The sequence below is a fragment of the Castanea sativa genome, chromosome 2 (genome assembly GCF_040712315.1).
Source record: "Castanea sativa cultivar Marrone di Chiusa Pesio chromosome 2, ASM4071231v1".
Classification (NCBI taxonomy): Eukaryota; Viridiplantae; Streptophyta; class Magnoliopsida; order Fagales; family Fagaceae; genus Castanea; species Castanea sativa.
Window position 1 is genome coordinate 37,450,952 of NC_134014.1, and position 71,786 is coordinate 37,522,737.

General features: G+C 36.2%; 5 protein-coding genes across 7 annotated transcripts; 2 read left to right on the top strand and 3 right to left on the bottom strand.

The window, feature by feature from the left end:
• The first annotated feature begins 19,117 nt into the window (after nt 1–19,117).
• Nucleotides 19,118–26,247, top strand: LOC142625977 (metal transporter Nramp7.2-like). The gene is made up of 12 exons (XM_075799735.1): nt 19,118–19,255; nt 19,732–19,772; nt 19,872–19,950; nt 20,257–20,361; nt 21,778–21,887; nt 21,988–22,169; nt 24,275–24,344; nt 24,429–24,602; nt 24,986–25,090; nt 25,179–25,310; nt 25,409–25,504; nt 25,825–26,247. The coding sequence occupies exons 1-12, from the start codon at nt 19,153–19,155 to the stop codon at nt 26,071–26,073; spliced, it is 1,446 nt and encodes a 481-aa protein (XP_075655850.1). The 5' UTR covers nt 19,118–19,152; the 3' UTR covers nt 26,074–26,247.
• An 888-nt stretch (nt 26,248–27,135) lies between these two features.
• LOC142626402 (putative glycosyltransferase At5g03795) lies at nt 27,136–33,157 on the bottom strand. Its single transcript, XM_075800224.1, has 5 exons — nt 32,510–33,157; nt 31,256–31,542; nt 29,644–29,876; nt 27,920–28,077; nt 27,136–27,644 (listed from the first exon to the last, which is right to left on the bottom strand). Exons 1-5 carry the CDS (start codon nt 33,041–33,043, stop codon nt 27,543–27,545), a joined length of 1,314 nt encoding a protein of 437 aa, XP_075656339.1. The 5' UTR covers nt 33,044–33,157; the 3' UTR covers nt 27,136–27,542.
• Nucleotides 33,158–36,357: 3,200 nt separating this feature from the next.
• Nucleotides 36,358–39,837, bottom strand: LOC142624190 (uncharacterized). The gene is made up of 4 exons (XM_075797724.1): nt 39,272–39,837; nt 38,225–38,522; nt 37,512–37,562; nt 36,358–36,963 (listed from the first exon to the last, which is right to left on the bottom strand). The coding sequence occupies exons 1-4, from the start codon at nt 39,547–39,549 to the stop codon at nt 36,562–36,564; spliced, it is 1,029 nt and encodes a 342-aa protein (XP_075653839.1). The 5' UTR covers nt 39,550–39,837; the 3' UTR covers nt 36,358–36,561.
• A 696-nt stretch (nt 39,838–40,533) lies between these two features.
• LOC142624188 (methylmalonate-semialdehyde dehydrogenase [acylating], mitochondrial-like) lies at nt 40,534–59,491 on the bottom strand. 3 transcript variants are annotated; one of them, XM_075797722.1, is made up of 20 exons: nt 59,326–59,491; nt 55,865–56,427; nt 54,357–54,451; nt 54,137–54,211; nt 53,878–54,039; nt 53,714–53,792; nt 53,449–53,603; nt 53,074–53,137; nt 47,783–47,862; nt 47,149–47,214; nt 45,824–45,874; nt 45,555–45,706; nt 45,248–45,338; nt 44,913–44,993; nt 43,783–43,860; nt 43,610–43,645; nt 43,106–43,149; nt 42,630–42,708; nt 42,156–42,246; nt 40,534–41,832 (listed from the first exon to the last, which is right to left on the bottom strand). In XM_075797722.1, exons 2-20 carry the CDS (start codon nt 56,397–56,399, stop codon nt 40,649–40,651), a joined length of 3,198 nt encoding a protein of 1,065 aa, XP_075653837.1. In that variant the 5' UTR covers nt 56,400–56,427; nt 59,326–59,491; the 3' UTR covers nt 40,534–40,648. The 3 variants fall into 3 exon arrangements, with proteins under 3 accessions (XP_075653837.1, XP_075653836.1, XP_075653838.1); XM_075797721.1 differs by having other exon boundaries at nt 54,345–54,451; XM_075797723.1 differs by having other exon boundaries at nt 41,627–41,832; nt 42,118–42,246; nt 54,345–54,451.
• A 7,356-nt stretch (nt 59,492–66,847) lies between these two features.
• Nucleotides 66,848–67,730, top strand: LOC142623549 (olee1-like protein). The gene is made up of 2 exons (XM_075796985.1): nt 66,848–67,001; nt 67,299–67,730. Exons 1-2 carry the CDS (start codon nt 66,848–66,850, stop codon nt 67,643–67,645), a joined length of 501 nt encoding a protein of 166 aa, XP_075653100.1. The 3' UTR covers nt 67,646–67,730.
• Nucleotides 67,731–71,786: the final 4,056 nt, after the last annotated feature.

Sequence of the window (71,786 nt, forward strand, 5' to 3'; positions counted from 1 at the left end):
TAGAACAGAGGAAGAAATTATCATCCCCATTATCGCATTCCTAGAGGGTGGGATGACCCTTCCCATGAAAATCGTGACCAACGAGTACCTATGTGACCATAGGTTATGCCCAGATCAATGCACACGAAATGTGTTTAGAATCTTAGGTTGTGTCGACGCTCTAAATGAACAAATGGGTCTGAACCTCACATGGCACGACGTTGTTTACATGTACGAGTGCCATAAACTTAAAGATGTAGGGTATTACCTTAAATCCAGATCTAGCATTGTTAGGCTCATATCCTGCCTTCCCAAATCCAACAAAGGCATGAAAGGTGACTATATTATCACTTTAGGAAACTGGTCTGACGGTCCTTATTACATAGTCAAATGGGGAGACCCAGGTGTGACTCTATAGGAGTTAGATTCCCTAAGCTGTGACTTAGTCCTATTAACTTCACCATTTTTGGTTATCTTGTTTGTTATTCCCTTTTTACCTGATATTTGCTGCTGACCTAACTACATTTGTCTCTTCGGATGTTTTTCAAACAAACAACACGTACGACCTCGTCTGAGCCTCTGTAGCGTCGCGGACCTCAATCGCACTTTTCGATCCGAAGTGTTTGTAAGCGAAGACCTGCAAGTGAGGGCAGCCCACCTGATATTAGGATACGATCCTTTATTAGATGACTTCTAAGAGATTGGCACCATGGGTGACCAAAGACGCAAAATGATAGATATTTCAAGACAAAGCTTCCTTTCCGTCCATGAACTCCCAGACGACCCCTCCATCATCTTGTACTCTCACCCCATCGCAGTAGTTCCTCTCTTGGCACATTCCTAGACGACAGCCATCTGAGAAGAACCAACATCCTCACAACACTCACTTGACGAGGAAATTGATCAGTTTCACCTTGAAGAAGCTGAGAGACCTCAAGAAGATCACCTCGTCATTCTCTCGGACGAAGAACATGCGCCTGCAGAAAGTTCTGGCATAAAGGGTTTGGTAATAGCACAGCTCGACTCTAGCTCTAAGGAAGATGACATGTCTACCCTTAGAAAGTTGATGATGAGGAGAGGCACACAGGCTCTCAAAAAGGCGCGGTTGGGTCGCAACCTCCTCCCATTCTGCCACCACCCCCTCCTCCTACTGATCCTAAGATTCACGCCCCGGAACCTAAAAAGAAGAGGAAGAATGAAGCCGAGAAGGGAGAGATGGTGAAGCAGAAGAAGCTTAAGCAACAACAACAATAGAAAGTAAGCAAAGGTAAGACGCGCGCTTCTTCAGTGGAGAGCGGGGAAAGCCATGACCTGGCCAAGGTACGCAGCGCACAGGCCAATTGGTCTCCTGAGCTAAAACTAGATGGGGCCCCCATTTCTTGCCAGTCCAGCATCAGGGCGTTCCATCAAGGGCATGCTCACCACCTGGCTGACGTACTGGAGCAACCTCTTCTCCTACTGAAGGACATGAAGGCTCTAAATAAGATGACTCAGCCACATCTCTTTCTCTCCCTAAAAAGGAATTTGGCTTTGGTAGGTGTCCTTCAATTACCTCCATCTTACTGCTTTCATTACCTTTTAGCGTACGATCATTCATATGCACTTTGAATTTGCTTCAGCAATAATGCATTTGTTTAATATTTCAATGCAGGCCGTTCAGGAAGTCTTTGCTGCAGAAAGATGGGTGGAAGACTCTCGGAAAAAGGCTACAGCCGAACTCCAGATCAGAGTTGAGACCGAGAAGGCCTTAGGCTGAGCCCTAGCGGAGAACGAGGATCTGACCAAGAAGTTGGTAGATGAAAAGAGGGAGAGAAACGGTGCCGAAGCTAGCCTTAAAACGACTAGAACTCAAGTGGAAGGGCAACGCAAACTCCTGCACCAAAAGGATGAGGACTTGTCCAAAGCTTGGCAGGAAAACTCTAATTAAACAAGGAGCTTGCTCAAGCGAAGGAAGAGACTTGTGCCCTTAAGGAAACCATGGAGGCTGCTAAGAAGGCTGCTTTCAATGCAGGGGTCGAGACAACAGAAGACTGACTGATAAAGGAGTTGGCAGAGCTATGTAAGGCGTATTGCCAATAAGTGTGGGCAGAAGCCCTGAATGTGGCTGGAATTCCCTTTACTTCGGAATTGAGGAAACTCGAGAACATTTAGATTCCTCGGGACATCCAAGTGTTTAAGGAACTTCCTCCGGATGCACCTACCCTCGAGACTATGCCTTCCACACAGCCATCCATCATCCAAGAGCCCATTCCAACTCCTAAAGAATCTGCTAGTTCCGACAAAGAGAAGGAGCAGGGCGGCGAAGCCGAGAAGTGTTTGAGTAGGGATGCCGAGCCAAACGTTCCTCCAACATTGAAAAAGGACAAAGGGAAACAAGTCCAGACTTCATTTGAAGCGGAGCTTAAACAGGCAGAGGAGGTGAACAAGACCAAAGAAGCTGCCAGCAAGTCCAAGCAGGGCCCCCCCACCAAGACTTAAAGCATAGGCCAGTTAGGACCCCCTTTCCCTCATGTAACAAATTTTTGTATTAAGGCTTTTACTTTAACTTTTTTATTTCAAAATTATATTTCCAATGTATCCCTTGACAGAATTAATAAGAGACCTAAAAAGGTTGTTCTTTAACTGATTTCCAATCTCCAATAGTAACACACTAATTCGTTTTACCTTAATGTAAATTACATGTATGGAATAACTAACTCAATATCCTAATGCACAGTGAAGCCTTTTCAATATTTCAATCATCAATAACTCCAAATAAAAGTACACACACTTTATCAATTTTAATCATCAGCAAATAAATTATGCCTCCAAACCGTAATATATGTAATACAACAACACACAGTCTAAGACTTAACTTAGTATTTAGTTTGGGGCATAAAGTAATCCATCGAACTTACCATGGTTTATCAATACATCAATATTCATGAGGCATGGCTTCTGTTAATTTTCCCAAAGTAGAAGGTCCGAGGACTCGACATAACTAAGGTTCTGTTTAACAACCAATAAGACATCAATTTCCACGAGGTACGTGGTCCAAGGACCATACATAACCAAGTTTCTGTTTGATATTCATAATAAGTAACTCGAAGTGTTAACTTCCCCAAAGTAGAAGGTCCGAGGACCCGACGTAACTAAGGTTCTGTTTAACAACTAATAAGATATCAATTTCCACGAGGTACGTGGTCTGAGGACCATACATGACCAAGTTTCTGTTTGATATTTATAATAAGTAACTCGAAGTGTTAATTTCCCCAAAGTAGAAGGTCCAAGGACCCGACGTAACTAAGGTTCTGTTTAACAACTAATAAGATATCAATTTCCACGATGTACGTGGTCCGAGGACCATACATGACCAAGTTTCTGTTTGATATTTATAATAAGTAACTCGAAGTGTCAATTTCCCCAAAGTAGAAGGTCCGAGGACCTAACGTAACTAAGGTTCTGTTTAACAACTAATAAGATATCAATTTCCACGAGGTACGTGGTCTGAGGACCATACATGACCAAGTTTTTGTTTGATATTTATAATAAGTAACTCGAAGTGTTAATTTTCCCAAAGTAGAAGGTCCGAGGACCCAATGTAACTACGGTTCTATTTAACAACCAATAAGATATCAATTTCCACGAGGTACGTGGTCCGAGGACCATACATAACCAAGTTTCTGTTTGATATTTATAATAAGTAACTCGAAGTGTTAATTTTCTCGAAGTGTTAATTTTCCCAAAGTAGAAGGTTTGAGGACCCGACGTAACTAAGGTTCTGTTTAACAACCAATAAGATATCAATTTCCACGAGGCACATGGTTCGAGGACCATATATGACCAAGTTTCTGTTTGATATTTATAATAAGTAACTCGAAGTGTTAATTTCCCCAAAGTAGAAGGTCCAAGGACCCGACGTAACTAAGGTTCTGTTTAACAACCAATAAGATATCAATTTCCACGATGTACGTGGTCCGAGGACCATACATGACCAAGTTTCTGTTTGATATTTATAATAAGTAACTCGAAAGGTTAATTTCTCCAAAGTAGAAGGTCCGAGGACTTGACATAACTAAGGTTCTATTTAACAACCAATAAGATATCAATTTCCACGAGGTACGTGGTCCGAGGACCATACATGACCAAGTTTCTGTTTGATATTCAGGATAACAAATCAAAGTATCACATAATGATAATTAAACAGTCATGAAAAAAGTAACTTTCATTAATAGTAATACCTTCGCAGGTTATTTACATTCCAAGGGCGTTGTACAATTTTTTCATCTAGATCAGCTAAGCGATAAGACCCTATACCCGCTACAGAAGTGATTCGGTATGATCCTTCCCAAGTAGGTGCTAACTTTCCCCACGCTGGATTTTTTGAAGTACCCAGGACTTTCCTCAAGACCAAATCTCCAGGCGCAAGTGGCCTTAGTTTCACATGAGCATCATATCCTCGTTTGAGCTTCTGCTGATAATAAGCCAGTTGAACCAAGGCGGCCTCTTGTCGTTCCTCAACGTCGGAAACCCAGATTCCAAAGGTATCACTGCCTCCACCCCGTAAGTCATGAAGAAGGGTGTTTCTCTTGTGGATCTTCGCGGTGTAGTCCGATATGTCCACAAAAAGTATGGTAACTCTTCTACCCATCTACCCTTTTGCGTCATCCAGCCTCTTCTTGAGTCCACTAACTATAACCTTGTTAACGGCCTCGGCCTGCCCATTTTCCTAAAGATAAGCTAGAGTGGAGTATCTGTTTGTGATGCCCAAGTCGCTACAATACTTCCTGAAAGCTTTACTATCAAATTGCACGCCATTATCTGAAATAAGTGTATGAGGTACCCCAAATCTAGTGATAATGTTCTTCCAGATAAATTTCTTGGTGTCTACATCCCTAATATTTGATAAAGGCTTAGCTTCAACCCACTTGGTGAAGTAATCAGTTCTCACGAGTAACCATCTTTTATTTCCCACAGCCCTTGGGAAGGGCCCAACTATATCCAGCCCCCATTGAGCGAATGGCCAAGGACTAGACAAAGGGCTAAGGACACCTCCAGGCTGATGGATGCTGGGAGCAAATCTCTGGCACTGGTCACATTTTCTTGCGTAGTCTTGAGCCTCTCTCTGCATATTGGGCCACCAATATCCCTGAGTCAGAGCTCTATGGGCTAGAGATCTCCCTCCAGTATGACTTCCACAAATCCTCTCGTGCAATTCTTCCAAAAGTGCCTTTGTCGCTTCTGGGTGTATACACAACAGGTATGGTCCGGAAAAAGAACGTTTATACAGCTTCTGATCCTCGGACAACCAGAATCGAGGTGCCTTTTGACAAATTTTATCCGCTTCAGACTTCTCCTTGGGCAAAACAACGATTTTCAGAAAAGAAACTACGGGGTCCATCTAGCTAGGTCCGAGCCTTATCAGATGGATACGGATGGAACTTACGGTTGTTAAAGCCAGTTTCAGCAAATCTTCGATGAGGATAATCCTAGGTAAACCCTGAGCCGAGGACGTTGCCAAAGTGGCCAATGAGTCTGCATGTGTGTTTCCACTTTGAGAGACATGCGTCAGGATAAAAGAGTCAAACTTGGATTGTAAACACTTGACCTTAGCCAGGTATTCTTGCATTCTCAGATCCTTAGCCTCTATAGTCCTCATTACCTGGCCCACGACTAACTGAGAATCCAAGTACATATGAACTGACTTCCCCCCCATTTTCTGGACCATATCCATACCAACTAAGACAGCTTCGTACTTAGCCTCGTTATTAGTGGCCAAAAATGCTAATCTCAACGATTTTTCAAAGGTGATTCCTTCAGGGGATACCAAAACAAGTCCGATGCCTGACTCTCTCTGGTTAGCCGCACCGTCATCATATGCTTTCCAGACCAGAAGCCCTTTGCCTGTGATAATACCAACCGATTTTTCATCCATGTGCAATCTTGTGTAGTTTCTTCTACTGAGGGTTCGGTGAACTCTGCCACCAAATCGGCAAGGATTTGACCTTCACGGAGGTACGAGGCATATATTTGATATCGAAGGCTCCTAGAATAGTTCCCCACTTGGCCACCCTCCCTAAGTAGTCAGCACTTCACAATACCGACTTGAGAGGAAGTTGTGTCAAAACCACAACGGTGTGGGATTGGAAGTAATGAAGAAGCTTCCGTGTAGCATGAACTACGGCCAGAATCGCCTTTTCCAAAGATAGATATCGCACCTCGGCTTCATTCAAAGATTTGCTAACATAGTAAACCGGTCTCTATACTCCACTATCGTCCCGTATTAAAACTAAACTGACTACATGGATAGCTATAGCTATGTATGCAAATAGGACTTCATCAACCTCCAACCGAGACATGATGGGTGGCCGGGAAAGATATTCTTTAAGTTGTTGAAAAGCCAAAGAACACTCCTCAGACCATTGGAATCCCTTCCACTTATTCTACAACTGGAAAAAAGGTCTGCACCTATCAGCAGACCGAGAAATGAACCTACTGAGAGCAACAGTAATCCCCGTCAATCTTTAAACTTCCTTCGGATTCCGAGTTGGTTACAAGCCATGGATGGCCCTAACCTGTGCTGGATTTACTTCTATTCCCCTATGAGTCACCATATAGCCTAGGAATTTACTAGAGCCCACCCCAAAAGAGCACTTGGAGGCATTAAGGCGCAACTTGTACTTCCTAAACATTTGAAAGGTGTCATCTAGGTCTTTCACATGCATACGTACCGTCTTGCTCTTCACCACCATATCATCCACATATACCTCAATAGTCTTTCCAAGCTGGGACTCGAACATCCTGGTCATCATCCTTTGGTAAGTTGCCCCTGCATTTTTCAAACCGAATGGCATCACTTTATAGTGATAATTTCCTGTAGGAGTAATGAAGGCGGTTTTCTCCTGGTCATCCAATGCCAAAGGTATCTGGTGATAGCCTTGGAAGGCATCCAAAAAACTCATCCGAGGATGCCCAACCGTAGCGTCCACCAGCTGATCGATACGAGGCATTGGGAATGAGTCCTTGGGACAGGCTTTGTTCAAGTCTGTGAAGTCCACACATACTCTCCACTTCCCGATCTTCTTTTTTACTACAACAGTATGCGCTAACCATTCCGGGTAGAAAACTTCTTTAATGGCCCCAGTCATTTTGAGCCTGAGCACTTTCTCCTTGACGGCCTCAGCATGTTCTTTGGAAGAAAACTGAGATGGTTGTCTCCTGGGAATAACGGCAGGATTGACGTTCAAATGATGGCAAATGAAGCTTGGGTCAACCCCCGGAGCCTCATAGGGATCCCATGCGAACACGTCAATATTATCTTTTAAAAACTTAACTAACTTTATTTTCTCTTGATGCGGTAGCCGACCACCAACCTGGAAGAATCTTTCAGGGTCATCATCAATAAGAAATCTTTCTAACTCTTCGCACGCTGTCTCCTCTACTGTCACCGCACCAGGCGCATCTAGAGTTGTTAATTGCAATAAGTCTTTCACAGCCGAGGCCGAGGATTCTGATTCGGCTTGATGCAGCACTGCAGCCGATATGTATTGCCTTACCACTGATTGGCTCCCAAGAATTTCTTCAATTAACCCACCCGAAGGGAACTTCACCTTAACATGTAAAGTCGAGCAGACAAGGCCTTGCGACGATGGTCATGTATGGAGAATATGCATCAACCATAATGAAATCTGCATCAACTGTTTCCGGACCCGACTGTACGGGCAAACGAATTTGTCCCTTCAGTATGACAGTTTTCCCTTCAAAGCTTATCAACGGCGAATCATAGGGAGTGAGATCCTCCAGCTTTAACTTAAGCCCCTTGAATAAGTCAGGGTACATAATATCTACACCACTACCCTGATTAACCATCACTCTCCTCACGTCATAATTTCTTATCCTCAATGTAACCACCAGGGCATCATCATGTGGTTGAATGGTCCCAACCTTATCCTCATCCGGGAATCCCAAAATAGGTGTACTCCCTTTGATCCTTTTTGGCCTCGAGCCAGACTCCTCGGCCGGAGTATGTGACACCGTCATCACCCTTGTAGGATAGGAATCAGTCCTACCAGGTGCAGCGAAGATGACATTAATCATTCCCAAGGGTGGCCGAGATGAGTTGTTCTTCTGATTATTTGGACTCGAATGGTTTCCTTGTCCGTTGGGTTGATACAAATGTTGCTTTAACTTTCCTTCACTGACCAGTTGTTCCAAATGATTTCAAAGTGTCCGGCAGTTCTCAATAGTATGGCCTACATCCTGATGGTATTGGCAAAAAAGGTTCTGATTCCGCTTTGTAGGGTCTCCAGCCATCTTACTAGGCCACTTGAAGTAGGGCTCCTTGCGGACTTTCTCCAACAATTGATGCACTGGTTCTCGGAATACGGTGTTAACTACTTGAGGAGTGGTTGAGCCAGATTGTCTGGAGAAATCTCTCCTCGGCCTGTTGTTATTGTACCTATCCGACCTGAAATCCCTCCTCTCTTGAGGGATAACCTTCGCCTTACCTTTACCTTGTTGTTGGTCTTCCTCAACCCTCTTATACTCATCAATGCGATCCATAAGTCGACATACACTCCTCATGGGCTTCTTGGTTAGAGATTTCCTTAAATCGTGATCAGTTGGGAGGCCCACCTTGAAGGTGTTAATCACCACTTCGTCAAAATCGTCGTCAATTTCATTAAACATCTCCCAATATCTATCAGAATACGTTTTCAAGGTTTCTCCCTCCCTCATGGCCATGGACAACAATGAGTCCAAAGGCCGAGGAACTCTGCTGCATGTAATGAATCGAGACGCGAATGTCCTAGTAAGTTCCATGAAAGAATCAACAGAACCCGCCTTCAGCCCGTTAAACCACCTCATAGTAACAGGTCCCAGGCTAGAGGGAAAAACTTTGCACATCAAGGTTTCATTCTGAGAGTGTATAGCCATCCTCTGATTAAAATGACTCACATGCTCAACTGGGTCCGTCCTGCCATTATAGATGGTGAAAGTGGGCTGGGTGAACCGTCGTGGAAGCTTTCCCTTCTCGATCCTACGTGAGAAAGGGGACTTGAGAGCTGATGCAACGCCCTGCTCATAGTGTCATTTCCCAAGCCCCTAGGGGAAAACTTTTTATGCCTATGACTCGGAAGCTCATCCTTCTCGTAAGAGAAGGTTTCGCTAGGAGGAGTCCTGGACCTTAGACTGTAACTGCTTCCCTAGGAGCCCCCAAAGGAAGGATTGGAAAGAGGTGAGGCCCGCCTTCGTCTGACACGGCGTAATTTGTTCTTAAGGTGGTCAATCTCCTTTTGCATGGCCTTGGCATCATCCTCATGGGTGGCTCTGCTTCCACCACGTGAATGGCTTGCACCGGGGTGTACCGTATGCACACTTCCCTCTCGATCCCTCTGACGCTCGAGACGCTCAAAGTGATCCTCACGCTGGGACCCTTGGGACTCTGCATGATGCGAACCTAAGCCTGCCATCATATTCCAATTCCTTTAGCACTAGGTTCCCACAGACGGCGCCAATTGTAAGTGCACAATTTGTACCCAGTCCAATCACTAAACAGACTCAGGCCCAAAGAGCCTTATACAATAAAACTTGTAGAGTGTGGGCTTAAAACCTAGACTATAGATGTTGGATGAAGAGAAGAATCAGCTAGATTGTCGTTATCCGCGTGTTCAATAGATGGGAATAGCAAAGAAACTCTCCTCGGACATAATTCCATGACCAATTGTACTGCTTTTCTCTCCTTAAGAACAATATTACAACTACCGTTTTTCGTCCTCCTCTTCTCATACCCCTCTTGTTCTTTTATATCAATCTTCTTCTTCCTTTCTTCTTCCACGTGTAACACAGATCTTCCAATTAGATATTTGTCCCATCCAGTACCTTCTTGAAGTCTTCAAACACCAGCTGGAAGGGTGAACATTACTGTTCAGATGTCATTTCTCCATTAATGCGGCCAATCAGGTAGGTGCAGGGTCTTTAATGTGGTGGTAGCAGTCTTTTCCTCTTTGATATTTATCATATGCTCTTACTTCCAATAACCGCGTGGATCATGCCTTTACCCATCAGATCTTCCGGAGTTCTCCCTCCAAACCACTTAACATGTCCTATGACCTTTACTTGACCCATCCGAGGAGATACTCCTCCTTGGACAGCTCCTCCAACCCTTATAGCATGAACTGGTTTGCGAGCCTCAAAGGCTATGCTCGAACAAGCTTTCTCCACCAAATCAGGCTCAAGGCCCAAATACATATTTTAATCATTTTACCCCCCACAGGTACAACTCCAATTAATATTTTTATTGAATGAAAATTTTGACAAATCCACAGTTAGACTACATGTAAATGTACATTTTATTCTTATATCCTCTATATTGCAAAATATCAATAAAATCAAAGATCAATAACTATGTCACCAATAAAATATTTAAATTTTGAGTTTTTGTAGTCTAAAATTATACATAAAAAATATATTTATAAATCGAATAGTAAATAACATCTGATTGACATGAAACTTGACATGTGTTTTAAAAATATAAAGAATATGCAATTCAATTGTTAGATTTTAAAAATATGTAGTTATATTAATTTGTTTAAAGAGAGTTGTAAGATTTTATGTATTTGCATTTTTTTATCAATATATGAAAAAAAATTATTAAAATTTATATAATTTAAGTTTCATAATAACTACCTAAAAAAAAAATTTATGGAGCCGCCACTTTTCTGGTAGTAACCCAAATTTCGCTGATCATCCCCCCTTCTCTTATTTTTCTTCTTCTTCTTGTTCGCTTCACCCAGAAACTCTAGACACCTGTCTCTGTTTCTTTGTTCAATTTGTTTAGTGTGCTCTGTGCGTTTGTTTTAAATTTTAGTTTGTGTTTTCCGTTAAGTATGCCTGACACTCACGTGGATTGGTTGAAGAATTCAGCTTAATTCAATTTTTGTGTACGCTACAACTGCCATCTCTCAATCATGCAAAAAATTTGGTGTAATGTATTCTTATTAATTAATAGGAGTATTCTTCTCCTTGCCGTGTGTGTAACATGCAAATTAACAACTTGTTTTATCATCGTTTTTTAAGTAGGTTCAATTTTAATTATATTAACAATAAATTTAGGCACACACAATAAATATTTAAAATTAGTAATATTGTTTTACTAATAAGCTGTCACTTTATTCATAAAAAAAATAATTAAAAAAACTGTCATTTTAGCTAGGAATTAACATATCATCTAAGATATGGACTTAATTTTAAAAAAAAATTATATAACATTTTACTAATGAGGATATAAATAAATAAATATCTATATCTATTTATATATATATAAAAATATATAAATTAGCGATAATTTCAAAATGGTATATCAATATTTTAATGGATACTGAAATATTTCATTTTCCTAACTAGATTTAAATGACATTCAGTATAATATGACATTCAATATAATATTGAATATATAAAATAAAAAAAAAATAAAAAAAAGGAAATGATTTACAAGTTAACTATAGTTTTTGTACAATTTTTTTTTTGCAAAACATCCTACCAAATATAGCATGATTTTATGCTCTCTTTTTTTTCTTCTAAATTTATTGTTTTTATTATTATTATTATTATTATGGACATATTTTATGTAATCGGCTACTCCTTTGGCAAAATGCAATTTACTTATAATTGGGTAGATCTATGATGGGTTTAAGACTTCAAAAAACACGTTGTTCAAGTCAAGTGTTAAAGCCATGAAGATCTAACCAAGAAACAAGTGAAGAAGAGTTGTTCATTAAATCTCAACAGCAATCTCGACAGAAAGACTTCTATCGAGATTTAATGTTGAAGCCTGACAGAAGCCTGACACAAGCTTGACACAAGCTGTTTCTGTCGAGACTTATGAAATCAGAATTTGTAGATCTGATTTTTGGGCCATACTGAAATATTTGTATAAGGTTTATTTTCTCACAACCCTAGACATTTATAAGACTTATTTTAAAGGTCATCACGCATGTAGATAGTGCCTTAGTTCATTATTCTCTTTGAAGAAGCTACTGCATCTTTACGCCAAGGGTTCTGTGACCAAGGAGCTTCCTGATCTTCATGGTTAATAAATTAAAAAACTTTGCAGCCAACAACCTCTTCAACTAGGATCTGTGCATCATTGGTTAGTCACATACTAAGATTCGTGCATTGAACAGAAAGATTGCCGCTACAATACAAGTCCAATTAGGTATTAGGGTAAGGGTTCAACTATAGGTTGGTATTTCAGGATAGGCCAAAGGGTTTGGTAAAATTCCTTATACTTGTAACCACTTATGATTGATAATAGTGGATTCTTGGGAATGGTGACTTTAAAATCACCCGATGGGGTTTTGCCTCGGTGGTTTTCCCCATTCGTAAACATATTACCTGTGTCAATTTTATTTTCCGCTATATTTAGTATAATTGGTGATTTGTTTGTGCTACCACACTATTACATGTAATTTGATCTAATTAATTAACTTAGGTAATTAATTAATTTGCTAGGGGTCAATTCATTTTAACCCAACAAGTGGTATCAGAGCGGACACACTCTGATTAGGTTTTAATCTTTGCTGTGTGATCCATTGACCCCTGTTTGTCATGGATAGAAGACAGTCCCTTATTATACCTCATTTATTTGATGGCACTAACTATGCATACTGGAAAGTACGCATGAGAGCTTTCTTGTAGTCTTTAAATGTGAAGGTCTGGCAAGCTGTGGAAATTGGCTAGGTAAAGCTAAAGGAAGCGTCGACTGATTGGGATGAGGCCAAGATCAAAGCGGCAAACTTCAACAGCAGAGCATTGAATGCCCTATTTAGTGTGATGACCAATGAGAAGTGCAAGAAAATATCCTCAACTGAAACTGCAAAGGAAGTTTGGATCATCCTCTAGACAACTTATGAAAGGACTAAGGCTGTTAACGATCAAAGCTCCAAAGGCTCATGACTAGCTTTGAGGAGATAAAGATGGAAGAGGATGAGACATTCGATGAATTCTATGCCAAGATGAAGGACATGGTGAACTCAGCATTCAATCTTGGTGATCATATTCCCGAGCCCAAGATTGTGAGAAAGGTGCTCAGATCTCTCCCTGAGAGATTTCATGCCAAGATAACAGCAATTGAAGAATCAAAGGACATTGACACCATTCCTTTGACGGACCTGATTGGAAACTTGCAGACCTATGAATTGGGTTTGACTAGACTTAGGAAAGGAACCAAAAGTAAGAATATGGCACTAAAGGCCAAAAGTATTGAGACTGATGAGTCTTCAAATGATGAAGATTCCGAGATGAAGTCCTACATCACTAGGCAGTTCAAGAATTTCATAAAGAATGCTAATACGAAAGGTTTTGATAAGGACCGTAAGCAATCTAGTTCTTCTTAAGTCAATATTCAAGACAGGGGGAAGAAGGATGCTAAGGTTGATGGTCAATATATTATTCTCTCTGGACCAAAGTGCTTCGAATGTCAAGGTTTTGGACACATGAAATAAGAATGTGCAACATATCTCAAGTCAATTGGGAAAAGCAAGGCTCTTGCTGCTACCTTCAGTGATACTGAGCCTAAGATTGAGTCAGATGATAGTGATAATGAGGGAATCTTGAGTGCTTTCACTACCACAGTGGATCCTACTGAAGGGATCGTAGAAGCAGTGGATGAAGAAGAGGACTTTGTAGAATCCAAGTTTGAGAAGATGGATGAACAGGATGACATTCACACAGCCTAAGCAAAGTTATACAGGGTATCTGAAAAGCATGAGAAGTTGTATGGGCTATCTACTAAGAAACTTAGTGAAGTGGAGCTGGAACAAGAGGAGCTATCCACAAAGGTTGATGAAGCCAATCAAACCATTGGAGTATTGAGGTTTGAGAACAACTTCTTGGCTGAAAGAATCAAGAAGCTTGAAGCAGAATTGTTCCAAGTCCGAGCTCAGTTGGAGAGGACTTCTAGTGCAAAGCTAGATGAAATGTTAAACCTCCAAAAATAAACTTTTAACAGAACTAGCTTGGGGTACGAACTCTCTAACTCTTCTCATATTACCTTCTCTAGTAGGACTGTTTTTGTCTCACCTGCTAATAATGAAAATCTTGAGAAAAATGAAACTAAAATTGAGATAGCTAGTGAGAACAATCTGGACAAAGGCAAATCTATTCTAGGAGCACCCCCTAAGATAGAGAAGAAAGAGACTAGAAACCCTAAGAGCAATAAGGCTAAAAACAAGAAGTCTCAACCAAAGAAGCCGCATTTTTGTCATCATTGTGAAGCTTCAGGACACACTTGTCCAAATTACTATAAGTGGTTAGCCACTCAACAGAGCAATAGTGTGTTATCATCTGGTGGTCAAGGTCAAATTCCACCATCTTTGGGTCCTTTTGTAGACCTTCTCAAGGCCCTCATGTTCCTTTTGAACTTGAACGGTTTCAATTATTCCCCCTCACCTCAGAAACAAAGGTTCAACTCTAGGAAATGATCTTCCTCTAATTCCAAAGCATGGAAGGAAAAAGGCTTCAAGTGATTAAGTTACTTTTTTTTTGTACTTGCATTACTTGTTTTTTTTTTGCTTTCTTGTTTTTGAGTCAGTCTAGTTTTATGCTTTGTATGTTTACATGTTTCTGTTTTTTTTTTTCATTTTTTTTTTCATAAAAATTAAAAAAAATTGACAAATCATAAAAATACAAAATCAGTGTGTTTATGTATATTGGTACTTGTGTACCCTGGATGGCCATTGAAACAAAGTTTTCTAAATTTTGTATTTCTTGTAGTTTAGATGAGCATCTCAATGGATAACTAAGCAAGTGAGTTTTGTGGCTCGTGTTTGTGATGAGTACGATTAAGATTGTCTTTTATATCTCATACTCATATCACTATTTTTGACGAGAAGGACTAGAAAATTTAAGAGAAAGACATAAATAACCATCTTACCACTAAAACCCGCCAATCATGTATAACATCTGTGTGCTTTGACATAGCAAAATTGTGATCTTTTGGCTTACATAATTGGGTATTTCTTTTCTCTCTTATATGCCTATGCATGATATGTTCAAAAAAAAAATTCAAAGAATATAAAAGCAAAAAGAATCAAAATACTTTTAAAATGATTGTAAGCGTGTTTTTAGGAGATGTGAGAGTTATATGATGTACCTTGAAGGTGATAGTATCCATCAAACAGTTATGATTATGTCTGAGTATATTAGATTTTCACATATCTCAAATCGTCATAATATGAGAAACTCGTGCACACTTGTTATGTTTTCACACACAACACGCAAACTCTTTGCTACTTTTGGTAAATGTGTAGGTACAATGTAATTTGGCCATCACAAGAGATACATGTGTTAATATATGCTCACTAAACTGTCTTAACTTGTTTTTCAAATATAAAATTGGTTAAACTTGTTTAGTGTGTGTGTGTGTGTGTGGATCTTTATGCTTTGCATCTTGTTTAAGATGAGTTTTGAGAGCCTAATATGTTGCTTGGATTTTTGGTTGAGTAGCTTGCTTGTTGCATTCATCTTTATGTGTTTATCCTCCCTTGAAAAACTCCTTTTCTTCAAGCTCGACAGCTTCTCGACAGATCCTCGACAGCTTCTCGATCCATCGAGATTTCTGGGTTTCTTGCTCGACAACTTCTTTGATCCATCGAGCCAAATTTCTGTGCATTTTGTCTGCTCGATTGATTCTCGATAGATTCTTGATCCATCCAGGTGGTTTTTTCCGTCAACATATCCTCAACAGCACCTCAACAAATTCGCTTATGTAGAGATGTAGAGCTCAACAGATTCCCAATAGATCCTCAATCCATCGAGATGTGCTTTCTATATATAGCTGAGGCGCGATTCAGTTTTCACTTCTCTCCTTTTCTCTCGATAGAAATCTTTCTCTCTTGACCCAATCAATCTCTTCTCACTCAAATCACTCTTCCCACTCAAGATTCAGCCTTGTTTAAGCCTTAATCTCTTGGTAAGTGTTCTCAATCACCTTTTTTTCATGCATTCATGCTTTTTTAGACCTAGGTTTTGGGTTTTTGAAAATTTTTGGGGTTTTTGAGATTTTTGTGAAAATTTTGGGTTGGATTGTGTTGTTTTGTTGTTATATGCTCATGCTTGCATCCTCATTACATTATAACAATGTTTCATGCATATTTAAATATGTGTGTGATTGGTTATTGTTGTTGAATGCCGTTAGGTTTGGATTGGGTGACCCCCATGATGCTCTTAAATTCTCATGTCACATGTTCATGCATTTTTCATACATACGTTATTTTTCTTCTTTCTTTTCAAAACTTGTGTTGTGTTTCTATTCTTTCATTCTCTCTCTCTCTCGGATAGACTGTGTCATGGCACCCAAACAGCGCAAATCTACTCCGGCTCAGATTCCTCGTCAAGGTTCTAGGTCATCTTCTTCTTCTGATCCTCTCGTACCCTTTCACATTTGGTTCCATGATGAAAAGGCCCAGACAGACTTCTTTGAGAATTTCCAGAAATGCGGTGTTCATTTGGAACACCAGGTTATTCTGTTGTATTTTGCCGACATTCCTCTCCTTGAAGTCATTTGGACTCGGGATTAGGCTTTTCTACTTAAGAAACCCTCAAGTTGTCCCGTCGTGTTTACACAGGAGTTTTACTCCAACATACATGGCATCGATACCTCTGTGCCTCAATTTGTTACCACATTCTGAGGTACACATATCGTAATTACTCTGGATCTTATATCCGATGTACTATGTGTCCCTAGGGTAGCATATCTTGACTACCCTAACTATGAGCACCTCCGGACCGTGTCTAGAGACGACCTTCTTTCTCACTTTTGTGAGAAGCCCTCTCTTTGGGTGGTGCTCTAAACACCCCTTGCTCGAGCTTTGCTAAAGGCCTTCGCTTTCTTAACATGGTGATGACTTTTGATCTTACTCCTCTGTCACACTATAACTCCCTCACCAAGTCTCGTGCTCGATTTCTTTTGTCTCTTATGAAGGGTCTTTCTATAGACTTTCCCTCTCACTTCATCACATCTATTCTAGATGTGTATCAGGACACTACTACACGTGATAAGCTCATCTTCCCTTAGTCTATCATGCGTATCCTCACACATTTTCACATTCCCATTCCTCTCTCTCCTCTTTTCACCATCATGGGTGCCATCAGTGCTGGTTCTATCTGGCGGAGTGAAGCCCAACTTCGACCGAAGCGGCCACTAGTGGAGATGGCCAATCCTACAACTTCTACTGTTCGACCCTCTTCCTCGGCTCCTTCTACCTCCGTAGTTGTTGGTGTGACCCTTGAGGCCATCATGGCGCAGCTTCAGTGGATGTAGGCTGACTTTGATGGTCGTCTTGACTATCTCACAGATGAGATGTGTCAAATGAATACCCGAGTCGGTTGCATTGCCCGCAGATAGACTTGCATGGCTGGCTTTGCTCCTTTACCCTCTCCAGAGTGTCTCGCAGCCTCTACTTTTGTAGATGATGAGGATGATGCTGGCTCTTCCGGTGATGACGAGATGACGACATTTCAATGACTTGCCATTTGTCATTCGTGACAAAAAGGGAGTAGTTTTGGTTTTTTAGAGTAATCTTGTACTTAGAGGGAGAGTTAGCATAGGATTTTCTTTGTTAGGGGGAGTGTGTATAGGTCTGAGGGATGTAATGAGGTTTATATGTATCTTTCTTTCTTTTTAGTTACATTAGCCTCTTGTACACCGATCTTGCAACCATTATTATTATGACATACATTTTACTTTATTTTCTTATATATGATGATGATGTATGTTCATTTTCTTCACTTATTTTTACATGTGTTGTTTCTTTTCTCTCTTTATACACATGTTTCTTTATGTACGCAATCTTTATTTCTGTTTCACACATGATGCCTTGATGAGTTTTGTTTAAGTGTTTCAGAAAGACAGGTTGTGAAAGTCTATCTTGCCATGAACTCTCTTCTTGCAAAGTTTTTCAAGAGTTTATGTTAAGGTTAGATTTAATTTGTAATACAACAAGTGGTTATGAGTTTAGTGATTTAAGAATTCTCTTATGATTATTTGTTTTGTTGTGGTTTTGTCACGGATTGCCAAAGGGGGAAATTGTTAGGGACATATTTTATGTAATTGGCTAATCCTTTGACAAAATGCACTTTACTTGTAATTGGGTAGATCTAGGATGGGTTTAAGACTTCAAGAAACATGTTGTACAAGTCAAGTGTTAAAACCCTGAAGATCTGACCAAGAAACAAGTGAAGAAGAACTGTTCATTAAATCTCGACAACAATCTCGACAGAAAGACTTTTATTAAGATTTATTATTGAAGCTCGACACAAACTGTTTCTGTCGAGACTTAAGAAATCAGAATTTCCAGATCTAATTTCGGCCCATGTTAAAATATTGGAATAAGGTTTCTTTTCTCACAACCCTAAACATATATAAGGCTTATTTTGAAGGCCGTCACGCATGTAGATAGTGCCCTAGTTCATTATTCTCTCTAAAGAAGCTACTGCGTCTTTACGCCAAGAATTTTGTGATCTTCATTGTTAATGAAGTAAAGAACTTTGCAACTAGCAACCTCTTCAAATTGGTGGAGTTAGTCATGTATTAGGATTCGTGCATCATTAGTTAGTCACGTACTGGAATTTGTGCATTGAACGGAAAGATTGCCGCTACAATACAAGTTCAATTGGGTATTAGGACAAAGGTTCAACTGTAGGTTGATATTTCGGGATAGGTCAAAGGGTTAATTTGGTAAGATTGCTTATACTTGTAACTGCTTGTGATTAATAATAGTGGATTCTTGGGAGTGGTGACCTTAAAATCATCAGGTGGGGTTTTGCCTCGGTGGTTTTCCCCATTTGTAAAAAAATCACCTTTGTCAATTTTATTTTATGGTGCATTTAGTATAATTAGTAATTTGTTTGTGCTACCACGCTATTGCATGTAATTTGATCTAATTAACTAACTTGAATAATTAATTAATTTATAAAGGGTCAATTCGTTTTAACCCAACAATTATTATTATTATTTGAGAAACAATTTATTTATTTATAGTACTCTCTATAATTGCCCATGATATTTGTCTTGTAGGGGCTGAATTATTGTAACACACGTACTATATATTATGTACTCTCCCTTAACAATCGCCTTTATAAATGGGGTTGAGAACTTATAACAATGAGATCAGTACAAGACAGCAAGCATAAAACATGGCTCTAGTTCAGATACATGGAACCCCTAGATGGAAGAAACTCTTGGGTTATGTCGGACCTGGTTTTCTCGTTTCTGTCGCCTATCTTGATCCCGGAAACTGTAAGCAAAACTTTCTCTCTCTCACCCCTAGCTTGTGGTTCTAAATATAAATGTAGGTGATTTTGTGAGGGGTCTTAGTTTAAAAACTAAAAACGATATTTATTGGTGAAATATATTGTAGGTGATTTTGTGAGGGGTCTTAGTTTAAAAACTAAAAACGATATTTATTGGTGAAATATATTGGAATTTTCAAAAATACCACCCTAATAAAACTATAAAAGTGATTATAGAGATTATATATATGACAAATCTGGAAAATATTTAGTTTTTAAAAAGTATATATCTCGACCAAAATCATGCATGATTTTCTTATCAAAAAAAAAAAAATCATGCATGATTTTGTTAGCCGAAATGTCACAAAATATACTAAAAATATTGGATTAATAAAATGTTAAAATAATCATTCTCGTGAAGCGAAAAGAAAACATTTTGTTATGCTCTAAGTTATTGCTTTGTCTGCTACGTAAATGCACTAGTGGAAACAGATCTACAAGCTGGTGCAGACTACAAATTCGAGGTATTTCCTTATTCTTCATTTCTTTTTGGGGTCATTATTATTATTATATTAGGATGGATTCTTTGTCTCATATGAATGCAATCTATTTTGTATAAGCAGTTGCTATGGATCGTGCTTGTTGGGCTGAGCTTTGCTTTAACAATCCAGTCTCGTTCGGCAAATCTAGGAGTGGCTACAGGTTCTCCCTCTATGCTGTGCTCAGACATGCACGAGCGTTTTTATTTCAAACTATTCCATGCAATATTTCAAAATTAATTAAGTTTTAGATGGCAGAGGTTACTAGTTCGAATCTTCCATTTTCGAGACCAAATTCAGTCTTCGAGATGAAAAAATAGAAGAATCCAATTTGCAGCAAAACATATCGTCAGCCACATACTGGATGATCATTGTCCATTGATCCAAAATAAACCCATGATTACTCTTATGCTTTGTCATTCGATTTCAATCTTTATTAAAGTTACTGCTTAATATCGCTTAATTACAGGAAAACATCTTGCTGAGCACTGCAAGGCAGAGTACCCAACTTCGTTGAATTACTGCCTGTGGATACTTGCGGAGGTTGCTGTGATAGCTGCAGATATCCCAGAAGGTATAGACAATTTTAAGTGAAACATGTTAAAATAAAATCGAAATCCTGTGTCTCACTTTTAACATTCCATTTTACGCTCCATATTTTTTTCTATTTTAGACTTTGATAACTTTACGAGAGATTCCATTTTTTACTCCATCATGCGTTTACTTTATGTGAGAGAGAGAGAGAGAGAGATGTGACGTGTAAAAAAGACATGATATGCAGCGCGGCTCAATAATATAAGCCATTGACCGTCTAAGTAGAAAAAAAGTCTCTAAATTTTAATCAATAATATATATTAAGCTGAAATATTAACTAATAAATAAAATAATATTTTTTATCAAATGAAAAATAAACAAAAAAGAGAAAGAAATGTTATGTTCACAATATTTTTTACAATACTTTTACAACAAATTCTAAATAGCAGGTTGTTACAGGTTGTTATTGATAGCAAAAAAATAATTTTAGTAGTAGTAGGTTGAAATAAAAAACAAGAAGCAACTTAACACTTAAAATTTGTTATGAAAAATATTGTAAATGTAGCTCTTAAAAAAAAAAGCAATAAACAAAAAAATTCACAACATTTTTCACTATAGTCAGTTAGCAAACTTTTTTTCTATTTTTCATCTAAGTTCACCACTAATCTCACTCGTTAACTTACTACTATCAATCTGACACATCAACAAATGTAAAAAGTTTTGTCAATTTTTTTGCGTTTATAAACTTTCTAAAAAAATTTTAGGTGGCACATGTAAATTAGTAGTAATTTTGCATATGAAACAAGATAATTAATGTTCGTCTTATGCCCTCGAACGCATCAAGCTGCCCCTGCTGATATGTTGCAATTCATGCCACATAAAATACAACCTATGGGACCAATGACGGACCTACAGTGGGGCAGGGGGGGGGGGGCATTCCCACCCCCCACCCAAAAAAAAAAACTAGGATATATATATGTGTGTGTGTGTGTGTTGAAATTTTAAATTTTGGTCTTAATAGCCCCCCAATAAATAAATAAAAACTGGTATACATATTTAATTTGAAAAATTAAGATTTGCCTTTAAATATATATATTTTTTGATCTCCTCTGAAATAGCGTTGAGTTTCATTTTGATAATTGTGTTGAAATGTTTAAGAAACACTTATTTTATATGTTATACTTTGTTGACATTTTTATAATATCAAATGTTTAAGAAACACTTATTTTATACGTAGTATTTTGTTGAATATGAAATAGATATTAGTTTTTATTTTCATAAAAAAAAAAAAATTGTTTTAAGCTTTGACCCCCCAGGTTCAAATCTTGGTTCCGTCCCCGTATGGGACTCACATGATGTGAGAGAGATATTGTATGTTACCAATACATAAGATACCATCCTTAAAAGTAGAGGAAAATTCATACATAGATGTGTCACTGACTTATGATTTTTACAGTCGTAGGAACAGCATTTGCTCTCCACATACTCTTCAAAGTACCCATATGGATTGGGGTCCTACTAGCTGGATTGAATACTCTTCTACTCCTTGGACTGCAACGATATGGTGTAAGTAGCTAGCAGTGACTATTATTGCTCCAAGCTAGTTCTATCTAACTATCTTTCTTGTTATTTTACAGTTCTATAGTGGGTATATTTTTGGATGTAGATAAGGAAGCTGGAGGGTGCAATTGGCTTGCTAGTGATAGTACTAGGCTGTTGCTTCTTCACCGTGATGGTACACGCTAAACCCAGTGCAGAGGACATCTTGACTGGAATGTTTGTTCCCAAATTGAATGGGCCACGGGCCACCAGTGATGCCATTGCTCTTTTAGGAGCTCTCATCATGCCGTAATTTCACAAACTACTATATATATTGCTTCTTTTCTAACTTTAAATAGTTTAGGGGAGCAAATTAAGCATACATAAGTACATGTATTTAATGTGGATTTAGCTATGGACCATATATCCTCTACAAAATGCTAGTATGTATGTATGTCACACTTGCCTGAACTCCTTTGAACCAGACTCTTTTTTTTGGTGTATGTGAGATTAATGAGTACGGTGGGGTGGGATATTACAAATTTTATTACATAAGTTTTAAAAATTAATTAGTATTAGGGGCATACATAGATAAAAAATTATACATTATATAATTGAAAATGAATAATAAAATATATAATGAAAATAAAATTAATTTATTTCAATTTATTTAGTGAAAAGTATTTGGCATAATCATATCATGTAAGACACAATTTTAATTATATAGTATATAATATGGTAAGATTCCGACATTAGCTTATATGTAATTTTATTAATCAATGTTTTGGTAATGACAATTAAATCAATTGTTATCATTTACTTTTACAACTCTCACATAGTTTACTAAAAAGTTTATAATTTTACATGGAATATTTTTTTATGATTAGGTAGGTTTTAATCACAACTATATAGATTTTTATTACTTTAAGTTAATAGTCACTTACATAGTTTACTAAAAAGTTTATAATTTTACATGGAATATTTTTTTATGATTAGGTAGGTTTTAATCACAACTATATAGATTTTTATTACTTTAAGTTAATAGTCACTTACCATCGCACATCCTTGGTGTGGTGGTCACTCCACAAGTATAAATGCTTGTAGGATGTGGGGGGCAAAGGTCGGAGTTTAAGTCTCCAAGAGAGAATTTCACACACATATACACTTAGATTAGGCTAGAATAGAAATTTTATATAAAAAATAAAAAAAAGTTAATAGTTACTCCATCTCAAAAAAAAAATTAAAATTAAAATTAATAGTTACTCATCAAGTGTCATTAAGTGCATGAATTGAAAACATTTTAAGCTTTTCCTGGTTTAATAACTTTTTAAAATTTAGGTTTAATTTGAAACTACCCAAAATTATACATGAATGAGTTAATTGCCCAAGTTTTTAATAAAAGGCAGCCACTTAGTGTAAGACGAGTGTAGCTACTTGGTGGATAAAAAAGATAACCACTTGGCACAATCACAAGTTATAGAATTCAACTTTTACCATATACTCCCTCTACCCCATATTGTATGCTTGATTAGAAAATCCAATTTTTTTAAGAGAACATTATTAAATGCATTTATGATGAGATTCTTGATGTGATTCACCATGAATGTGAGACCATATCATGTGCTTTGAGAGTGCTTTGAGAGTATTTAATAATGAACTCAGGGGGTTGGCCGAGTTGGTTGGACTCTCGGTCTCAAGGTGCTTGTACTAAGCTCAATTAGGTGTGCTCCCCAGTTCAAGTCATGCTACCTGCACTTTGAAAAGAATTTTCTGAGCCAGCGCTTTACCCCTTCGTGGACCCACCCGGCGCGAACAGTGATTAATTTCTGATTGAAAGTCTTGAGGATATACTATGGGAAACCCCCAAAAAAAAAAAAAAGTATTTAATAATAACCCCCCCCCCCCCCCCAAAAAAAAAAAAGAGAGAGACTAAGTTTCTGAAGCCCTTGAAATGAAAGGCACCGTTCAAGCTTCTTGTATCACATCCATAAATGTGGCTAACCTTTAATACTGAGGTGACCCCCAATGGATTGGAGTTGTACACTGTTTCCCTAATTGGTTAGAACTGATCAGGTATGAGCTTGAAAGCACCTTCAGAACCTGGAAAATCAGTTGTCGGTTGGACCACCTCTCTCAGACTTTACAGAAGTCTGAGCTTTGAAGAAAATTTTTTTTACTGCCCCAACCTTAGGCCCACGTGGCCTAACTTCCCTAGTCAAACACAGTCCATAATAGGAAAACCTGAATCCTGATAGATTTGGACCAAATTCACCACCAGATAATTTATCACCAAATCCACTCTAGTAATTTCATTTGTTTTCCCATATTTTATAGGCTCTTTGTACAGAATATGTTGTGGTAAAGTCATCGAAAACATTTGACTCTGCCACTATTCTCATATTATCAAACTGCAGACACAATCTTTTTCTCCACTCAGCATTGGTTATATCGAGACAAATCCCTCACACCTTAGATGGCATCAAGGTAAGTAACTAAAACCTTCAATTATTTCCTTCCAGGAAAGACAAAGTTTGATTAAACTAACCACCTCTCTCTCTCTCTCTCTAGAGTGCAAGCAAGTGCTTTTTGATAGAAAGCGGGTTAGCATTGTTCCTAGCGTTCCTCATCAATGTGGCAATCGTATCTGTTAGTGGTAGCGTGTGTTCCAATCCAAATATCTCTCCAGAAACCAAAGCTCAATGCAAGAATATCACTCTGGAGTCTGCAGCTTCCTTGCTTAAGGTCTTACATATATATATGCCTTCTTCCTTATGCTAATTACTTATTAAAAAAAAACATTAATGTTATAATGACCAACACACTGTTTGTTGGTTCTCAACAAAATCATAGACAGCTAAAAGACTTGTAGTTCAGTGGTATTGCTGTAAGGAGGTACCAAGTACCAACCCCACTTGTTGTAAGGAGGAAAATTCACATGGGGCGAGGCATATAGAGAAAATGGTAACTTAGAACTTTAAAACTGAATTTTACAAAACCATGCAAGTTTAATATATATATTATGTTTGACAGGAATTTCAGCAACCAAAGAGAATTAGGTAACAAAATTATTAGTTTGTTTTCCTGATTTTTTTTTTTTCCTGACTTGCTATATGGTATTATGATAGAATGCCCTTGGAAATTGGAGTTCGAAACTTTATGCCATATCCTTGCTTGCTTCTGGTCAGAGTTCAACTGTCACCGGAACCTACGCTGGCCAGTACATTATGCAGGTGCTCATCAATCGGTGAATCCTTTTCCCTCAGAGAGATAAGCTTAATTAGGAAAGATTTCTGCAGCTTTTAGTTGCGTTGTTTGCAGGGTTTCTTAGATTTGAAGATGGAGCCCTGGTTGAGAAACTTAATAACGAGGTGCATAGCAATTACTCCAAGTTTGGTAGTATGCATTATCGGTGGATCTCGGGGAGCTGCAAGCCTTATCATTATTGCTTCTGTAATTTCAAACTAAACAGAACTCTTAGTTAACTTCTACTCTTTCTAATCCATAAATTAGTCCAAAATTTTGATTTCTATTGTCATTTTTATTTGCAGATGGTCTTATCATTTGAACTACCATTTGCATTGGTTCCTCTCCTAAAGTTCACCAGCAGCGAAGCAAAGATGGGTCCCCATAAGAACTCAACAACGGTAAGATTTCTAACATTTTAAGGTACTTTTGTATCATTTAGTAATATAAGTTCAACACTTAAAATGTTGAACCTAGTGCACAAAACTTCCAATTTTTAGTAGCCAATTTTTTATCCTCCAATTTTTTGGAGAGATTGATTTTAGAATTCAAACTTGCTACCTATCACCTATTACTTTTGGTAAAAGGCGTTTTCTATTACACCAAGGTCTGACTTACAATGATAAAATTGATTTCTCTTCATACCAGAATATGCCAAAATAAGGGCATGCATTAACAATTATATGGTGCTTGACAATTTCTTTTGGTACTTCCGCCGTAGGTAAGTCTTGTTTCATGGCTTTTGGGGTGTTGCTCAATTGGGATCAACTTATACTTCTTAAGTACGACTACCATAGGAAGGATAACAAGTAAGCAGACCTCAAAAGCCGGATCAATCCTCACAGGTGTACTAGCTTTTCCAGCAATGATGCTTTACGCCTCATTATTGACATACTTGACATTGAAAAGAGAGAAATCTACTGAGAGCTCCCCTAATTTGATGATGAGTGCTATTGAAACAATAAGCTGAGACAAACGGTTGGCAACTTGGAGAGCAGAATAAGGGAGATAGCTTGCTACTAGTCGCATACCGTCATGATGCGTATGAATAAATAATTATTTTATGACTGTGGTATAATGTATAATTTGTTCTCTAAAGTTTATTGTAAATAATTTGTTCTCTTAAAGCGTGAGTTTAGCTACAGATTATTCGGTGCACGTCTGTGTCTGCGTTTAAAAACAGTGGGTCCCGTGCATTGTTTACGAGACCCGCAAACTACGTTTTTCAACAAAAACAACTTTAAAACTAGCTTTCACAGTACTATTCACACATTTAAAAATTATTTTGTTACAGTGTTTTTAATTTTCAGTTTTCAGCAATAAGCAGTATCCAAGCAGACCTTAAAAATTAAACATTTATAAATTTAATTTTCATCTTTCTATCTTTACCAAGATATTATTTTATTATTATTTGTGTGATTGATTGATACTATTTCTTTTTAAGCTGGTCCATATTATTTGAAAATCTGTTTTTCTATTTTTTTTTTTTTTTTTACAACTAAACTTTTTTAAGTTTCAAATAAATTATTCAAATTCTTCATTAAGGAAAAACGCAAAAAATATCACGTGTCAACCAAAGTCCCATCCTTAAAACCCAGCCCACGCCCCCTGGTAATTGAACTGGTCTAAGGCTAAAGTAACCCAAGTTATCTTCAAAAAAAATAATAAAAAAGAGAAAGAAAAAAGACATTCTCTCTTAAATCTAACAAGAAATTAACAAAGTTTAGGAAAAAAAAAAACAAGAAATTAACAAAAAAAAATGACATGTAAAAAAAAGGTAGGGCAGTAAGGGGAACAACCAAACATAAAGAACAAAGCAAATTACCCTTAAAACGCTAGTAACTTTACTCTCCATCACGATTTTTTTTTAGCACATAGATTTTAAACTATCTCGTGAACAATATATAGCACAGTATAAAGAATTGTATCCAAAGTATTACAATTAAAAAATATCGAATTAGCGAACTCAATGCTAGTACCACTGTCACTAAAACTCAAGACAGTCGATCATTCAAATGGTAATCTAAGAAATAAAAACCTCAATTTTTCTTCCAAAATTTTCACATCATCAATGGGATGAGAATTCCTCTCCTGCCACAAAAGCCACATCAAACACAAAGGAACACAGTGGACAAGTGTTGACAGAACCAATTCCTCCACCCCAATCAATAAATCAAATACTCTGCACTAGAGGACCCAATTAACTCCAAAAAACGAAAAAAAAAAAAAAAAATAGTCCACATTGGCAAAATCACAATAAAGTAACAAATGATCCACCGACTCCCCACTACACCTACATAAACATCACCATTCTACTAGTGTAATTCCTCTCTTTCTAAGACTACTAGGGAATGTGAGAGAGCTGCAAATGATAATTTACAAACAGTTTGGATTACTGGCCAGCAAATGTACATATAGCATACTGGAAATATAATTGAATCAGTATTTGATGACATTGTGCCGCAACCAAAGCTCATACATGACCATATGGAATGCATCATATCTGATGGGTGGAGAGTTCCACTGGAAATGCCTCTGAACCTGATAGAATACAATCCATAAAAGAAATTCTTATCAAGTAGTTTACTTTATTTTCCTTTTCTTTTTTTTGGCTAAACTGAAAAGGCCATTGAAATAAGACTTAATACAATAGCGAGTTGTTCACCTATGGAACTTGAAGCCGACAAAGCACACATACATAGGTACACACAAACAATATATATAGCGTAGAAGCAGATTGACTATATGAAAATTGAAAAGTAGTATAAATCAGATAAACCACTTAGAATTTTTGACTTGAGATAGAAAGGCATTACCTTAACTAAGTTCTTGTGAAGTGCAACAAATTCAGCATCAGGTATGTCCTTTAGAATTTGCTTAAGCTGATACACATCATGCTCCTTAAGTATGACAGCAAATTTATGCCAATCCAGAATATCATTGAATGGCAGGTCATAATAATTTGACAATATCACTACAAGAGATCCAACACATGAAGAACTTAGGGATTTAAATTTTAAATATATAAAAAATAAAAAATAAAATAAAAAACAATAAACTAAAAACTATTTCGATAATATAATTGAAATTGAAAAATTACTGAAAGTACTTTAAGTTAAATGTTGAACACATCTCATGTAAGACGAAGCTTTTATCAAAACCTATTTTTATAATACATTATTAAAATAAATTAAAAATAATAATGAAACTTCTTTTTAGATTTCTTGAAACTTTGGTAATTTAGTTTTAATCAAAGTACTTCTGAATTTCTTAAAAATTTAGTAATAAAGTTTAATTCACAGCAAACTATGTTGACAAGTTTAAAGATCTATGGTGTGCCATAAGCTGAAAGAACTCAGTTCAATATGTGACACTTATCTTGAGCCATTCAATGCAAATAAATTAAAAATCTCTAGTAATAGAGTTTGATTAGAACAAATTGTTGTCAAAATTACATTGATAGTTTTAAAGTAGTATAGTGCACCACATGGCAAAAATGCATACAACCTGTACATTTACGTTGGCCATATAGCGCAAGCACAATGTGTAAGAGTTAAGTCCCAACTTTTTTTTTTATTAATACAAAAAAATAAAGTAATTTAAAGTAAATAATGAAATTTCTAATAACTCTTTGAAATAGAATTTTAATCGAAGTATTATTTTTAATCTTCTTGAAAGTTTAATATAGAGTGTCACAATCTATGTTAATAATATTAATGTACTTATAATCCACCACATAGGTCCACTTGTGTCTATGCTTACTATCAAATATTTTGTTCACAATCAATCCCAAACCAAAAAAATAAATAAATAAGGGTTGTGGTAGAATGACAGCCAATGTAAAATTTTGTCACTTTATTATGAATGGATCCACTAATACCTACTATGATCTATGGTACTAAATGTTGGTTATTAAGAAGCAACATGTCTATAAGATGAGCATAGCTAAAATTAAAATGTTAAGATGGATAAATAGAAACAAAAGAGAAAATTGGATTCGAAATGAGGGAATCCATTTAAAGATAGAAGTGACTCCTATTGATGAAAATATGAGAAAAGGTCCCTTAAGATGGTTTGGACATGTGCAAAGGAAAGCGATTAATAATCCACTAATGAGAAAGCGTGAGTTGACTCAAGTCGAGCAAATGAAGAAAAGTTAGAAGAAATAAAATAACATTAGTACAAGTAATTTAAATGGACAGGTCAATTAAGAAGATAACAGAGAATATGACTTCGAATATAATAGAAAAGTGGAAAAACATACATGTGGCTAACCCTAACTAGTGTGTTGAGGATTCATAGTCGATGTCAAAATTTTGGAACTAAAACTTGGTTGTTGTAGTATAGTATACCACATGGCAAAAGCACTCTTGAAACTGTTAAATGATTTTACGAACTCCCCACGCTAATGTATAAATTAGCAAAATAGCATAAGCTGTATAAGAGTGCTAATCAATCAGGTTTGAAGTACAAGTCATGAAGCTAAGTAGTACTCCAAGTATGTAGTAAAATTACAAAATTAAAAACAGTGAAATCTTACCAGGAACACATCCATAATGGATTGAGTCAGCTATGCGAGCACTGTTGACTTGGGAACCACCAGGGCATATGCAGAACTTAGTATTATAAAATCTCTTTTGATATATGAGTGGTCCGATAGCCCTATTTATTCTGTTGTTCGAAATATCAAGTTCAGTGTCATTCTGCCAGACACGTGCTAGTATAACTCTAATTTTGGAGTTTCGATGTCCAGCCCAAAAGCCAAGTGTTGTCCTGCAAAGCATGTTTGTTATTTTTATAAGCAATTAACTGCCTTGCTGTGTTTTTTTATTTAACAAAATTAAAAATAAAATTAAAAAATCACGTTCAGCTACCCATGTATACGTAAGGCATGTCTTAACCTAAAACAAGTTGACAACTTTCAACTAGTGATAAGATGCATCATGAGACATTCCTATGAAATGAAAACAACATTCCATTCAAGATGAAGATGAGAGTATACAGTTATTTTCCCTTTTCTGATAATTCTAGTATGTATAAAGACAGATATGATAGATAACCTCAAAAATTAACAAATATTATTATTGAAAAAAAAAAAAAAAGGTAGGATAAAATCTGACCATCACCATACCATATCACAACAAAATAAAAAAAGCAATCTTTGCAGAATTCGATAGGTTTGAGGAATTGTGAAATGTTCCTACTTTCTCATTTCACTTTTCCCAGATATTCTTGACAACATTACTGAACATGTTTGGGTTGGAAAGTTGACAGTAATAGATCAAGTGAGACAAGTGTCTAAATTATGCTTCACACATTAGATAGACAGGCTTTCTAATCACAATTTAATTTTACGAAATGATGCATCTCAGCTCTTAACTGCTAGGGTACTGGTTCCTTCTGCTACCTGTAACTTCAGGAGACATTAAAAATATATAATGACTCAACAATTATTCCCATACAAAGAGATAGACCTTAAAAAAAAAATTCATTAGATGACTTTCTTTTTCTTTAGTTCCCCCACTAATCCTCCCCCTCCAAAAATAAGGATCATAACAAGCCCCATAAGCTCCCATCCATGACCTGACATTCATTTATAAAAGGAAGCAGTATACTAAGCTACTCAAGATAGTGTCTGAACTAAAATAGGTTCAAGTTCCACAAATTTCCAAAAAATCTCTACAAGTAAACCAACTTTCAGGGTAAAAAGAAGTTTCTATACATGTTTAAAAAGTTTTAACTACTTCAGACTTATAGACTGGTAATATGGTTTAACTTCTAAAAAATTTTGCCATTGCTCATCACATAGGATCCTTTAACAATTTATGGTTTTATTATATCATGATCCCACAATATAAAGCACTAACCACACTGCATTCAAGATAACAATCTGATTGTAGTTCCAATACCACGAAAAAAAGGTTAAAATGGAGGCAGCCAGATATTTCAAATTTGTATGCCATTTTTTGAATAAGGACTTATTTCCTTAAGAAATAGGAGAGTAAAGCAAATTGATGTTTCAAGTAATAGCTCAGGACAAAGAGAGTAACAAATAATCAAAGTCGGAAATAACCCCAAAACTGGCCATCTGCCATCTACTTATGTGAAAGTATGATAATCATGTAATCAAACATTTACATCCCAGAATTTACCTATTTTCAATATCATTTCCTCCAGCTGGAAGGGCAAATGGTTGCAAAACTTGAGGGAGAGCAACATCTTTGTGTGGAATGAATCCAACATCATAGCTTGGGGAGCACACAACTCGAATTGAATTCTTTACAAGAAGCGGAACTCCTTCTGTTGCCCTAACACCAACATCATGACAAGTGACAAAAAAATGATCCGCACCCAACGTTCTATTCCAGTAAGGATACTTGGAAATTAAGCTTTCCACATAATTCTGGATTATTATGGTCATATTCTCATAAGAAGTGCCCTGCACATGATCATGCAAGCATCACATAGCAGCAGAGAAGAGATCAGAAGTGTAGGTGTAGGTGTTAAATTAGTTGTATTTGTCTTAAACAAGACCAATATCTGAAAAATTGCACTAATTGCAAGTTTTTAAAAGTTAAACTTGCTGTGACAGTCAGCAAGGTAGAAATTTCTCACATCCAAACAATCCACATTGGCAAACATTGTAGCCATTTTTCCTTCAATGAACTCAAAACATTACAGCTGACACCTGAGCAAAACAAGCAGCGCCTCCGATTTCACATGGATCTCTACATAGAATTTCTTCTAAAGCCACAACAAAATCTCATAGCAAACTCAGGTATCAACCTGCCATAAGTCAAAACATAATAAAATATTACACCCGGACACCCCCACAACTCAAAAGGTTGTGAGATTTTGTTGTGTCCATAGATTTTCTCCTCTGCATATGTTGTATATAGCATATACTTATAAAGAACATCTAGTGCAAGAAACCCTTTATTTAGTGGAGTTCATTCACCAACTTCCTTGACCTTTCAGCATTGGGCAGGCATCACTCAGCCCCCATACATGGTCTTACGAATTTGCAGAAATCTATCTTGAGTTTTAATTTTTGTATACAGCCGCCTGGGCGCGTACACTGCGACCCCCAGGCACCTGTTCTCCTGAAGTTACAGGTCTACTTAGCCATTTAGAGTTTCTGACTCAAAAAACAAAGAGAAGTACTAAAGTCTACAGCATCAAGTCATAGGTGATAAATTGTTATTGATTCAAATCATAGGTGATAAGTTATAGTGGTGCACAAAACTCCCACTTTCGTAGGGTTTGGGACTCTAAAATCCTAATGAAATTCACAAGTTCCAGTTGTCGTGCTTTCTCAGCAAACAAACACAGCATTGGTGCATATAAATATAAAAGAAGTTTAACAAAAGGCAAGCATACAAAACAGCATTGGCGTAAAGGCATACCTTGCCTCGCATCTTGTGGCAAGAGATTGGAATGAAGAAAAGATGAGCCTGATTGGGATCATGGGTACGGAAAATACTATCACGAATGTTCTGAAAGAAATAGCCTTCACTGGCGTACTTGCCCGTAAGCTTTCTTGGGGTCTGGTAAAAAGTGTTGGGATCACCATCTGGGTATATATACACCTTGAATCTCCTCTCCATCTCCGCATAATTCAACCCAAATATCTGCGGCAAATGGAAAACATCCCCGGAAACGTCATCATCATCTTTCTCTCTCTCTCTCTCTTTCTGTTTCTCCACCTCCACCACCTCTAGTTTAGAAAGATAAAGCTGAGAAGTAGAAGTAGTAGTTGTTGTTGTTGTTGTTGTTGGTGAGGAGTGGAGGGAATTGGAATTGTAGGAGAAGTATGTGAAGGAAAGAAGGGTTAGGGTGGCGAGGGTGAGGACGGAGCTTTGTAGTAAGGTGGATGATGAGAGAGAGAACGCTGCTGCAGCCTGAGGCTGAGATGCCTTGCCGTTGCCGCCGGCTGACATTGCCAACTATGCGCAATGAATAACTGTGTTGTGTTGTGTTGTGTTGTGTTGTGTTGTCTTTCTCTCTCTTCTTCCCTTCTGCCTTGAATCTATGACTCGCTTATCGCGTTTGTCATTTTTTTTTTTGAGAATGTTTGTCAATTTATTCTTATAAAATAAATTAAAAATAAAGTACTGTACTGTATAATTTATCATACTTTTTTTTAATTAAAAATTTTCAATAGTTACCACTTTTACCATGGAGGAATGGTATTAGAGCATTCACGGCTGAAAATTCTAATTTTACTCTATTTTATCATCTCAAAAATTCACTTTATCATTATACCATACCATACCATTTTACAATATTTTCAACATCCCAAAACTCTAATATTTTACCATTTTATTAAAATATTATTTTTTAAGTCCAAAAGTAAACATAAAAAACATTTTTTGGTTTGATTTTGCCCTGATCTGTGCTTACTTCCTCTCTTTCTCCTGTCTCACTTCTCTGTTACTTATTTGGGATTGATTGTGCTCCTGTCTATACTCCGGTTGTTGATCATGGATCTGTGCTCTGGTTGTGGATCGTGGGTCTGTGCTCCAGTTGTGAATCGTGGGTCGTGGATCGTGAATACATGATATGGGTTTTTGTTGGTTGTGATTCGGTGGGTTTTTGTTGGTTGTTGTGCTCCGGTGGGTTTTTGTTGGTTGTGCTCCGGTGGTGGGTTTTTGTTGGTTGTGCTCCGGTGGGTTTTTATTGGTTATGGGGGTCAAATTTGTGGGTTTGGCTGTGCTCGATGGCGTTGCGGTCGATTTGGCCATGGGTTGTCGATGTCACCGTCAGTTTGGCCGTGGGTTGTGGGTGTTACTGTCAGTGTGGCCATGGGCCATGGGTGGGTTAGCTGTGCTACGGGTTGCAGTCTGGTGAAGCTTCAACGATGGAGAGATAGAGATGAGAGAGACAGATAAAATATTAATATATTCTTTTTCAATTGTGCTACAGTGGAATTCTACATGTAGAATTGCACTGTAGCAATATTGCAAAAAAAATTGCAATACTTGGGTTTTGCATTCCCAAATGTTGAGCACTTTAAGGCTTGAAAGACCAAATTCTTCTTACATTTGGCATATAGCAAGCCCACTGTGGATGCTTTAAGGGAGTACCAAATGAGCTACTGGCCTTTTGGCCTCATTAGAGCATCCACACCAGCCCATGTAAAATCATCTATAATGCAAAAATTGAAAAAATTTACACAATTTGAGAAAAAAACACCCACATCAGTGGGGGTAAAGTCATGTAAAAACGTGGAAAGTCATTAACCGGCTACAGTGTTGTGTAAATATACACGGAACACTGTAGCTCTGTTATCCCATATTTTATTATTAACTTTGTACGTATAAAAACATTTTTGGCTCCTTTTTTTCTCTCTCATCTCACTGAGCAACCTCTTACTCTCAGCTTCTCTCTCCCTGTTTCATTCCTGAGCAACACCCACAATCTCCGGCGTCGCTCGATCTCTCTGTTTCTCAATCTCCGGCGTCGCTCGATCTCTCTGTTTCTCAAGCCGGCGGCGCTCAATCTCGCTGTTGCTCAGGCCGGCGGCGCTGGATCTCGCTGTTGCTCAAGCCGACGGCGCTCGATCTCGCTGTTGCTCAGGCCGGCGCCGCTCGATCTCGCTGTTGCTCAGGCCGGCGCCGCTCGATCTCGCTGTTGCTCAGGCCAACGCCGCTCGATCTCGCTGTTGCTCAGGTCGTTGCTCGTTGTTGCTTAGGTTTTCTGGTTTTTTTTTTTTTTTTTGGTTGGATGCTGGTGTTGATCTTGTTGCTCAGGGGAGGCTGGAGGCTGGGTTGATGACGGTGGCTGTGGGCTGTGTTGAGAGATGACTGTGTAAAAGAAAAAAATTTATTTTATTGAATAAACGTGGAGGATAGATAAACTGATGTGGAAACTTTGTAAAGTTGTGCAAAAGTGAGTGTGTAAAATAGAAAAAGCTGGTTTTTTCTTGTAAAATAGATGAAAATTTTACATGGATTGGTGTGGATGCTCTTAGTGCAATTTACCTTTATAGATTAATAATTGGAATAGCAGGCAATGGCAACAATAATGGACAAACGTTTTAATTTTTCCTTGTGATGAAAAGCCATACTAGTGGTAAATTGGTAGTCACTAAAATTTTTATTAAATAGACTTTATGGTTGTGTTTGGAAACTTGTGTTTAGATTTTAAATTCGTGGATTTGATTTCAAATCCATTGATTTTAGTTATTATTTCAAATTTATTGATTTTAAAGATTTAAAATCCTATGGGGATTTGTCTAATCTAAACTTTTTATCTTTTTTTAATTATTCAAATAAGATATATGGATTTTAATCACCTAAATTCAAATCTAAATGCCAAAATCATGTCATCCAAATGAACCAGACTTGATGTGCTGATTTTTAAACACACATAATAAACAAACAAAAAACAAAAAAAACACATATTTACTATGTTGTTAATATAGCATCTATCAAATTCATTGTCATGTCTCTGTAGTCGCAATTAACCATTCGGTGTACCATTCATTATAAGAGGTTATGGGCTTAATCCATTCCATTTCTACCAAGAGTCATACCTTTTCATCTAAAGACTTTAAAATGACTCTTATGCTCACCTTCCATCAAAATACAGAAGGATGTTCAATGAGTGATCACGATCCTTGGCAATGGGGTCAATGATCAACTCAAATTAAAAACCTTGACTCAACAGTCCAAGCCCGCTTTGATACCAGATTTTTTTAGGAGACCTCGTTGATAAAATAAGCGGAATTGTACCAAATTATTTAATTAACCAATTATGAGCGTGATTTCAATTCGAGGTTAATTACACCACAGTAAACAAATTACCAATAATAAAGTGCAGTGAGATAAAGACACAAGGCAATCTGTTTACAAATTCCAAGCAAAATCTACTATTAAAATTGAAGTTCTTGCAACAGATATTTACCGTAACTTCTAATTGCTAACTATAGTTGTGACTTACTTGACCACAATTCGGTTGGACTCTTCTAATATGGATTTCACCATTACAAACCTCCCACTTACGACTTCATGGATCACCTCAAAGATTTTCACAACTTGTCTATGTTAATGTCGTGGCTTCAACTTGATCACCAATTGACAGCAACACAATTCTTCAAATTCACTAAGGTGTATCTGATATGATGGTGAATTGAGAAATTAGGTTCAGAAACTATAGATTAACGTGAAAGTCTCTTTATGTGTGTGTCTAGTGACTCGGCCGGCAAGTCAAATGCTAAGCATTTCTTTGTCTCGGTGATTAACTCAAAGCATCTCAAAACCTTCCTAGGGAATTATATCATTCAATTTTGCTGCACAGCATTTGTAATTACAAGTTTAACATCCATCTATATTACAAATAAAACAAATAGAGGAAGGCTCTTTTATATTCGATAATGTGACAACTCAAAATCAAAGGGCTCATGCACGTTAGAGGCTCCATAGTTCCTATAGCATTAACAGAAAGAGAATAAGAATCAGACGCATCTCTGATTCTTAGGCTGAAGCATATACAAGAAAATCCCTCCTGCCACTGAAACATTCAGAGACTCAAACTCTCCAGCCATTGGAATGCTTACAAGCTCACAAACCTGCAAAGACTTCTCTGAAAGACCACTTCCTTCACTACCCAATACAAAGCACAATGGCACATCTACAAAAGAATCTGCTAGCTCTTGAGAAAGCCGAGCAACTGGCTTTAAATTTCCAGTACTCTCTGGATGGCCAGCCAGCACCTTCATTTGAAATTCATTTATAATGGCTTCAAGATGAACCCAGCTGCCAGAAACTATAGGGAGCTGAAAGGAGGCTCCTCGGCTAGCTCGAAGTGCTTTCTCATTAAAAGGATCACAACAGCCAGGAAGTTGAAAAACACCTCCCTGTTGGACACCAGCCCCAATATTAGACTTCCTTCTAAAATATAGATGAAGAACAATAGTTCACGTTAGGCAAGAAAATGCATGAAAAGAGTTTCATTAAGTAATAGTATTCATAATAGAGTGTGTATGGCTAATCATTGATCTTTCTGTTCAGTAAAAGGAGTGGGACATCTTACAACAGAATGGAAAGATTGTTGAGTTTCAATATGTAAGTGTAACTCTTAAAACTGTTATTGCTTGTGACAATTGTCATTGAGAAGTTTAAAATAATGAAACCAATCAGGGTTAATGCATTCTACAGGCAGCCAAAGGAAACCTGTAAGCAATCATCAACTAACATCAATTTACAGCAATAATAGTTGGGAGTCAAACTGATTCCTTAATGACGAAAAGAAATAGCACTTTACATCAAAGCTTTTAACGCAACTGAAGTTCAGCAATGCAAGTTGGAGAAGCATCCATATAATATAACATCAGAAAGGTTGTGGAAAAACATAAAAAGAGTATAAAGAAGGCAGATACTTCAAAATTGCAACTTATTTCCTTACCCATTTAAAGGCCATAGCTGATCTGAGTAATGTACCGAGGTTTCCAGGATCCTGCAGTGAATAACACCTTTGAATTAGTGATACAAAATTCAATAAGATTCCTAAATTCAATTGCCTGCAATTGTAACTGGGATAACAAACAGCATCTTAGGAGTTAGGAATCTTCGGTTAACATGTCATGTTTATCGTATAAAGCAGAACTAATAAATCTTTATGGAATTTTGTGCATTTAACAAATCATAGGGAAGAGATGAAAGAGACTTCAATTATTTCCAATCTTTTATTGCAACAGTTTTATTAAACCTAACAGAATTCATGCTTTGCTTCTGTCTTGCATATTTATATAAGTATGTATTAACTACTAATGTAGGTGTCTTTTATGTCGGATGAGAAAAGAAATATCAGGTGACTGAGTTGCAGCCATGTAGCATGACAAACTCTTGGCTTCAATTGACTCTACCTAAAAGAAATTGGTAATTAGATCTATTCCCCTTCAATGACTTTTTTCTTCTACTTTCTAAGAATACAGCCTTCATACTTGGATCTCCACTGAGCAGAAGACTAGAGCAGCATCCATAATCACCCCCAAAAGCCAAGAATTACATGATATCTTTTTACACAAAATAAAAAAATGCAAGGCTACAACAATGGAAGAAAAGCCAATAAACAGCCTCCCAATAATGACAACTACTCAGGATAAGTGTGATAATCACCTGGATCCCATCAAGGACTAGAATTCGATGTGGTGACGGGAACCATCTTTGACAATCTGCCTTTTCTTGACCATCAACTACATTGAAAAAACTGGTAGGAATACTCATCAGGGCAATTGCTTCAATAGATTCAGTTGACTGCACACCAGAAAGTTTTCTCATCACCATAGAGCTCACCCGCACAATACGAACAGAGAGATCATCTATCCCTTCAGGAACCTCAGCTTTATCAAGTAGAAGTAAACAATCCATTCCCACAGTTTTATCCTGCGATGATTCTTGAAACCTGTATATTTCCCTACAAACAAAGAACATGTCATTTGCTTTATCACCTATAACATATTAACATGCAGTTCCCATAATCAATTAGGCAGTGGAGGCTGAAGTATTGTAAAAATTTCAAGTAAGTCATGGGGGGGGATAAAAAAAAATTAAATCTTTTATAATAAAAGAAGTAGAAGGGTCAGATGTAGGAAACATGTTAACTACAACATAAATAGTTCATAGAAATTTAACAACAGAGCTGCCATATCAGTGACAATTAATCAATAAGATGAAATAGCATAATGCAAAACAAAAGTAAAGGAATCATACAAGAGAGAATAAATTATTCAAATGTCCTCAACCAAAGATTTCACTCTCATTCTCTTAAATTATTTGGGACCCGAAATATCTGAACTGTCAGGAATTTTAATTTTTGGAAGCCCAGAAGAACAAAATTCATAAGGTTGAACAATTCAATTTCTTTTCTTCTCTTCCACTACTGAGCTGAACATCCACAAAAAGCAAAAGCCGGAATTCATTTAAGAAAGCTCTAATCACTGCTAATTACAAAGTCCCCGGCAGAACTCATTTTCTAATTCTTGGAAATAATAATGATAATAATATTCTTTTACTTTCCTACATATTCTCAGCTACGAAAACAGAGTTTAAGAAAAAAATAGTAGATACCCATTTGAATTTTTGGGCTACTAGGCTGGTTGATTACAACATAGAAAACCACCCAGATAAATTGAAATCAAAAGAGAGAAGGATTAGCATGAGTACCTAATAGGGGTAGCACCCACAACGAGAACTGAACCATGGGAGTGGCGATAAGAAGAGTTGTGCCGCAGCTTGAGGCAGTGCTTCACAAATGGGTTTGAAGTGCTAGTAATGGATTGCACGTGAGAAGGTAGAGGGACTTTCACTTTCACATCGTAAGAAGCATCATCATACTTCTTTTCGAAATGGGTTTGTGTCTGAGCGACTTTGAGTTTGAGTTTTGGAGGAAAAGTAGTTGACGTTGTCACCCAGCCCCAGCAGGACATGTCCGTGCATTGCATTCCTTCCACTTAGTCTATACTCTATATCATACACTCGCAGTTTTCCTATTCTGAATACAGAATCGGAGCTGAATGAAGAGTACTTACTTTGCCACTTAAACTACCTTCCAATACCAATACATGCTTCTATCCAATACCAATACCAATAGTAATACCAATACATGCTTCTAACTAGTGTTTTGGAGAATGCCTAGTCCATCAGAGGATGAACAGTTTGTCTAGACGCATTGAGGATTAATCGTACTAATAAATAATAATAGATTCCAAATGCATGTTTTTTGAAAAAATTTTTAAAAAAAAAACTTTCGAATAACAAATATAAATAGCTTAATTTAGAAAATATAATATATTATATCAATTATACTTAGTTAAAAAGTAATCTCATTATTTTAAGAAGTGCTCGGAACTAATACATATAAATCTCATATACTATTTTTATTTTTAAATTAACCAAAAAAAAAAAAAAAAAACAAATTGTTAAATTTTTCCGCACATTAGACGGGTCTACAACTGGTTAGCATAATTTATTTTTCATTCTGGGATTATGCTGCCTTCTGTTGACTGCTTTTTCATTTTGATTAGTATTTTTGTTTGTTATCTTTTGAGTTTTGATAGAGATACAAATGAATGTGGTTGAAGAAGCATGCAGCAATACGACAGCTTCTTGCCCAATACGACAGCTTCTTGCCACTTGAGCAATGACTATGAGGTCCAAGCTTCTTAAGTTCATTATTCCATGAACACCATATCATCCATTTCTGGTTCTACTTGCTTTCATCGATCACTACCACCAGAGAACAGTAAATCTGGTACTCCACACCAATAAAGACAAGCCACCTACTAAAAAAATAACTATTTCATATTAGTTTTTGAGAATGTCATGTTTTAATGGGTGTGGAATACGGCATCACTGTACGCCGAGAATGTCTTAAGTGGATTCATCTTTCCTCCTCCCCCATTTTTCCCTCTGCAACTCTCCCAAAGAGAAAAGAGAATGGATTTTGTATTTCAGAAAAAGAAAATAAACTTATTTGGCATTATGAGACTAATTTGTCTATAAGGATCCTAAAATGGAAAACAATTTGTATCATGGAATATTCTATATTCTCTGAGATGTTGGCATAGTCAGTGATGCTCCTTGGCTGGGAAACTCATCTATTGACATCATGGGGTCCTGAGAATACATCCTCTGAGATGTCCCAGGAATATATAACCTCTCAGATGTTGGAGGCATACCAGAATTTCTTTGAACTATTGGAGACATGTACATTCTCTCAGCAGGAGGAACAGAGTCAGCTCGCTGAGAAGCCGGAGCCAAGTTGTCATTCCTTTGAGATGTTGCAGACATGTATATCCTCTCTGAAGCTGGATGTAACGCAATATTATCAGTCCTCTGTGTGGTTGAACCCATATGGTCATTCAGGTGAGCTGTGACAGTCATGTATAGCCTCTCAGAAGTTGAAAACATGGTGGTGTCAGTCCTTTGAAATGTTTGGCCCATTCTGTCATTCAAGTGAGATGCTGCCAGCATGAATACCCTGTCCGAAGTCGGATGCACTGCAGTGTCAATCCTATGAGATGTAGGAGCCACACTGTCGTTCCTGTGGGATATTGGACCCATATTGTCTAGTGTATGAGATGTAGGAACATATACCCTTTCAGAAGTCAAGGTCATAGCAGTGTCTCGTTGAGATGCCGGGGATGTGATGCCATTCCTCTGAGATGTAGGTACATGAATCCTCTCAGAAGTTGGTGGAAGAGTTTCGGTCCTTTGAGATACTGAGGGTTGAGTGTCATTCCACCGAGCCTGAGACATATACATTCCATCAGATGATGGGGGTGTGGATATTGGCACTCCTTGACTTCGTAAATCCATTTCAGTTGCTGGGGGCATAGCTACTGACATATCACAGTTTGGTAAATCCCTCTCAGATGTTGGAGGCAAGACCATGGACACTTCCTGGCTTTGTAAATCACTATCAGGTCTTGGAGACATAGATGGGAGCCCTGGGTTTGATAAATCTGCCTCAGATGTTGGAGGGATAGGCAGCGATACTTCTCGGGTTGGGGAATCACTTTCAGATGTCAGAGGCATGGCTGGTGACATTCTTTGGCTTGGTGAATCTCTCTCAGAAGTTTGAGGCAATGCTGAAGATACTCCTCGGCTTGTTGCGTCTGTTTCAGATGACGGGGGTGCAACAACTGACACTCCTAGGCTTGGTAAATCCTTCCACTGCTGTGCCACTGTCTTAATCTGGGTGTAAAATTGCATACCTGCCTTCCCTGCAATTTGGAATCAAAACAGAGACCAAAGAAGTATGTAACTGCATTGAAAATTTATTGAACCACCCTAGGGCGTTTGGGATTTGCTTTAAAATAAAAATAAAAACTGTATTTTGCCTTTTGTCTCAATTTTTTTTTTGGTAAATAATCTAACGTTTAGCTTTTTTGTAATAAACTAGTTTTAGCTTTTTGCAACACATTTAACATGAAAGTTACCAAAAAACCACATCTTTTGATAAACACCATGCAAATAAGGTACAGGAAATAGGCAAAAGCCAAACGCACCCATGCCTTGGGTGGAGAGAGAATCAAATAAATTATACCACAAAAATTGAGATCCCCAGCAAAAGATGGCTTTGAACCATTGAATGAAGAAAATGGCAATGGAACTGGTACAGGAACATTGACCCCAACCTGAGACATTAAATTCATGTCAGAGAATGACATGCAGGTCATTTGTAGATAAACAGTCTCAAAGAAGAGTAGTATGAACACTATCTTTGGCAGCTCACAAGCTCTCCCATTTTTCTCCCACCAAACACAATTCAAGCATAAAATTCAAAGCAACATCTGCTAACCAAAATGGCATTCTCAACTCCGAATAACATTTAAGTTACTCAATTGTGTTTTTGCTTTAATTTTTTTAAATCTAGCCCATAGATGGGCCCCTGCTATTAAGCAAGGGTTGGTTAAATAAACCAATTAGAAGGTCTAGGAGATCCTAAGGCCATGAAAAAGGACAGCACGTTCTATAGAAGTTCTTGGTACCTATATGCCATTATAGATGGTTGGCTTACCAGTCCAGCCTCAACTTCATTCTGGAACTTCCTTGCATGAATGCCAGAAGTTGTGAATATGGAAGCTCCATTTCCATGCCTGTAGAGACAAGAAGATAATTATATGTAACAGCAAAGTATGTCCAAAAGATTTTGAATTCTTAAGCGGTACTATATACTCAACTCTGAACTGTTCCTATATGTTTAAATAATCCATATAGTTCCTATATTTCTAAACACAACCATATTTTAAAACGCACTTCATCCTAAGGTTTCAACAAAAATAAAAACTATCCCTTCCCACAACTTGCAAAACTTTCTGCATATTTACTAAAAAGAAAAGGTTTACACGGTGTATCTCACATACGATTCTGGGAATAAGAAAGGAAAAAAATCTATGTGCCATGTGATGCTCCCATTGTAATTTTAAAACTAAACTGTGTTAAAACACAACATGCAAAATTCACCTTGGAATTAAGAGTGAAGAGTAACAATACCTGTTTCTGTTCACAATAGTTATGGCCTCTTCTAGACTGTCAGCCTGTTGGTTATCAAACAAGAGAAAATTTGCAAACCAATTTTGAGCTTATAATAAAACAGAAAACAAGAAAAACGTAGGAGATATTTGGCATGTCAGAGAACCTCGCCAACTAGGAATCATATCACTGGTTTTAAATGTTTCCATTTTCTCTTTTTCAGAAAACTGGTTCTAAATTGGACCAGTTATATTCTCATAAAAATCTCGTTTTAAATTCGATTCTTTCAAAGGCTCATTCCCTCCAAAAATGATTTTTAAAATATTGGCAATTTCAAATGCATATTCCCTCAAAAATTATTTTTAAATTTGAAATTTCTCGCATACATATTCCTGCGAAAATTGAGTCTAGATAAACAGAAGATAATATAAAATCAATTCAATGTTGAACTTATTTTTTTGTGGTTTAGTATATATTAGAATTGAATCAGTTTACAGTTTGCCAAATACCGCCACTACGTAATACCTGCATACAGAGTAGAACTGGTCCAAAAATTTCTTCCTGCTCAACACAAGATACAGTGCTGTCAAGAATATGCCAATGTCTTTGGTGCAACTCTTCTTCCACTGAGAATCATAATTATCCAAATCCATTCATTCTGAAAACATATGAACTACTGCAAGCATGAAAAGAAATACCTTGTAGCACTCCATGTTGGTTGTAACATCACATAAGATGGTGGGACCAACAAAATTCCCATTCTCATATCCTGGAACCTACAAAGTTAAGTTTGGAAAAGTCAGAAATGTTATGTTAGACAAGCTTCCAGAATAAATAAACTGCATGAATTAAAGAGCAGACAAATGCTCGGACAACAAAATGCGTCAAAGAGAATAGTGAACAGAAAGAACTTGCCCAGCAAAAGAAACACTGAAAATATGTCATAATATAAGAAGTCATGTCAAAAACTACATCAATATTAAATGTTGTGGGATGACAACTTCTGCCCATATTTAACACCTAAGGACACATTTCAATGTACAATGGAATTGAAGTCATTAAATTTCATATTAAAATAATCCCTTATTTAGTTCCCATAACATAAGAACTGAGAATGTAATCGTTGACCTTTTAAGAGTCCTGTAACTTCAAAAGGCTAGCCCTGCGCCTGGAAAGAGGAAGATTTCACAGCTGTGTCGACTATTTATGACCTTCAAGAAGTTTTTGAATGTTCATGAAGAAATAAAACTACCGCAATCAAAATGGTTCACATGTCAAATGACAATCTTGAAACTACTCACAGATGCATATACTATAAATCATACAGATTATAGTAGCCTAGATTTTGGATGAATTGAAAATCCAAAACTTTTAGTCCAGCACTTAATTAAAAATACAATCACCATATTCTCTAGATTGGAACAATCTCCATTATGTCCAAGAGCTTGACCCAACAACTGATAAAAAATTGCACCTAAAAAAAAAAAAACTGGTACAAAATTGCAGCATCATCCTTCTCTAATCATGGCCATGTAAAGAAAGTTGAACTGCCAAAACCTATAACACATTAGCCATAAGCAAATCTGACAGGACACATTCTAGAGTTCTGGCAACAGACTGAAACTGAGATGAGTAGTATATTTGCACCAATATGCCACATTGTTTTTTTCAAAATTGAATAGAGCAGATTTAATGCAAGAGGATTCAAAGCAGAGTAAACCTAATTAGAGGAACAGTTAAATTGTCTTGTAACAGACCAAATCAGGGGTTTGCCAAACAACATATTTCACAGAAACACTGTTTTTTTCTAGAAAAAATAAATGCATACCACTACGTCTCTCCCATCAAGCAGCATTCTAGCACCATTTTCAACAGCACTCTGTACTAATCTGCATATGCGATCCTTTACCTGCAAATTTAACAAGCACATTAGGAATTAAAAAGTAACAAAAATTCAAGATTTACATTCACGCATGACCTAAAACACAGTATGCACTAGCAACCAGCTATGGCAACAACAGTGAGTGTTAGTTTAACTAAAAGGAAACAAACAACATAATGCCACAAGAAAGTTCAAGCAACAAGATTCAGAAACTTAGTCTGTGAAATAAACCCTTTTTTATAGCAGATGAATTAGCAAACTTTTCAGGGCTATGGTTGTACCTCTTTAGTAATAACTGGACCAAGGTCTGCATTGGGATCTGTTCCTGCATTAACTTTAAGGGCTTTGGCACGCTCCACAAGTTCTTCTTCCCTGGAAAGATAAATAGCCATCATACTCAAAAGACTGGGATAGCCCATTATTAGGTGGGTTGGAGAATTGAAGAGGTACTCAGAAACTCTTATAATTTACTGAAGTACGCCCATCTACAGCTATGATTCTTTTGCAAAGCAACCACCTAAAAGGTTCTTAAAGTTTGGAGATGCCCAAAACTATAATGGAGAAGCTAAGGTAAACAAATCATAATACCACGGCAATGAACCCCCAACAAAAACAGCTGTACTGAGAGCCATGCCCCTTTGTCCTGCAACACCAAAGCCAGCAGCCACAAGAGCATTCAAAGTAGCATTCATGCTAGCATCAGGCATAATGATTGCATGATTTTTGCCTCCTATATTGGACTAAAGAGTTAACACAAAAATCAGTTAGGTAGCCAGATGTAAATTCAAAGTTTTCAAATAGGTTTAACTACAATAGAAACACCCAGAGGGAAAGAGGAAAAAAATAAGAGTTTTCACCTGCACACGTTTTCCTCTAGAAGCTGCCCTAGCATATATGTGCATTCCAGCCTGCAGAGTAGGTGACAAAGTGAATAAATTTATTATTAAAAAAAGAAGTAATAACATGAAATTCAACCAACGCCTCACTGTTGGTAATAATGTTTGAAGAATTAACAATAAAGATGTGACAGTTAATACCAAATAGTGGACAAAAACTGAGAAACACTCCCATCTCAGGTTTCTCGTTAGAAGAGTTTCAGGGTGCATGTAAGATATTGGCATAGAGCATGGAAAGTTACAAGTTTTGATCCAGATCACTCAAATTTATGCGGTCTTTATTTGTTTAATAATCTAAACTCCCCATCCACTATATAACCAATCTAAGAGACAAAATCACTCTTCAGCTTAAGAGGAACTTACATAGAAATCATTATGAATCATATAGCTAAATAGTAAACAGAAACTTTTACCAAAATTTTATGGATCTAATCTATTCCAGGGCTGTGAGGGGTGAGGGATGGATAGACTTAGTTGGATACCTGCCAAGAGGAGGGGTTTTGAGGTGTGTAGTTACTACCACTCCTTATCCTAGTTTAATGGCTTTTAGTTTCCTTGGAAACTGGTGTGCCGGTTAGGTCCCCTCTAGGGTTGCCTTTTTTTCTTGCACTGCTGCTCTAGGTAAGACTTTATCTAAGACAATCTCCAGAAGAGAGGTATTATTGTATTGGATTGGTGCTACATGTGTAAAAGGCGTGGGGAGTCAGTGGATCATCTTCTTCTTAATTGTCCGATAGCTTATGAGCTATGGACAATGGTATTCGTTTTACTTGGTATCCAATGGGTTATGCCAATGAGGGTTATTGATACGTTCGCAGCTTGGCAGGGTTCTTTCGGCAAGGGCAAGCATAGATACATAGCTTTTTGGAAGGTTGTACCACATTGCATCATATGGTGTCTTTGGCAAGAACAGAATGCTAGAAGTTTTGAAGGATGTGTACAGTTCATTCTTGAAATTAAAGCCTTTTTATTACGTACTTTGTTGGATTGGAATGTTGCTTTTCATTCTCCTCATTTTACTCTTCTAGATTTGTGAATTGTAATTTGTGAGTATGATTGTATTTCTAACTAAGTATGCCCCGGTGTACTTGGTTTGTTTTATTTTAATAAAAATTTGCGTTACTTATAAAATAAAATAAAAATGCAATAAAACTCTTCAGAAGTTTATATGCACAGGTGTGGGTGTGTAGAGTATGTCTGAACTCACGCATTGCATATGTATGTACTTATGCATGTATAAGTGTTATTTGTAGGAATGAAGCACCAAGATCTGGGGACCAACTTACTGCATTTGAACCAAAGAACGATACTGCTTTTATGTCGTCATCATCACAGATATAATTAACAATATCCTGCTCAAATTCATTTTCATAACAAATATATGTCAGAGATAAATTAATGACTTAAACTGAAACTTCAAATTGTAATTTAGTATACAATTAACATAAAAAAAAAATAAAAAAATAAGGACAGAAAGGAAAAGGTAGAGAATGTAGCAATATTTTCAAGTAGGATGACAATAGGGAGTCTTCAAGATCAGCGAACCTATCCCAAACCCTTTGCAAAAGACCAACCCCTTCTTAAAAATGGCACAACCCTTAGACGGGCTGGGGCTAGTTGAGAAAACAGGAAAGGCAGAAATGATGGTGACCATTGAATACTTAATTATGGTATTTTAAATTTATCATATCATTATTTCAGTCCCTAGGTTAGGGACAAGGGCTTTGACATATCTAAATAAAAGGATTTGCTAAAACCAATAATGTCACTAAAAAAGGAATTGTGTGAATGCTAAGGAATAAGGGCCGGAGGGTGAAGTCACAACTCCAATCCTCCTAGGGTGCAAGAGTTATACTCACCTGTAAAAAAATACAAAAAAATAAATAAATAAATAGTAGAGGTTTAAAAAGAAAAGCTTACATGAGTGCCATGAACAATATTCAAGACACCATCAGGCAAACCAGCCTCAATTGCTAATGCGGAAAGAATCATTGCAGCCCCTGAAACAAAAATAATCTAGCCATATCAACCATGGGAAGAATAAAGAACATTGTACCAGTAATAAGATAATATGGAGTAAAAAAACTGAATTGCATTTGACAATTGGAGTAAAACCAAGGCCTAGGAACAGCTTCATGGTCTACATATGTATATAGATGCAGCAAAATTTGGCTATATAACATTTGTTTTGTTAAGTTTTGAAGCCATATCTAATTTAAAGATCAACTTAGGCAAACCCAAGATGGTTCCAATTAAGAAATTCCAGAGATAGAAGCTTTGCCTAACATTCTTGGTTGCAAGATATCTTCTTCTTTTTTTATTGATAAGTAAGGTTGCAAGTATCTACTCTGACTATGAAATACTTGGGATTACCGTTGGGGGCTAAATACAAGTCCAAAGCAATATGGGATCCAATTCTGGAGAAGATGGAAAGGAGGTTAGCAGGCTAGAAAAAGCTTAATAAATAGTACTCTCTCAAGCTTTCCAACATATTTCCTCACTTTATTTCCCATCCCTGTTAACATTGCTAACCGCTTTGAGAAATTACACATGATTTTCTTTGGGGTGGCTAAAGAGATGATATTAAATTTCATTTAGTAAATTGGAACAGTTTGTGAGCCAATTCAATATGGCAATCTGGGCATTAGAGGCTTCATACCTTTTTAATAATGCATTGTTTGGGGAGTGGCTTGTGTGATATGCCGCAGAAAATGGCACGTTATGGAGAACAGTAGTAGATAAAAAAAAATATGGGAATGAGTTTGGTGGTTGGGTTTCGGGGGTGATCAATGATCCTTCTGGTGTTTCCCCAAGGGAAACATATTCACAATGCGTGGGAGAAGTTCCCTAAATTCATCAACTTTGAAGTGGGCAGTGTTTTTTGTATCCATTTTGGCATGACTAATGTTGTGGGGAGGTGATCCTTAAGAAGGCTTTTCTTGCACTATTTACAATAACCCAAGATAAGGAGGCATCTGTGGTGGGCCATATGTGACAGAACAATGACGCTATTCATTGGGCATTCTATTCTTTTTTTGATAGCTAAAATAGAATAAAAATATTGTTCCCTATCCTCAAGAAGGCCAATTGGGATATTCTATTCACTAGACCTGTACACAATTGGAAGTTGGAGTTTTACGATCATTTCTTGACCTTCTCTACTACACTAAAATTAAGAGGGATGTGGAAGATGGAATGTGTCAGCACTCCAATAGTTACACCAAGGTTCTTACTAACAGAAATCCTCATTTCTTTCTGTGGAAGAGTATTTGGAGGGTTAAGGTCCCCACAAAAATGACCTTCTTCAAGTGGGAAGATTCACATTGAGGATAATCCTCGAAAGAGATATATTTGTAATCTAAAGTGATGTTGCATGTGCAAGAACACTGGGGAATCTAAAATCAATGGTTCCTTTGCTGCAAATTTGCACATATCTATGGTCATTGGTGTTTTGCTTGTTCAGACTTCATTGGGTTACCGATGTGAGAGACGCAAGAAGATTATTATTTAGTATTATTTATGTTTACAAGTCAATTGTATTTTTATGTTTTAGGTCCTAGTAGTTTATTAAGCTATTAGTATTTTAATTTGGAAGCAATGTTATTTTTGTAATAAGGCAATTAGGGTTTTCTAGCCAACTAGAACTAGAGTTTAACAATCCTTTATAAGCAACCTATTATACTCCTTGAGGGGATAGTTGATATTTTGATGAATGAAAAAATGACCTTCGGGTATTTCTTTGGTCTGGTGCTGACTCTAGGTCTATCCTAGATGCTGACTCCTAGTAGTTTCCCTGCTTGGTGTTAACTCCAAGCCAGACTTAGGTGCTGACTCCTAGGTCATATTTTTTATTTTTCTGTTGTTTCAATTTTGTTCTGGTTGTCCTGCATCATATTTGGTATCAGAGCAAACATCGATCTGTCTAAAGCATCCTGCCGTCAATCCAGAACTAGAAAAATCACCACACAAAAAAAAAAAACCATCATTGTCGTGTCTTCCACCACTAGAAAGTTATCTTTGTCATTTCCCTACTTAGTATCAAAAAGTTGTCCTATAGTTGTAATATCCATCAAAAGACTAGATATTCAAGCCAACCAAAGACTCCAATCCAAAAACCCACAATCAAGTCTCCAAATCCCTTGCGACCACAAAGACAGAGAGAAGAGAAATAAGAGTGCTACAATCGTGCCACACTACCACCAACAAGCAACCACGTTCAAATTTGGTCTGGTGCTGACTTCAGGTCTATCCTAGATGCTGACTTCTAGTGGTTTTCTCACTTGGTGCTAACTCCTAGCCAGGCTTAAGTGCTGACTCCTAGGTCATATTTTTTATTTTTCCGTTGTTTCAATTTTGTTCTGGTTGTCCTGCGTCATATTTGGTATCAAAGCAAACATCGATCTGTCTGAAGCATCCTGCAATCAATCCAAAACTAGAAAAATCACCACAAAAAAAAAAAAAAAAAAAAAAAAAAAAAAAAAAAAAACCACCACTACCGTGTCTTCCACCACTAGAAAGTTATCTTTGACATTTCCCTACTTAGTACCAAAAAGCTGTCCTATAGTTGCACTATCCATCAGAAGACTAGATATTCAAGCCAACCAAAGACTCCAATCCAAAACTCACAATCAAGTCTCCAAATCCCTTGCGACCACAAAGACAGAGAGGAGAAATAAGAGTGCTGCAATCGTGCCACACTGCCACCAACAAGCAACCACGTTCAAATTTGGTCGAATCCCTTCAAGACAGTTGCTACGCATGCAAACACCACCACCTCCATGAGCCGCCGCTTCGACTGGTCCTCACCATCACCTCTGTTCCGCGCCGCCACGGTTTCAGTTTTGCCCAATGTCACGCCACCGCAATCTCATCAACCTCCATCGATCCGATCTCATGAGGTAACCACTAGCCTTGTCTAAACCCATTCTCTTTTTTTTTTTTTTTAAACCATCAAGCTGACCCAACCCACTTTTATAACCCAAAACATTTCCTAATCCGACCCATTTGTTAATCAAGTTCCCTCCTCTTGCTTTCGACACATCCAATTAGGAAGCCTTTTTTTTTTTTTTAGTATTCCCTAACCTAGTCCAATTATAACCAACCAACCAACCCAAGTCATTTTTAAACCCAAGCCTTTAAGTGAGTGCCCACCACTAGCCCAAAAAATAAAACCCATCAAAACCAATTAACCAAATAGCCCAGTCCTATAACCATCCACTGCAAAACCCACCCTGGCTCAATTTAAGAAACATATAAGCAGTCATATTAACCCATTAAACCCAAAAGCCAACCTGTGCACATCAAGTGTTCTTCAACTTCGCAGAAATTTTCCATATCGGTGTTTTGTGACTCCAAGTCTGAGCTGAAAATGACTGCCTTTGATAGAGAATTTGAGAAGGAGATTAAGGAGGCAGGGAATACACTCTTTAACCCTCCTTCCTCCATGGATGATCTCTCACTCTTCTTGATAAAGTTGAAAATTTGTTAGCATATGTGAAGCAAGAACCATCCAAATCAATGTGATATGCACTTTTACCCTCAATGAAGGCACTAATCACTAATAAACTTTTGCAACATGCTGAAATGGATGTGAAGGTTTCAGTTTTATCTTGCATTATTGAGATTACAAGATAACAGCACCAGATGCCCCATATAAGGATGAGCAAATGAAAAGAAATATTTCAATTGATTTTGGCAGCATTTGAAAATATGTCTCATGTGTTTACTCGCTCTTATACGAAGGTGGTTTCAATTCTTAATACCATTGCAAAGGTCAAGTTATGCTTGGTGATGCTGGATCTTGAGTGTGATGCATTGGTTGTTGAGATGTTTCAAAGTTTCTTGAAGATAATTAGGTCCAACCATCCACCTGCTGTACTTTCAGCCATAGAAACAATTATGAATCTAGTCATAGATAAAAGTGAAGACATTTCCTTGGATCTTCTCAGTTCACTTTGTGCTAGTGTAAGAAAGGAAAATCAGAATGTTTCACCTATTTCGTGGAAATTGGGGAGAAAATAATCACTAGGATTAATGCCCAGCTAGAAAAGATAATGGCACCCACTCAAAAACTACCCAACAAGCTTGAGCATGCACATGATGTGAAAGTTGAAGTAGTTGAATGTGCTTCTAATCAACCCTCCATAGTGCTTAAAGATCTACATCTTGGTGAAGTCGAAGAGGTTAAAACTACATTGCTTCCGATGGTTCATAAGGTTTAAGATGAGATTATACCAATTCCACACATTGATTTTGTTATTCCAAATGAGTTTGATGTGGTGGAATTCAAGGTTTTTCTTTTCTCTATGCTCCCTAAGGTGATTCCAGACTTGAAGCAAGTGTTACTTGTCAACATTCTACTCCTTCAATGCTTTAAAACTCGAGGTCGAGTTTTCTCCAACCAAAGGAGAATGATGTGGGAGACGCAAACATCCTAATGCTGACTTCTGGGGGGTAACGCATCATATGGACTATTTGGAGAGAGCACATCTGCATACTTTTGAAGGGATTGAACATTCACCTTTGGAGTTGAAACTGTTTTTGGTGCGCACTATGTATGATTGGATGACTGCTTCAAGTGGTCACTCTTTCTCTACTTTGAAGAAATTTCCAGATTTGTGTAACTTCTGATGATGTTTGTAACATACCTAGTACATAGCCACTGTACATGGGGAATATGAACTTCTTCATTTTCAATGAATTCTTCAATAACCTATAGAAAAAATTATAAAATTTTTTGTTCGACCATACATAGATGATTGTTAATGACATTCCTCATATTCATTAGCCCAATGTCCCTTCACTCAATGGCTTCTCTAGGCAGAAAAAGGCTGCCATTCCGAAACAACTCGTGTAAGACTTTGAATCACCTTAAGATATAACCGTGGTGTAATTTCTATCAGTCTCAGTGCAAGCATTATTTCAAAGAAAACTTTTTAAATAGGGAGTAGCTACTTAAACAATGAACTCAATCCATCTGATGAGGAGCCCACAGAATATTGCTTAAAATCTCACCAACTCAATTTCACAGCCTATGGAAACTACCAAACCCATTAGAAACATGAACTCCAAGTTACCACATTCATGTAAGAAATTAATTAACTTTATCCAATAAAGGTTGGTATCTTCTAAAATTTTTATTGGTTACAAGAGAATCAAAAGTCAAAACCAAGAATATAGACAAACACAATATTAAAAAGGTTGGCAATCACCTGGGTTTTTTTCACATGGCTTAAGAACAAAGGTATTACCACATGCAACTGCAATTGGGAACATCTGCAAAATTGTTCAACAATTTAGAATATAAGTTTCCTTTTCATTTCTTTTTTCTAGAATATGCAAATAATTAGTATAAAACACAACATAGAGTGTATGCACACAAGTTTGATAGAAAACTTACAGTATACACAAACAAAATGAACAAACAAGCCTCCAGGAAAAATGATTAAACAAAAGGCATAAGAGGAAAAAAAAAATCAAAACATAAAGAAAAATAAGTAAATCGTGGTAGTGTACAAAGAAAGAACTATATTCAAAATAAAAATAAATATCCATATAAAAGAACCCCAGAAAGATTGCACACATACCCACAAGGGAATTATTGCAGGGAAATTAAAGGGGCATATCCCAGCACAAACGCCAACTGGTTCTCTAATGCAGTATGTATCAATTCCATTAGATGCATTAGGAACAAACTCCCCCATCTGCAAAGTTGCCATTCCACAAGCATGTTCAACCACCTCTGCAAGCAAAACATAAAGGGAATGAGCTTAATCTTGAAAAGGTGGAAACAGAACTTACATATTTTTACTAAATGATCAAAGAAACTGCAAGATATATGCAATGACTAACCTAAACCACGGAGCACATCACCTTGTGCACCCTTCAGAGTCTTACCCTGTTCTAACGTAATATTCATGGCAAGCTTGTCCTGAGAATACGACATATTGTGCTGCCCAAATTAAAATTCACAAAATCAAAACATATATATAAGAATGAAATTATAATAAACTTACAATATCTCTGCGGATGAGCTCCTGGAGCTTGAACATTATACGTTGACGAGTGGTAATAGGTGTGTTTTTCCACAAAGGAAAAGCATGCTTTGCTGCAGCAACTGCAGCTTTAAATTCTTCATAGGTAGTCAAAGGAACTTGAGAAACAACCTCTTGTGTTGCCTAATTAAGAAACATAAGGTATTAAAATACCACTCAAAAGAAACAATTCTATGAAGAGGAAAATTAAAGGTTTGACTATGGAAATTTTGGAGCTTACAGGATTTAAAACGTCAATCAGCGAACAGCCATGTGAATCCACAAATTTTCCTCCAATAAAATTAGGAACCTTCAGCTACATTTAACTCTAAAATAAGTTGAAATCCCGGAAACATACAACAGAAAGAGGGCGAGAGACTGAGAGATGATGTAACTAGAAATAAATTATAAGGAGGGAAACCTAATCCACATCACAATTTTCCTGTTACCTCAAAACTTACCGGCTGGTTGTTATTTTGCTTTGAACCCCCAGTTGGAGAGGCATTTGTTTCCACGGGAACAGACCTATTCGGCCTCCATGACTTATAACTTTTCTCTGCAAAAACAATTTTTTTTATCAAATAAAATTTTAAATAAGTACTGAATTTTCAAGATTATCAAGGTGGACAACATTGTCTAGTCAAACATTTTCACTGGAAATATATAAAAATGCCCACTTTCAAGCCTAGCAGCCATTTCTAAAGCACATGCTTGTTACGCATTCCAAGCACTGCAACTCTCATCCAAGCTTTGAATTACATTCCAAGGAGCACTTTCCCAGCACTGGAAGAAAAGATTGTGAGGTACTTCGATAACATCAAAAGGGTACCTTCTAGGTCCTGCTTGGTTATCATTCTAAGCTAAAATTATTTCTGACAAAAATTCAATAAAAATCTGATACTTATAACCAATACCAATGAACCCCCAATCCCACATATAGCTAACAGAACCACAATGAAGGAAACAAATGAAATTTGGACCCACCATAAACAAGTCCTACTAGTTAATCAAAATGGGCATTCAAAAAATAAGAATAATAAGTATTCACTACTCACCCTACCAATAATTTTTTTTTTTTAAATACAAAATGTTTTCATAGTAATGTATGTCTCATGGCTAGTCCCCCAAGAGGTAATGGCAGCAACACCACTCCACAAGGCAATGGAATATGAGTAGGTATTGGTTTTCAAAATAATGTGAAAACTATGGTTTAAAAAGTGTTCTAAAATCACGTGTTTAAAGTACTCAATGCAGAAAAAAAAAAAAGTATTTGGTACCATGTTTCAAATAACATATTTTCAAAAGTGAAAAAACACAATTGAGTGTGTGGTATGAGTATGTGTTTTAAGAAAAAGTGTGTTATATGTGCTGTCAATATCATATGGGTCCCACAATTTTCAAAATAATTACAACAATGTTACTCAAAACTGTTACTTGAAAATTTAAAACACCTCTTGAGGTGTTCTCAAAATATAGTGCTTAAACACTCTAAATTCATAACTGTGACTCAAACTCTCTTCATTAAATACTCTTACCAAATACGTTTATTTTTTAGCCCACAGTTTTCAGCACTTAAAACACTTGAAAATGTTGTTTAAACTCCCTTACCAAACGGGCCCGAGACCTCCGGTCAATGAAGGAGCTCCCCAGAAAAGGGAGGACCATCAACATCAACAAGCATTTTTATGTGATATTCACCCTAAGAATAATTTTTCTTCCTCCACTGGGGCACCAAGAACTACTCCCCTGAACCTTGCTGTTTAACTGCCAAGCAGTCCACATTGGTTCCCCAACATTAATCATGAACAAAGAATATAATAGTTAAGAATCAGAGTAGGGCACCACTTTCCTACCATGAGGCCCTGAGAGTACAAATCCTACTATTCTGCCTAATAAAGATCCTGTTAATTTACAAATCTCAGCCATTGCATGACCTATTTGATTTTAAAAGCTTGAGAAATGGTCTGACCTGATAGATTTCCTTGACGGATCTTTGCTTTGAGATTGTACAAATGTCTTGGTGTTGACTGCAGCTCCGGATTACCTTGCTTGAGAGCCTTAAGCACTTGGCGAGGTTTTACACCAGCTTCTGTCATAACTTTGATTTGCCTAACCTCTTCCTCGGTAAAACGACGACTATAAGGATGTTCTGACATGTCTTTTAATGGCTCATGGTTGTGTTCCCCATTTTTTATGGTTAGTACCCAAACATCATCTTCCTTTTTACCTATGGCTTCAAAAGGACAATTTATAAGGCGTGAACTAGCTTTCCTTTTGCGTTTGCTTTCATCAATCTTACGCCTGTTACGATAAATCCCGCCTCTGTCACACCCAAGGATGACTCTTCTGTCCTTCCTAGACTTCTTGATAGTAACCACATATCCTTGATTAGCACCAAAGTCACGGACATGTTTAATAAGGTCTTCACGATCTTGAAATGCTCCAGGTGGTGGAGGAAGCATCTTTGTCTGCCCTGTAACTTCTAGTTGACTTTGAGTTTCCATTACCAATGGCAATAAGAAGAAATAAAACCTAAATGGAAAAAACATACAAGTTATTAGAGGGCCAAGACATAAAACAAAACTTTTTTTTTTTTTCTTTTTTGTGAAGTAGCCATGCTCAAAAGTGCAATCAGGTGCCACCCAAGTACTTGGGACTTATACAAGCCCTTTATAATAAAAGAAAAATAAAGGAAAAGGAAATAATAGAAACTGACTCCAATGGATTATACTTCACAAGAAATTTATGGAAAGCAAATTATGGGCATGAAGACCATTTAGTTAATTATTAATAAGGCTTGGTTGTTGTTGTTGTTATGTGGGCATGTGTCTATCATTTACTTACATTATGATAGGCCAAAAACTTTCTTTATATGTCAGAATCTTCCAAATAACCACTTGTCAAAAGAAATCTTCCAAATAACTACTTTTTTCTTATTTTTTGATAAATAAACAAACAATCCGAACACAAAACTATAAGAACCTTCACTAGAAAAATCAAAGCTATTCACTTCTTCTTTTTTTCTTTTTTTTTGAGTCAAGTCCATTATGTGAAAAGTAAAATAAGGTGGCAATGTCTAATTCTTGTTGTTCATTTTTTATACTTCAATAGTTGGGGGAGGGGGGATTTGAACCCTAGACGTTTCCTTTGGAAACACATAAATTCACTCAAATGGATTATATTTCACAAGAAATCCAAAGAAAACAAATAACAAGCACCATGGTCATTTAGTTGCAATATTATAAGCCCAAAGTTTTCTTCATATGTTAGGATCTTCAAAATAACCCATACAAATTTTTTTCTTCTTCTTCTTCTTCTTCTTTGATACATAAGCCAGCCAACAATCCATAGACTTTAAAATAACTGATACACAGCTCTTTTCCCTTTTTGGAAAAGTAAGCAAACAATTCGTGCACATGAACTCACAGGAAACTTCATTCATAAAATCTAATATAATCATTTCTTGATAGTAAAAGTAAACAGGTGAGAAGATTATTTGATTCTCAAAATCTAAAATTAGAATGCAACCACAACACAATTAATATATTTGGCAGCTTGATTCTTCAATTAATATATTCAACTGGTGATCAAGCCACAAATGGTAACAAAAGATTGGGTGTCCATTCTCAAAAAAGGTCAGCTAAAGGATTCACCCAAAATCCATGTGCATTGACTATAAAGCATCATAATTTTATGTAACCTCGTCATTCCTTAAAAATTGTGTGTCCAATATCCATTAACAAAAATTGACAAATCAATCAATCCCAAAAAGGGAACAGTTAATATTCCAAAATACCCAAAAGTTACACTTCAATAGTTTCGATCCAAACTAAGCAACTTGCATGCAAATAAGCCCTAGCCCTCACAATTTGATTACATTTGGTTGTCAGAAACTTTATTTTTCTCTACATTTAAAGTGTAAACTTAGCACTAAGAGGAATATTCATTTTGTATACATATATCCTAAGGAAAAGAGTTTCTTGTCAAATGGTTAAACACTTAAAATGTTAGTGAAAAAGGCACGTCTAATTATTTATAAAAAAAATAATTACAAATTTGGAAGGAACTGTATCTTTTTCGGGACAAATTCCCTGTTCCTACACTAACACAATGTGTTGCATGGGGGAAACTTCACAGTATCAGAATGCAGGGACACATCTAAAATGGTATCTTTGTGGATTTGCTACAGTTAAGTGCATTATTTTGAGTAAAAAAGTGTTGACTATTGTCAAGAATTTCAGACATATTCCTTTTAGTAAGCATTTCAGACATGTTCAACTCAGTTATAGTAAGATAAGAGAGAGGGTGGAGTTGGTGTGGGGGGGGGGGGGGGGGAGGAATGTGTTGTGTTGACAAGTTTCCAAACGACAAGCCTGTGATAGTAGAAACACCCTACACTACATATCATGAAATGTGCCCAAACAAAGATGCATGCACCCACAAATGTGGGAAAACATAACAAAAAAAAGAAAGATCCTGGTCACAACACTGCTATCAATGCAGAATTAGCAATACCTCTTCATCCAAAATCTTCATCCAAAAGTACTTAAATAGTTAAACTCACTAAGCAATCATTGGCCACTGGCCCCTACTACCTCTACCCACTCTCTATTACAAATAAATAATTCTAAAATTATTAGAAGATACAAATACATAGTTCTAAAATTATTAGAAGACCCAAAAGAACTAAAGTATGAAAATAATGATAAATTGATATTTCCATCAACATTGAAGCCACAGGTGCTTTTAGAGTATGTACCCTCCATCATCAATGTCACGGAAAGCAATTGCACAAAATGAATTTCTCAAATTTAACCACTGGAAGTGAAAAGAATACACATGTTAGTGACCACTTAAAACTACTGAATTCACAACTGCCGATGATTCTCCCATCAGTAATTTTCAGCTCCTTATCTATGCCATTCAAATAGTATAGCCAAACACGTGCATGCATACATTCCATGGTAAAATGAATCACCAATGAGAATATACAAAGGCCTCAACTAAGCCAAAATTGATTTAATTACGAAATCAACAAACGATGATCATTGTCAAATACAACAATATAAAAAGAAAACCCACTTGGGAATTCAATCCGTAGACGCACTCTATCAGTAAACTAGAAAACAAATTATGACAAAACTGTGAGCAACTAAAAGGCTTTTACTTGATAAGTAAAGTTCCTTCACAAGTTCAGAATTGCGCTAGCAGACCCTAACATGAAAATACCCAGACAGTAAGCACCAAGATAAATTAATCAAAAATCAAAATTTTCAAAATAAATTTCAGAAACAGAGTTGGGGTATTGAAACAGATCAACTATGCATTACTACTTTACTAGAGCAAATTAGTACAAACCAAAAATGCAGCACTACAAATTATTCTGTGAAAAAACAAATTGAAAGGGAAAAAAAATTTTAAAAGTCATACCTTTTTTGAATAAATTTATTAAGCCTGTTTGGATGGTGAGAAAAAAAGAGAAAAAAAGCAAGAAAATTGGGGGGAAATTTTTATTTTTATTTTTTTTGTTTTTGTATTTTAAGGTTTGAGGTTTTGGGTGGAAACTGGAAAAGGATCTGGACGCCCACTACTTTTGATAAACAGGGACGCCTTTGCACTTAACTTGTTTCTAAGACATTTTGCTTGACACTTTCGATTACGGTGTTTAGAACCACGTGCTGTGGTAGCGCGTGGAATGTTTGAGGCTCTGAGACAGTGCTAGATGTAGATTAACTGGAGCGTGCTTTTACGTTTCTTTGAAGAGAGTGGGCTTACATTTTCATTTTAGTAAATCATCGACTACAATTGTGAACGGCAATTTTTTGGCACTTCGGTACTTGTCGTTCAGACGAGTGTCCCCTTTATCAAAAGGAGGAGAAATATGATGCCATGCATTTACCGTAAGAGGCTGAGACTAGGTGACTTTTTATTAGAAGCGCCGGTTAAAGTTTAGAGAGGTAAATATAATTTTCAATTCTCCTTTTTAGCTTAAAAAAGAAAAAAAGAAAGAGCTCACGATTGAGTTCACGAGCCTAGATCCACTTGAATCTTACTCATAAATGGCATGGAACCATCCATGCAATTAATGGAGCATGTCAATGCTCAAACTCTCAACCTCATACATGCAGAGTCAATGGGTAAGATTTGAAGCATACTACAATAATTTTAAGCAAAGTATTCTCTTATATTTATATATCAATTGGATAGTATTTTTATGTATTTAAAATCCAATACTCTCTCTTTTTTAACTACAAAGTTACTAGTTAAATTGTTTGTATTCAAATTTTGCTAAAATCTCCTTTTATTTATCTGTAGTTAATACAGCGAATTCTCTAAATTGTTTTTATGATATAGTTTATTATAAGTAGAAAAATATGTGAAGGGGAAATAGAGGAAACAAGTAGTTTGATGGTAGTTGATTATCAAGGAGTCTTTTTAGAGATGGAAAGAATATGTGGTTTGATGTTTACTAGTTGCAAGGGTTATCTTTTGAAAGAGAAAGGGAGAAATGAAGTTTGATGGGAAGACTCTTTTTAAGTGAGACAGAGGGGAAGGAAAAAAAATATGCATATATATATATATATATATATATATATGTATGTATGTTAAGATAGTGCTCTTTAAATCCTATTATATGATATTATGTATGACATAATGTTATGATTAATAGAGTTGTTTTATTATTATCTAAAATAATGGTAACATGAATATTTGGGCATTATCATATAGTCCATAAGATGCATAGTATGTGATTTAGTCATAGAAAATATAAATCACAAGTTTTTTGTAAATTCAAAATTTTAGTTCGTAGTTAGTGATGAAATTGGGCATTTCATCTGCGAAAACTATAACATATCAGCTAAGATGATTTGTCTTGATCATGGAAAAAGAAGCGGAGACTTCTAGTTGATGTGTTGATATGTTTTAAGAGTTAAGACATATTGAACTGGAGCGCTGTGAGATTTATTATTCTCCTAACGACTGTCAAATAAATAATAAATCTCACAACTTTTATTTACATCAACTCTTAATCCTAAGAGAGTGATGAACATGATCGTGAAGTGTAAGTTGCTTTGATATATTAGGAATGAGATCTAAAGTCGCGATCAAAACCTCAGTATGTTGGGCAGCCGCATTTAATGTTGATGGAACATATATTCTCAAGATGGAATTTATAATCTCTTAACAGAGATATAAAATATTCTCTTGAAATAAATTTAATAGGTTTGGTTATTCAGAATGTTAGGCCTAACTACTTTAGTAAGAAGTTACTAAAGTATATATTTATGAAATTGGATTTCATAAATATATGATGAATAACTTGAAGGATTAAACTGGGTACTCAAGGATTAAGATATAGCAATCTTCAAAGTGGCAATTTGTATTACTACGAATATTTTAATGAAGGGGTTACATGTATAATAAAGTCTTGAGATATAATTTATTAATAAGGCCTAGAGTGTAATTATATTTATATAGTAATATTAAATATAATTAATGGTAATTTTGGACTTGTCAAAAGTTGACAGATAAGACCTAAGACCCATTGGAGCTAGAGTCTTATTTGTTCCCTTTTGGTCCCGCTCTAAGCCACATACTAAAACCCAATTGAAATGGCCTAAAAGGCTAGTCCAATTAAATAATCAATTATATATAAGGAGAGAAACATACAGAATTTTGTGTGGAATGAAATAGTGTGCATGTGAGTATAAGCCACTCTTTTATTCTTCCTTGAACACATACGTGTAAACTGATTGAGAGACCACACTTCTTGGGCTTAAGTGAAATTGAAGTGAAAATTAAAAGTGTTCACAAGTACTTCTAATCTTTGGTTTTGAATTTCACCGCACCAAGGTACGCTTTCTTATTCTTAAATTCTGAAACTTACATAGTATATGTTATCAATTGCGAATGAAGTAAATCCATTAATTTTCCGCTGCGTATGTTTTGTATGCGATACAAACTATGTTTTTCCCAACAATATATATATATATTTGATCCTCGAATTGGATGTTGCACAAAATGAGACCATGTGTAACTTTCTCCAAGCTAGCATAAAATGATGATACATATGTCTTCTTCTTCTTTTTTGTGTATTCCCTTAAACTTGAAGATCTATACCATTCCCTCCACATATATCTCTCCTATTTATTCCTTATATTAATTCCACATTAAGAACCATTAATTTCTTTATAAAATAAAAAAATAAAAAAAAACAACTAACCATTTTATGTATTTCTTTAGGTTTTTATAACGGTTATATCAATATATGGAGGGTTGGGTAAAAAAAAAAAAAAACCAATTGTCCACTCATATGCTAATTATATATGTGAGAGAGAGAGAGAGAGAGAGAGGAAAAACAAAAATTCTCAGTTATCTACTAGTTAAGAAAGTGAGAGAGATATGTACATATAACGTTTAAGGAAAAGAAAAAAGATAAATGGTCCTTTCTGGTTTTAGCAATTAACAATATATGCTAATTAAGAATGTTAGAGAGATATGATAAAACAAGTACCTTTTTCTTTAAAATAAAATGAAATCCACCAATTCACTTTAATAATAGTCATATGGCCACGTAGGAGTGTCTATAATCACACATCTATAAATAGAGCTTGCACCTATACTCTAAGCCAATTTTGTAGTTTGTAAGTAAGTAATAACCTTCAAGATAAACACCATTAGCCCTCCATTAGTTTCTCTCTCTACTTTGAGACTTTTTCCTCTTTCATCCCTCTCTATTACTCTTCTGTCTTCACTCATCTCTCTCTCTCTCTCTCTCTCTCTCTCTCTCTCTCTCTCTCTCTCTCTCTCTCTCTCTCTCTCTGTGTGTGTGTGTGTGTGCTAAAACCACCACCATAGCCAACTAACAACCCAATTTTACCCATACCAAAACCCAACCAAACCCACAACACAAAACTTAAATCCTCTAACAAAACCCAAATCCAAAAAAACTCATAGCAAAGCCACCACCACATCAAAACCCACAATTACCCCTACTGCAAATCTACCCCATATCACAACCCACCATCAGCCACAAAACCCAGCCAAACCCACAGCAACAAAATCCAAATCCAAAACCAAAAAACCTATAACAAACCCACTACCCCATCAAAAGGGCTAGTTTTGACTTCTGGGCCCAAACGATTGAAGGACCCAGGCCCAAACAGCCCAACACAATGAATTTGTTAGAGAGTGGGCTCTGAAACTAGTGTTTCATGGGTGAGATAGCACTTACCATAAACCAAGAAAATCAAAGAAACAAGGAAAAGTATAAGGTAATCACAATATTGAGAAGGATAATTCTTATCCAAGGAGGTTTTGTTCTTCAATATATCACTATTAGACTTGTTTACAATTTCCTTTCTTTGTGCTACAGTATTTTTCTTTGCCGTTTTTTCAATCTCCTCTCTCCGAGGGACCTTCCACCTTATATAGGCCCTTTTAGATGATCCTGACATTCCATTTGTTGATCACGCAGGCCACCATTCAAATGTCAGTCCCATCAACCACCTTCCATGTACCCTTATGAGATGCGGCAACTAAGGCAGCACCATTCAAGGGTATTCTCCACATAAATGCAGCCAGGAAGTTTAGTAGGATGCATTGAATGTGGTAGCAGGTCTTTAACTCTTCAATCACGTTAGTGCTAGTCCTCATCCCAAAGCTCTTTCTGCATAGTAAGGCCTCCTTTGATAATGTGTTGATAATGTAATCATAGAATCCGAGGACGTGGACTCCTCATCACAGTAATTGCCCTTCTCGGCCATGCTATGACACGTGGCGTAACTGCCTTACTCGGAATTCTATTACCCTACATTAGAGATACCACAAATTTTACTATAGGTTTAACTGACATGTTACCAATCACATAAAAAATTAATTCAATCAAAAATAAAAATTAAGTTGTTAAAATTCATCAATTACAGTCATTATTACATTATATTCTGAACATTTTGTGGTATCTTTAGCATTTTTCTTTTTCATTTCTAACAAGACTTCCAAAATAGGAGACCAATAGAAATTAAAAAAAAAAATTGAAACCCTAAAATGTTTTTTTTTTTAATACAGCAAATGTGATAGATCATCAATGATGACTAATTTTCTCTAATAGTTTGAGACCTTATTTTTTGTAAACTAATCTCCTACAAAACCACACACAAAATAATATCTATCTATCTCTTTCTCCTAAAAAGAATATATAAAATTAAAATTTAGATTACAACTGTACTTAACTATGCATAGTCATATATCCAAGATAAAGTAAGTTTCTTTTTTAAAAATTAATATTTTTTGTAAGTTTTTTTATTTATTAAAATTTATGGTTCAACTATGATATTCAATCCTCTACATGAAATTAACCTTAGTTTAGTTAGTATTATTTATCAATTTCTTTATTTACATCAAATTAGTCTTAATTTAATTAGTATTATATAATTTTATTTAATTAATGTTTACATGCAAAAATGCCCTGTATAAAATTTTCGCGTTAGACCCCAAATTTTGTTGGGCCGGCCCTAAACATGCGAGGAGGCTTTAACAAAATTGATAACATACCATCGATACTCTCTAGGTTTTGGCCTAATGACACCTAGCCATACATGTTGTGAAGGTACACAAAATGTATTGCAACAGTCTATCACCACTCCAATACGTAAAGCTTTGTGTGAATGTTTTGAAAATGCTGCAAAAGCATTTCATATTATATCCGATAGAGCAAAACAACTTTCCAAATTATGCAAAATCAAAGTTCTTGTTCCTCTTGACCCAGTATCGACTACAACTTGTAATCTCTCTCTCTATAGATGTGTGTGTAAAAAGTGACTTATTGCATGTGAAAATATATATCTTCTTCTTCTTCTTCTTTTTCAACGAAACTCCTCATGTCTTAATTAATATGTTTGTCTTTAATGATGCGTAGAGTCCTATAATGCTCAATGGAGTTGAGGTGTAAGTGAAATAAACTTTGGGAAGCAAGCGTGGAATTAATATAGCAAGTTGTTGTGTTGTAAAACTTGTTTGAGCATGACTTATTTTGGATATTTCTTATTTATATATCACCTATTGTAAGTAAAATGAATAAAAATATATTCTCACAATGTATCCTGATTCTTCTTTTGCTGATCGATTCAATCTCTGATATAAAAAATAAAAAAGATATACCTGCGTTATATTCACTGGCGGAGCCAGAGGGGGGCGAGGGGGGCACCTGCCCCCCTGACTCCTAATTTTTTTTTTTTTTTTTGTATTAATAGTCACATGGAGGGGGGGAAAAAAAAGACTTCTACTTGTTGAAACTTGAAAGTGACCAAACCACCCTATTTCACTATTTTTTTATTTTTTATTTTATATCATTATTTACACCATTTTTATTATTTATGATATTTTTCACAGTATTTTATCTTTGAATGATGTTAGGAATATTACAAATTTTACTACTTATGTCTTACAAATTGGCATGTCACCAATCAAAAAAAATAATTTCAAACATTTATTCATTATATTTTTTAAGTAACACTAATCATATTTTTACTCCATCAGTTTGTAAATTTTTTAGTAGCTATAAACTAGTTGTTTTTGTTTATTTATTTTAATAATATGAAATATATTCATATTTGCTTACAATTGCTTATTTATTTTGTTATTATTGTTGATTAATGTTTTTTAGATAAATTTCACTTTTAATATCGTCTTTTGATTTTGCCCCCTCTAGACTAAAATCCTAACTTCGCCACTGGTTATATTTCATTTCTTCAATAAGATTTGTAATGAGCATAACATCCCTATTGTGAGAATCCTTAATCGTAAAGAGAGAGAGAGAGAGAGAGAGAGAGATATGAGAGCATTCATATATATATAGGACTAAAGGTAAAGTTGAATATGTACAAAGGTGAAGGTTCCTGGAAAATCATATTGTCAATTCCATTGTCCTAAAGAAATTTTTAGTGAGAGCAAATGGTGGTCTCTATATGTCATATGCATTTCGCAACGATGCAACCTCAAATTCAAGATAAACAAGTAAGGCACTTATGTTATTTTTTAATTAGTTTATACTTTTATTTAACAAGTACAGTGCGTCAATTGGGATTTCACAGAGAAATATCATTTCTTGCTAGGGGGCCGGAGATGGTTTGCTACAAGTCATCCTATCAAATTTAGAAGGAATGGTCACATGAATGCAATATAATGGCATTAATTGAAAATTTCATCGAAGTCTTATATATATATCAACCAATATAACAGAAGGTACATTGTCTTTTAAGATGTTCAATTTCTTCCTATTTATCTTTTTTAGGAGTCTTTCTTTTTCTTTTTCTTTTTTCATGAGCAATTCCGTCTCTCTCTATGATGCTCATGCTACGAGGAAGATTCTAAAGAAGGGCCTTCAGATCCGTTGAGAAATAGGTTGGGAAAATGAAGATAACGGAAGAGGAAGAAAGAAGCCGTTTATCAAAAAAAGAAAAGAAAAGAAAGAAGCCAAACATGTATGAATTTTCTTGAACACCTCCACGGAATTTTTTCTCTTTGAACTCAATGCTTTAGAAATAAAGTGAAAAGCAAGTAGGCAGAAGGTGGACATGGAGTATTTATTTTGGTCAATCCTACCAATACGCAGCAAATAATTTGGATGGAAAGATTACCTATTCTTAGCAATATTATTGACATTCAATAGTCAATATTTAATTATAATTTTATAGATTCTCATGACAAAGAGAGATTAAAGGAACAGAAGACTGGTTCAAATAGTTTTTCAACCGCATGCAACTTAAGAGAAAAATAACAACCTCAAAAACTATTACGGCTGACAAGGAGGCTTTATCAAATTCCCAAAAAAATAACATAATCATTTTCTTTATAAATGAGATCCATTTTCTTTGTACCTAGTCCTCTGAATCAAATCTCCATCTAAACAAAAAAAGAGAAGAAAAGTAAAGAAAAAGAGGAAGCAGTAACAATGGCAAAGTCTATTATTATCCTGGCATCTGCCCTTTGCTTGTTGTCCCTCTTTGGTTTCGCATACTGTGAAGACCGCTTCTTTGTGGAGGGCAAGGTTTATTGTGACACCTGCCGTACCCAGTTTGTAACAAGGATCAGCACGTACATGAAAGGTAAATATTACTTCATTATCAGTTTCTCAAAACACTAACTAGTAAAATTCTTAGTTTACATTGTATTATAGTTTACACTTTTTCCTTTTGCAAATGTGTACAAAATTTACTACATTTTGTGTGTTAGTACAATATAAATTTATAAAAGTTCTTTCGGTTATTAGTTTTACTGTATTGTTGATGTAGCACCAGTCATATTAATTGTCAAGTTAATTTCACGCTATTTTCATATAACAAAATTGGTTTATACTTCTTGATGAATTATTGAGATTATGTAACTACATGCTGTTGATGTAGATGCGAAAGTGCGCATAGAGTGCAGGGACCGTGAAGGCGGTAGCCTAATATATAGCAATGAGGCTGTGACTGACGCTTCAGGAAGCTATCAACTTCTGGTGGACGGAAATCATGAAGAAGAGATTTGTGAAGTAGCCCTGGTTAAGAGCTCTGATCCTAACTGCAACGAGGTGAGCAAGGATCCTTTCCTCAAGAGGAGTGCTAGGGTCAGCCTCACACTCAACAATGGCATTTCAAGCCCAGTTCGCCTTGCAAACCCTCTTGGTTTCTTGAGGAAGGAACGTCTTCCCCAATGCGATGCAGTCCTTAAAGAAATTGAGCTCGTCCCTGCTGATATCCAACAATAGAAAACCCTTTTGTTGCAGAATAAAATAAGTTTTTTTTTTTTTTTGGTTTTTAAAAGTACTGTCTCATGTTATGTATGTACTAATACTCCTTTCGTTGTAGTTTGTGAGGTTTAAATGATTAATCTATAATTGTTTGGTTTCTGCCATCCATATAATATGCCATAGGTATTGTGAGTAATTCTTATATAGGGTTTATTTGGGATATAATACCTTTAACGGCCAAATTGCGCTCAATGGCTTCTTTTATGTGACTAAGGGCGAGTTTAGTAAATTGTAATTTTGATTACATAGGAATAAGAATAGTTATTACAAGGAATACAAAATATTGTAATGTAATACTTATTACTATTCATTTGTCTGATGACAACATAAGAATAGAGCCTTGAAGATAATGGAATGTTTAAATTAAATTGTCTAAATTGTAACACTAGAATAAAACTTAAAATATATTTTAGAAAGTATCTTACTTATATAATTTTATTTCTTAAAAATAATATTTTTTAAATTCGAAAGAAATATTAGTTATTTTTAATGATTTTTTATTTTCATAATTGTTAAGTGTATATGGAAAGTTTGTTTATTTAGATATATATTAATTTTAGAAATTAATACACCTATTAAGGTACTGTAATGTAATAATTATTCATATGGTTTATACTACAAAAGCTAGACTTATAGTGGCGTTTTTTAAGTGGTGTTTGTCAAGAACGCCACTATAGGTACTCTATAGTGGTGTTTTTTTATAAACGCTACTATAGGCATACCTATAGCAATGTTTGAGGGGTCCTATAGGGGTGTTTTAAAACAATGGGCCTATAGCAGCGTTTTCAATGGCCTATAGCAGGGTTTTAAACACACCACTGTAGGTCCTGGTCTTACAAGGGCCTATAGTAGCGTTTGTAAAATGCTACAATAGGTCTTTAAAAAAAACTAACCAAAAAATTAAAATTAAAAAAAGATCTATAGTGGCGTTTGTAAAACGCTACTATAGCCGGGCCCTATAGCAGCATTTCACAAATGCCACTATAGGAATTTTTTTTTTCCCAGTTGGGTTTTTGTTTAATAAGGACTAGAGGAGAAAAACGACCTATAGCAACTTAATAAACGCCACTATAAGCCCTTGTATGAGTAGGACCTATAGTGGCATTTATAAAAAGCTGCTATAGCCCGGCCCTATAGCAGCGTTTAATAAATGCCACTATAGGTCCTTGTCTTACATGTACCTATAGTTGCGTTTGTAAAATGTTGCCATAACCCAGCTCTTAAAAAAATTTGAGGGTCCTATAGTAGCATTTAACAAACGCCACTGTAGGCACTTTTTATTTCGATTTTTTTTTTGGTTGTGTTGGGTTTTTTTTTAAAAATTTTTGATAAGGATTTATAAAAAAAAATTAAAAAAAAAACCTATAGCAACATTTAATAAACGCCATTATAGACATTTTTTTATTTCAAGTTTTTTTTTTGGTTGGGTTTTGTTTTCATATTAACTATTTGCTAACTCACACTTTTGGGATCAATTTGAGAAATTGTCAGCAATTCTTTTAGGGAGATTGTTTAGAATTTATCATTGAAGTTAATATTACATTGGTTGTTGATTTTTATAAACTATTTTTACTAACAAATAACTTATCAATACCTGTTTCTAATTATTATCTGCCCCTACAAGGGCTTAAATTTCATTTGAAATGCTAAAGGGTACTGAAAGGGGATATTTGTAACAAGGGATCCTAATGAAGGTTCTTAAAGTATTGATGATAGAACTTTTTGCTCTCTTTCAAATTTTCTCTCAAGTATGGAAAAATTTATATTTTAATGTTTTTTGCAATGCCAAGCCAAAGTCATTAAGTTATTATTCAACCATTCATGATCGTGTTGACACCCTATTTTGCAACCTGCATTTAACCTCACATGGAGGGTAAAAGGTTAATTTCGCCTTAGAAATATATATCTTGATTTTGGTCATTAGATCCTTAATCTCATTTCACCAAAATGATTATGATGATGTAACGATCAAATCGACTGGTCATAAGCCCTAATTAGACCATCAAATTGAAAGTTATCATCAAATCAAGTTTTAATGGCCGAGATGCACTATCACAAATTGAGTTCGAATATATGTGATTATGAACAATTGATTTCAATTGGTTATAATTAGAATCAATTTGAGATTAATGATGTGTCATAATTTGATTGGTTAGGACTACATTTTATGGTAAGGTTGTACACACCTAATTAACTAGATAATTAAACAATAATTATTCAATGAGTAATTTGTGCAATTATCTTTTAATTGGGGTAAATTTGGAACTAATTAAGTCTTAAATGGGAGTGATTAGAGCCTATTAATGTTAATTGGAAACTAATTTGGAAACTAATTTGGGACCTATTAATGTTAATTGTGCTGAAATTATTTTCTAACAAATGACTTCTGCTCATCATTTCATTGATATCTCCCAGAATATTTTTAATATGTGAATAAGGTTAATTTTCCCAGAAACTAGACATTCGGGGCTTCAATTTGAGCATAAGAATGAGACAATTCCGATTAAAATTGAGTAAGATATGATTTTTTTTTTTTAAAATTGGCTCTACAAGCTGTTACAGTAGCTATGAGAAAACCAAATTTTACTTACTCCTCACTCTCACCAATCTTTACATTTAATGCACCCGATTTCCCCAAAGGCTAAAATAAGGTCTAGGTTCATGATTCTTTGTCAACCCTCATTAAATGACCTTCCATTCATATTTTTTTCACCACTACTATATAAACCCCCCCTCTCCTCTATTCCAAAGGACACAAAAACTATCTCTCTTCTCCTCTCTTGAGGTCTAGTGAAGTTGAGTAGTCTTGTCATATCTTTGTCTTCCTAAGACTCAAGGTATTGAGTGAGACTCACTCTCTCTCTACTAGCTCTTCTTTTCCTCCACCCTTAGGACCTCTACCAAGAGTCTCCTCCTCCACCGTATGGATATTGCATGAATGTATAATCTCTTTCCCTAACTTGTTTTTTGTGTTGCCATGATGAGAATTTAGGATTAAAGCATGATAATAATTATTTCAATTCTCTTGAATATGTTTGAATGTTCTTAAATGTTCTTATGTGTTATTCACATGTTCTTGGTTGTTCATCACATGTTCAATTGTTCATGCATAAACACTAGTTTTGATCTTGAATCCTCATTAAAAATATGAAAAACATGTTTGTTTCATAATTCTTTCAAATCCTTGAATCTAGAATATCACCATCCATACACATTCACTAGAATTTATTTTTCAATCCAAATGAAATGCTTAATAAATTGAATTAGGGTTTATCACATGCAAACACATTAAATTCAACATGTAAATTGATTGACATATTGAATGATATGATATAAATGTTAGCCACCATAATCTAAAAGACCGGTTTCACCGGGCAAGGTAAGTGCCCGGGGAAACATAGCCCCCGAGCTTAGATTAAGGGTTAGTAGATTCAATCCTTATCCATGTGATTTTTCAATTTCTAGATTGTAACTAGGAAACAAAGCCATGTACTTTATCTTAGATTATACCTAGGACCAAAGCCATGTAATTTCCTATGATCAATGTAAATTCAATTTTTTTTTTTATAATCAACTTAAGAAGATTTTCATTAAACCAAACCATCATACAAATTTGTTACATCTTTGGCTACTTGTTCAGCTATAATGGGCGGGTATCCTCAACCCAAATGTTACAATTAGACGCTATAATAGCCTCCCTCGCCATTATATGCACGACTGCATTCCCCTTTCTACGCACATGAACAGCCCTCCACGCCTTGAAGCAGCGAAGACTCAACATGGCTCCTTCGATCACTTTGGAAATGGCCCATGGTATAGCTTCAGGGTTCAACAGAGCTGATACCACCAACTGGGAGTCACTTTCAATCTCAATCTCCCTCAGCCCTAAGTCCTAAGCCAGCATAATTCCCTCTTGCACTGCTAGAGCTTCTGACTCCAAAGCCTTCAGTGGTAGCTTCACCCCTTTGCTCATTACCCCCATCAGAAGACCTTCATCATTCCTAATAACTACCCCAACTCCACAACAACCAATTTCTTTAAATACTTCACCGTTTGCAGTAACTTTGTACCAGCCCTTTCTAGAGGGGGACCAAAGGGG

Excerpts from the sequence above, each read along its gene's own strand:
- LOC142625977 (XM_075799735.1), top strand. The coding sequence starts at position 19,153 with ATGGCTCTAGTTCAGATACATGGAACCCCTAGATGGAAGAAACTCTTG. Across the intron at positions 22,170-24,274 it reads TTAGGAGCTCTCATCATGCC|ACACAATCTTTTTCTCCACT; the intron begins GTAATTTCACAA and ends ATCAAACTGCAG. Across the intron at positions 24,603-24,985 it reads CTGCAGCTTCCTTGCTTAAG|AATGCCCTTGGAAATTGGAG; the intron begins GTCTTACATATA and ends GTATTATGATAG.
- LOC142626402 (XM_075800224.1), bottom strand. The coding sequence starts at position 33,043 with ATGTCAGCCGGCGGCAACGGCAAGGCATCTCAGCCTCAGGCTGCAGCA. Across the intron at positions 31,543-32,509 it reads GCCACAAGATGCGAGGCAAG|GGCACTTCTTATGAGAATAT; the intron begins GTATGCCTTTAC and ends GATCATGTGCAG. Across the intron at positions 29,877-31,255 it reads GGAAATGATATTGAAAATAG|GACAACACTTGGCTTTTGGG; the intron begins GTAAATTCTGGG and ends CATGCTTTGCAG.
- LOC142624190 (XM_075797724.1), bottom strand. The coding sequence starts at position 39,549 with ATGCAATGCACGGACATGTCCTGCTGGGGCTGGGTGACAACGTCAACT. Across the intron at positions 37,563-38,224 it reads TAGTCCTTGATGGGATCCAG|GATCCTGGAAACCTCGGTAC; the intron begins GTGATTATCACA and ends TATTCACTGCAG. Across the intron at positions 36,964-37,511 it reads CAGCTATGGCCTTTAAATGG|GGAGGTGTTTTTCAACTTCC; the intron begins GTAAGGAAATAA and ends GGTGTCCAACAG.
- LOC142624188 (XM_075797721.1), bottom strand. The coding sequence starts at position 56,399 with ATGGAAACTCAAAGTCAACTAGAAGTTACAGGGCAGACAAAGATGCTT. Across the intron at positions 54,212-54,344 it reads ACCAGCCGGTAAGTTTTGAG|CTGAAGGTTCCTAATTTTAT; the intron begins GTAACAGGAAAA and ends AGTTAAATGTAG. Across the intron at positions 43,150-43,609 it reads CAGTTCTACTCTGTATGCAG|GCTGACAGTCTAGAAGAGGC; the intron begins GTATTACGTAGT and ends GATAACCAACAG.
- LOC142623549 (XM_075796985.1), top strand. The coding sequence starts at position 66,848 with ATGGCAAAGTCTATTATTATCCTGGCATCTGCCCTTTGCTTGTTGTCC. Across the intron at positions 67,002-67,298 it reads GATCAGCACGTACATGAAAG|ATGCGAAAGTGCGCATAGAG; the intron begins GTAAATATTACT and ends CTGTTGATGTAG.